Source organism: Delphinapterus leucas, chromosome 1 (assembly GCF_059928025.1).
Source record: "Delphinapterus leucas isolate spDelLeu-1000000601 "Yukka" chromosome 1, BTC_Dleu_Yukka2, whole genome shotgun sequence".
Classification (NCBI taxonomy): domain Eukaryota; kingdom Metazoa; phylum Chordata; class Mammalia; order Artiodactyla; family Monodontidae; genus Delphinapterus; species Delphinapterus leucas.
In genome coordinates, this window is record NC_143129.1 from 144177151 (window position 1) to 144249239 (window position 72089).

The following is a 72089-nucleotide window of genomic DNA, read 5'->3' on the forward strand; positions in this document are numbered from 1 at the left end:
TAAAATGGACAACCAGGAAAAAATGGACAAATTCTTAAAAATGCACAACCTTCAGAGACTGAGCCAGGAAGAAATAGAAAATATGAACAGACCAATCACAAGCAGTGAAATTGAAACTGTGATTAAAAATTTTCCAACACACAAAAGCCCAGGACCAGATGGCTTCACAGGTGAATTCTATCAAACATTTAGAGAAGAGCTAACACCTATCCTTCTCAAACTCTTCCAAAATATAGCAGAGGGAGGAACACTCCCAAACTCATTCTACAAGGCCACCATCACCCTGATACCAAAACCAGAAAAAGATGTCACGAAAAAGGAAAATTACAGACCCATATCACTGATGAACATAGATGCAAAAATCCTCAACAAAATACTAACAAACAGAATCCAACAGCATATTAAAAGGATCATACTCCATAATCAAGTGGGGTTTATCCCAGGAATGCAATGATTCTTCAATATATGCATATCAATCAATGTGATACACCATATTAACAAATTGAAGGAGAAAACCAATATGATCATCTCAATAGATGCAGAGAAAGCTTTTGACAAAATTCAACACCTATTTATGATAAAAACCCTGCAGAAAGTAGGCATAGAGGGAACTTACCTCAACATAATTAAGGCCATATATGACAAACCCACAGCCAACATCGTCCTCAATGGTGAAAAACTGAAACCGTTTCCACTAAGATCAGGAAGAAGACAAGGTTGCCCACTCTCACCACTATTATTCAACATAGTTTTGGAAGTTTTAGCCACAGCAATTAGAGAAGAAAAGAAAATAAAAGGAATCAAAATTGGAAAAGAAGTAAAGCTGTCACTGTTTGCAGATGACATGATACTCTACACAGAGAATCCTAAAGATGCTACCAGAAAACTACTAGAGCTAATCAATGAATTTGGTAAAGTAGCAGGATACAAAATTAATGAACAGATATCTCTGGCATTCCTATACACTAAGGATGAAAAATCTGAAAGAGAAATTAAGGAAACACTCCCATTTACCACTGCAACAAAAAGAATAAAATACCTAGGAATAAACCTAGCTAAGGAGACAAAAGACCTGTATGCAGAAAATTATAAGACACTGATGAAAGAAATTAAAGATGACACAAATCGATGGAGAGATATACCATGTTCTTGGATTGGAAGAATCAACATTGTGAAAATGACTATACTACCCAAAGCAACCTACAGATTCAATGCAATTACTATCAAAATACCAGAGGCATTTTTCACAGAACTAGAATGAAAAATTTCACAATTTGTATAGGAACACAAAAGACCCCAAATAGCTAAAGCAATCTTGAGAAAGAAAAACGGAGCTGGAGGAATCAGGCTTCCAGACTTCAGACTATACTACAAAGCTACAGTAATCAAGACAGTACGGTGCCAGCACAAAAAAATAAATATAGATCAATGGAACAGAATAGAAAGCCCAGAGATAAACCCACGCACATATGGTCACCTTATCTTTGATAAAGAAGGCAAGAATATACAATGGAGAAAAGACAGCCTCTTCAATAAGTGGTGCTGGGAAAACTGGACAGGTACATGTAAAAGAATGAAATTAGAACACTCACTAACACTGTACACAGAAATAAACTCAAAATGAATTAAAGACCTAAATGTAAGGCCAGACACTATCAAACTTTTAGAGGAAAACATAGGCAGAACACTGTGTGAGATAAAGTATAGCAAGACCCTTTTTGACCCACCTCCTAAAGAAATGGAAATAAAAACAAAAATAAACAAATGGGACTTAATGAAACTTAAAAGCTTTTGCACAGCAAAGGAAACCATAAACAAGACCAAAAGACAACACTCAGAATGGGAGAAAATATTTGCAAATGAAGCAACTGACAAAGGATTAATCTCCAAAATTTACAAGCAGCTCATGCAGCTCAATATCAAAGAAACAGACATGCAATCCAAAAATGGGCAGAAGATCTAAATAGATATTTCTCCAAAGAAGGTATACAGATTGACAACAAACACATGAAAGAATGCTCAACATCATTAATCATTAGAGAAATGCAATCAAAACTACAATGTGATATCATCTCACAGCACTCCGAATGGCCATCATCAAAAAATCCACAAACAATAAATGCTGGAGAGGGTGTGGAGAAAAGGGATCTCTCATACACTGTTGGTGGGAATGTAAATTGATACAGCCACTATGGAGAACAGTATGGAGCTTCCTTAAAAAACTTAAAATAGAATTGCCATACAACCCAGCAATCCCACTACTGGGCATATACCCTGAGAAAACGATTATTCAAAAAGGGTCATGTACCACAATGTTCATTGCAGCTCTATTTACAATAGCCAGGACATGGAAGCAACATAAGTGTCCATCGACAGATGAATGGATAAAGAAGATGTGGCACATATATACAATGGAATATTACTAAGCCATAAAAAGAAACGAAACTGAGTTATTTGTAGTGAGGTGGATGGACCTAGAGTCTGTCATACAGAGTGAAGTAAGTCAGAAAGAGAAAAACAAATACCGTATGCTAACACATATATGGAATCTACAAAAAAAAAAAATGGTCATGACGAACCTAGGTGCAAGACGGGAATAAAGATGCACACCTACTAGAGAATGGACTTGAGGACACAGGGAGGGGGAAGGGTCAGCTGGGACAAAGTGAGGGAGTGGTAGTGTATAAATGGACATATATACACTACCAAATGTAAAATAGCTAGTCGGAAGCAGTCGCATAGCACAGGGAGATCAGCTCAGTGCTTTGTAACCAGATAGAAGGGTGGGATAGGGAGGGTGGGAGGGAGGGAGATGCAAGAGGGAAGAGATATGGGGATATATGTATATGTATAACTGATTCACTTTGTTATAAAGCAGAAACTAACCCGCCATTATAAAGCTATTATACTCCAATAAAAACTTTATAAGTAATAATAATAAGGCAAATGCTAACAGCTATAAAACAGGGAATCGACAATAACACAAAAATAGCAGGGGACTTTAATACCTCACTTACACCAATGGACAGATCATCCACACAGAAAATTAATAAGGAAACACAAGCTTTAAATAACACAATAGAACAGATAGATTTAATGGATATTTATAGGACATTCCACCCGAAACAGCAGATTACACTTTCTTTTTAGGTGCACGTGGAACATTCTTCAGGATAGATCACATCTTGGGTCACAAAGCAAGCCTTGGTAAATTTAAGAAAATTGAAATCATATCAAGCATCTTTTCCAACCACAATGCTATGAGATTAGAAATCAATTACAGGCAAAAAAAAAGTAAAAATACAAACACATGGAAGGCTAAACAATACGTTACTAAATAACCAAGAGATCACTGAAGAAATCAAAGAGTAAATCAAAAAATACCTAGGAACAAATGACAATGAAAAGTCAAAGATCAAAAACCTACGGGATGCAGCAAAAGTAGTTCTAAGAGGGAAGTTTATAGCAATACAATCCTACCTCAAGAAACAAGAAAAATCTCAAATAAACAATCTAACCTTACACCTAAAGGAACTAGAGAAAGAAGAACAAACAAAACCCAAAGTTAGTTGAAGGAAAGAAATCATAAAGAGCAGAGCAGAAATAAATGAAATAGAAACAAAGAAAACAATAGTAAAGATCAATAAAACTAAAAGCTGGTTCTTTGAGAAGATAAACAAAATTGATAAATCTTTAGCCAGAATCATCAAGAAAAGGAGGGGGAGGACTCAAATCAATACAATTAGAAATGAAAAAGGAGAAGTTACAATGGACACGGCAGAAATACAAAGCATCCTAAGAGACTACTACAAGCAACTCTATGCCAATAAAATGGACAACCTGGAAGAAATGGACAAATTCTTAGAAAGGTATAACCTTCCGAGACTGAGCCAGGAAGAAACAGAAAATATGAATAGACCAATTACAAGTAATGAAATTGGAACTGTAATTTTAAATCTTCCAACACACTAAAGTGCAGGACCAGATGGCTTCACAGGGGAATTCTATCAAACATTTAGAGAAGAGCTAACACCCATCCTTCTCAAACTCTTCCAAAAAATTGCAGAGGAAGGAACACTCCCAAACTCATTCTATGAAGCCACCATCACCCTGATACCAAAACCACACAAAGATACTACAAAAAAAGAAAATTACAGACCAATATCTCTGATGAATATAGATGCAAAAATCCTCAGCAAAATACTAGCAAACAGAATCCAACAACACATTAAAAGGATCATACACCATGATCAAGTGGGATTTATCCCAGGGATGCAAGGATTCTTCAACATATGCAAAAAAATCAGTGTGATACACCATATTAACAAACTGAAGAATTAAAACCATATGATCATCTCAGTAGATGCAGAGAAAGCTTTTGACAAAATTCAACACCATTTATGATAAAAACTCCCCAGAAAGTGGACATAAAGGGAACTTACCTCAACATAATACAGGCCATATACGACAAACCCACAGCAAACATCATTCTCAATGGTGAAACACTGAAGACATTTCCTCTAAGATCAGGAACAAGACAAGGATGTCCACTCTTGCCACTCTTATTCAACATAGTTTTGGAAGACCTAGCCACAGCAATCACAGAAGAAGAAGAAATAAAAGGAATACAAATTGGAAAAGAAGGAGTAAAATAGTCACTGTTTGCAGATGATACAAAATTACAGAATCTTAAAGATGCCACCAGATTGCTACTAGAGCTAATCAATGAATTTGGTAAAGCTGCAGGATACACAATTAATGCACAGAAATCTGTTGCATTCCTATACACTAACAACAAAGGATCAGAAGAGTAATTAAGGAAACATCCCATTCACCACTGCAACAAAAAATAAAATACCTCAGAATATACCTACCTAAGGAGATAAAAGACCTATACGCAGAAAACTATAAGACACTGATGAAAGAAATCAAAGATGACACAAACAGATGAAGAGATATACCACGTTCTTAGACTGGAAGAATCAATATTGTGAAAATGACTATACTACCTAAAGCAGTCTACAGATTCAATGCAATCCCTATCAAATTACCAATGGCATTTTTTACAGAACCAGAACAAAAAAATCTTAAAATTTGTATGGAGACACAAAAGACTCCAAATAGCCAAAGCAATCTGGAGGGAAAAAATGGAGCTGGAGGAATCAGACTCCCTGACTTCAGACTATACTACAAAGCTACAGTAATCAAGACAATATGGTACTGGCACAAAAACAGAAATATAGATCAATGGAACAGGATAGAAAGCCCAGAGATAGAAGATGCCGGAAGAGTAAGACGAGGAGATCACCTTCTTCCCCACAGATACACCAGAAATACATCTCCACATGGAACAACTCCTACAGAACACCTACTGAATGCTGGCAAAAGACCTCAGACCTCCCAAAAGGCAAGAAAATCCCCACTTACCTGAGTACGGCAAAAGAAAAAAGAATAAACAGAGACAAAAGGATAGGGACGGGACCTGCACCAGTGGGAGGGAGCTGTGAAGGAGGAAAGGTTTCCACACACTAGGAAGCCCCTTCGCGGGCAGAGACTGCGGGTGGCGAAGGGGGGAAGCTTGGGAGCTGCGGAGGAAAGCACAGCCACAGGGGTGTGGAGGGCAAAGCGGAGAGATTCCCACACAGAGGATCGGTGCCGACGGGCACTCACCAGCCGGAGAGGCTTGTCTGCTCACCCGCCAGGGCGGGCGGGGCTGGGAGCTGAGGCTCGGGCTTCGGTCGGAGCACAGGGAGAGGACTGGCAGCGTGAACACGGCCTGAAGGGGTTACTGCACCATGGCTAGCCGGGAGGGAGTCCGGGGAAAAGTCTGGACCTGTCGAAGAGGCAAGGGACTTTTCCTTCCCTCCTTGTTTCCTGGTGCATGAGGAGAGGGGATTAAGAGCGCTGCTTAAAGGAGCTCCAGAGAAGGGCGCAAGCTGCGGCTAACAGCGCGGACCCCAGAGACGGGCATGAGACGCTAAGGCTGCTGCTGCTGCCAACAAGAAGCCTGTGTGCAAGCACAGGTCACTATCCACACCCCCCTCCTGGGAGACTGTGCAGTGCAGCCCGCCACTGCCAGAGTCCCGGGATCCAGGGACAACTTCCCCGGGAGAACGCATGGCACGCCTCAGGCTGGTACAACATCACGCCGGCCTCTGCCGCCACAGGCCCACCCCACACTCCGTACCCCTCCCTCCCCACGTCCTGAGTGAGCCAGAGGCCCCAAGTCAGTGCTCCTTTACCGCCGTCCTGTCTGAGCAAAGAACAGACGCCCTCCAGCGACCTACACGCAGAGACGGGGCCAAATCCAAAGCTGAGCCCTGGGAGCTATGAGAACAAAGAAGAGAAAGGGAAATCTCTCCCAGCAGCCTCAGAAGCAGCGGATTAAAGCTCCACAATCAACTTGATGTACGCTGCATCTGTGGAATACATGAATAGACAACCAATCATCCCAAATTGAGGAGGTGGACTTTGAGAGCAAGATTTATTATTTTTTCCCCTTTTCCTCTTTTTGTGAGTGTGTATGTGCATGCTTCTGTGTGAGATTTTGTCTGTATAGCTTTGCTACCACCATTTGTCCTAGGGTTCTATCCATCCCTTTTTGTTTGTTTCTTGTTAAAAAAATTTTTTTCTTAATAATTATTTTTTATTTTAATAACTTTATTTTAATTTAATTTATTTTATCTTCTTTCCTTCTTCCCTCCCTCCCTCCCTCCCTCCTTTCTTTCTTTCTTTCTTTCTTTCTTTCTTTCTTTCTTTCTTTCTTTTCTTTCTTTCTTTCTTTCTTTTCTTTCTTTCTTTCTTTCTTTCTTTCTTTCTTTCTTTCTTTCTTATTTTTCTCCCTTTTACTCTGAGCCGTGTGGATGAAAGGCTCTTGGTGCTGCAGCCATGAGTCAGTGCTGTGCATCTGAGGTGAGAGACCCAACTTCAGGACACTGGTCCACAAGAGACCTCCCAGCTACACATAATATCAAACGGCAAAAATCTCCCAGAGATCTCCATCTCAACACCAGCACCCAGCTTCACTCAACGACCAGCAAGCTACAGTGCTGGACACCCTATGCCAAACAACCAGCAAGACAGGAACACAACCCCACCCATTAGCAGAGAGGCTGCCTAAAATCATAATAAGTCCACAGACACCCCAAAACACACCACCAGACTTGGACCTGCCCACCAGAAAGACAAGATCCAGGCTCATACACCAGAACACAGGCACTAGTCCCCTCCACCAGGAAACCTACACAACCCACTGAACCAACTTTAGCCACTGGGGACAGACACCAAAAACAACGGGAACTACGAACCTGCAGCCTGCGAAAAGGAGACTCCAAACACAGTAAGATAAGCAAAATGAGAAGACAGAAAAACACACAGCAGATGAAGGAGCAAGATAAAAACCCACCACCTAACAAATAAAGAGGAAATAGGCAGTCTACCTGAAAAAATTCAGAATAATGATAGTAAAGATGATCCAAAATCTTGGAAATAGAATAGACAAAATGCAAGAAACATTTAACAAGGACCTAGAAGAACTAAAGATGAAACGAGCAACAATGAACAACACAAAAAATGAAATTAAAAATACTCTAGATGGGATCAATAGCAAAATAACTGAGGCAGAAGAACGGATAAGTGACCTGGAAGATAAAATAATGGAAATAACTACTGCAGAGCAGAATAAAGAAAAAAGAATGAAAAGAACTGAGGACAGCCTCAGAGACCTCTGGGACAACATTAAACACACCAACATTCGAATTATAGGGGTTCCAGAAGAAGAGAAAAGGAAAGGGACTGAGAAAATATTTCAAGAGATTATAGTTGAAAACTTCCCTAATATGGGAAAGGAAATAGTTAGTCAGCTCCAGGACACACAGAGAGTCCCATGCAGCATAAATCCAAGGAGAAATATGCCAAGACACATATTAATCAAACTGTCAAAAATTAAATACAAAGAAAACATAATAAAAGCAGCAAGGGAAAAACAACAAATAACACACAAGGGAATCCCCATAAGGTTAACAGCTGATCGTTCAGCAGAAACTCTGCATGCCAGAAGGAACTGGCAGGACATATTTAAAGTGATGAAAGGGAAAAAGCTACAACCAAGATTACTCTACCCAGCAAGGATCTCATTCAGATCTGATGGAGAAATTAAAACCTTTACAGACAAGCAAAAGTTGAGAGAGTTCAGCACCACCAAACCAGCTTTACAACAAATGCTAAAGGAACTTCTCTAGGCAAGAAACACAAGAGAAGGAAAAGACCTACAATAACGAACCCAAAACAGTTAAGAAAATGGGAATAGGAACATACATATCGATAATTACCTTAAATGTAAATGGACTAAATGCTCCCACCAAAAGACACAGATTGGCTGAATGGATACAAAAACAAGACCCATATATATATGCTGTCTACAAGAGACCCACTTCAGACCTAGATACATACAGACTGAAAGTAAGGGGATGGAGAAAGATATTCCATGCAAATGGAAATCAAAAGAAAGCAGGAGTAGCAATTCTCATATCAGACAAAATAGACTTTAAAATAAAGACTATTAGAAGAGACAAAGGACACTACATAATGATCAAGGGATAGATCCAAGAAGAAGATATAACAATTGTAAATATTTATGCACCCAACATAGGAGCACCTCAATACATAAGGCAAATACTAACAGCCATAAAAGGGGAAATAGTAACACATTCATAGTAGGGGACTTTAACACCCCACTTTCACCAATGGACAGATCATCCAAAATGAAAATAAATAAGGAAACACAAGCTTTAAATGATACATTAAACAAGATGGACTTAATTGATATTTATAGGACATTCCATCCAAAAAAAACAGAATACACATTTTTCTCAAGTGCTCATGGAACATTCTCTAGGATAGATCATTTTTTGGGTCACAGATGAAGCCTTGGTAAATTTAAGGAAATTGAAATTGTATCAAGTATCTTTTCCAACCACAACGTTATGAGACTAGATATCAATTACAGGAAAAGACCTGTAAACAATACAAACACATGGAGGCTAAACAATACACTACTTAATAACGAAGTGATCATTGAAGAAATCAAAGAGGAAATAAAAAAATACCTAGAAACAAATTAGAATGGAGACACGACGACCCAAAACCTATGGGATGCAGCAAAAGCAGTTCTAAGAGGGACGTTTATAGCAATAAAATCCTACCTTAAGAAACAGGAAACATCTCGAATAAACAACCTAACCTTGCACCTCAAGCAATTAGAGAAAGAAGAACAAAAAAAACCCATACTTAGCAGAAGGAAAAAATCATAAAAATCAGATCAGAAATAAATGAAAAAGAAATGAAGGAAACGATAGCAAGGATCAAAAAAACTAAAAGCTGGTTCTTTGAGAAGATAAACAAAATTGATAAACCATTAGCCAGACTCATCAAGAAAAAAAGGGAGAAGACTCAAATCAATACAATTAGAAATGAAAAAGGAGAAGTAACAACAGACACTGCAGAAATACAAAAGATCATGAGAGATTACTACAAGCAACTCTATGCCAATAAAATGGACAACCTGGAAGAAATGGACAAATTCTTAGAAGTGCACAAACTGCCAAGACTGAATCAGGAAGAAACAGAAAATATGAACAGACCAATCACAAGCACTGAAATTGAAACTGTGATTAAAAATCTTCCAACAAACAAAAGCCTAGGACCAGATGGCTTCACAGGCGAATTCTATCAAACATTTAGAGAATAGCCAACCCCTATCTTTCTTAAACTCTTCCAAAATATAGCAGAGGGAGGAACACTCCCAAAATCATTCTACGAGGCCACCATCACCCTGATACCAAAAGCAGACAAGGATGTCACAAAGAAAGGAAACTACAGGCCAATATCACTGATGAACATAGATGCAAAATTCCTCAACAAAATACTAGCAAACAGAATCCAACAGCATATTAAAAGGATCATACACCATGATCAGGTGGGGTTTATTCCAGGAATGCAAGGATTATTCAATTACGCAAATCAATCAGTGTGATACACCATATTAACAAATTGAAGGAGAAAAACCATATGATCATCTCAATAGATGCAGAGAAAGCTTTCGACAAAATTCAACACGCATTTATGATAAAAACCCTGCAGAAAGTAGGCATAGAGGGAACTTTCCTCAACATAATAAAGGCCATATATGACAAACACACAGCCAACATCGTCCTCAATGGTGAAAAACTGAAAGCATTTCCAGTAAGAACATGAACAAGACAAGGTTGCCCACTCTCACCACTCTTATTCAACATAGTTTCGAAAGTTTTAGCCACAGCAATCAGAGAAGAAAAGGAAATAAAAGGAAACCAAATCGGAAAAGAAGAAGTAAAGCTGTCACTGTTTGCAGATGACATGATACTATAAATAGAGAATCCTAGAAATGCTACCAGAAAACTACTAGAGCTAATCAATGAATTTCGTAAAATAGCAGGATACAAAATTAATGCACAGAAATCTCTGGCATTCCTATACACTAATGATGAAAACTCTGAAAGTGAAATCAAAAAACACTCCCATTTACCACTGCAACAAAAAGAATAAAATATCTAGGAATAAACCTACCTAAGGAGACAAACGACCTGTATATAGAAAATTATAAGACACTGATGAAAGAAATTAAAGATGATACAAAGAGATGGAGAGATATACCATGTTCTTGGATTGGAAGAATCAACATTGTGAAAATGACTCTACTACCCAAAGCAATCTACACATTCAATGCAATCGCTATCAAACTACCACTGGCATTTTTCACAGAACTAGAACAAAAAATTTCACAATTTGTATGGAAACACAAAAGACTCCGAATAGCCAAAGCAATCTTGAGAACGAAAAACGGAGCTGGAGGAATCAGGCTCCCTGACTTCAGACTATACTACAAAGCTACAGCAATCAAGACAATATGGTACTGGCACAAAAACAGAAAGATAGATCAATGGAACATCATAGTAAGCCCAGAGATAAACCCACACACATAAGGTCACCTTTTCTCTGATAAAGGAGGCAGGAATGTACACTGGAGAAAGGACAGACAGCCTCTTCAATAAGTGGTGCTGGGAAAACTGGACAGGTACATGTAAAAGTATGAGATTAGATCACTCCCTAACACCATACACAAAAATAAGCTCAAAATGGATTAAAGACCTAAATGTAAGGCCAGAAACTATCAAACTCTTAGAGGAAAACATAGGCAGAACACTCTATGACATAAATCACAGCAAGATCCTATTTGACCCACCTCCTAGAGAAATGGAAATAAAAACAAAAATAAACAAATGGGACCAAATGAAACTTCAAAGCTTTTGCACAGCAAAGGAAACCACAAACAAGACCAAAAGGCAACACTCAGAATGGGAGAAAATATTTGCAAATGAAGCAACTGACAAAGGATTAATCTCCAAAATTTACAAGCAGCTCATGCAGCTCAATAACAAAAAAACAAACAATCCAATCCAAAAATGGGCAGAAGATCTAAATAGACATTTCTCCAAAGAAGATATATAGACTGCCAACAAACACATGAAAGAATGCTCAACATCATTAATCATTAGAGAAATGCAAATCAAAACTACAATGAGATATCATCTCACACCAGTCAGAATGGCCATCATCAAAACATCTAGAAACAATAAATGATGGAGAGGGTGTGGAGAAAAGGGAACACTCTTGCACTGCTGGTGGGAATGTGAATTGGTACAGCCACTATGGAGAGCAGTATGGAGGTTCCTTAAATAATTACAAATAGAACTACCATATGACCCAGCAATCCCACTACTGGGCATATACCCTGAGAAAACCATAATTCAAAAAGAGTCATGTACCAAAATGTTCATTTCAGCTCTATGTACAATAGCCTGGAGATGGAAACAACCTAAGTGTCCATCACCGGATGAATGGATAAAGAAGATGTGGCACATATATATAATGGAATATTACTCAGCCATAAAAAGAAACGAAATTGAGCTATTTATAATGAGGTGGATGGACCTAGAGTCTGTCATACAGAGTGAAGTAAGTCAGAAAGAGAAAGACAAATACTGTATTCTAACACATATATATGGAACTTAAGATTAAAAAAATGTCATGAAGAACCTAGGGGTAAACAGAAATAAAGACACAGACCTACTAGAGAATGGACTTGTGGATATGGGGAGGGGGAAGGGTAAGCTGTGACAAAGCTAGAGAGTGGCATGGACATATATACACTACCAAATGTAAAATAGATAGCTAATGGGAAGCAGCTGCATAGCACAGGGAGATCAGCTCGGTGCTTTGTGACCACCTAGAGGGGTGGGATAGGGAGGGTAGGAGGGAGGGAGACGCAAGAAGGAAGAGAAATGGGAAGATATGTATATGTATAACTGATTCACTTTGTTATAAAGCAGAAACTAACACACCATTGTAAAGCAATTATACTCGAATAAAGATGTAAAAAAAGAAAGCCCAGAGATAAACCCATGCACCGATGGTCAACTAATCTATGACAAAGGAGGCAAGGATATACAATGGAGAAAAGACAGCTTCTTCAATAAGTGGTCCTGGGAAAACTGGACAGCTACATGTAAAAGAATGAAATTAGAACATTCACTAACACCATACAAAAAATTAAACTCAAAATGGATTAAAGACCTAAATGTAAGAGCAGACACTATAACTCTCTTAGAGGAAAATATAGGAAGAACACTCTTTGACATAAATCACAGCAAGATCTTTTTTGACTCATCTCCTAGAGTAATGGAAATAAAAACAAAAATAAACAAATGGAACCTAATGAAACTTAAAGGCTTTTGCACAGCAAAGGAAACTATAAACAAGATGAAAAACAACCCTCAGAATGGGAGAAAATATTTGCAAATGAATCAATGGACAAAGGATTAATCTCCAAAATTTACAAGCAGCTCATGCAGCTCAATATCAAAAAAACAAACAACCCAATCCAAAAATGGGCAGAAGACCTAGATAGTCATATCTCCAAAGAAGACATAGAGATGGCCAAGAGGCACATGAAAAGCTGCTCAACATCACTAATTAGTAGAGAAATGCAAATCAAAACTACAATGAGGAGGACTTCCCTGGTGGCGCAGTGGTTAAGAATCCGCCTGCCAATGCAGGAGACACGGGTTTGATCCCTGGTCCAGGAAGATCCCACATGCCGCAGAGCAACTAAGCCCATGTGCCACAACTACTGAAGCCTGCGCGCCTAGAGCCTGTGTTCCACAACAAGAGAAGCCACTGCAATAAGAAGCCGGTGCACCATAACGAAGAGTAGCCCCCACTCGCCGCAACTAGAGAAAACCGGCGCACAGCAACGAAAACCCAACACAGCCAAAAATAAGTAAATAAATAAATAAATTTATAAAAAGAAAACTACAATGAGGTATCACCTCACACTAGTTAGAATGGGCATCATCAGAAAATCTACAAACAATAAATGCTGGAGAGGGTGTGGAGAAAAGGGAACCCTCTTGCACTGTTGGTGGGAATGTAAATTGATACAGCCACTATGGAGAACAGTATGGAGCTTCCTTAAAAAACTAAAAATAGAATTACCATATGACCCAGCAATCCCATTACTGGGCATATACCCTGAGAAAACCATAATCCAAAAGACACATGCACCCCAATGTTCACTGCAGCACTATTTACAATAGCAACCTAAATGCCCACTGACAGACGTATAAAGAAGATGTGGTACATATATACAATGGAATATTACTCAGCCATAAAAAGGAACGAAATTGGGTCATTTGTAGAGATGTGGATGGACCTAGAGACTGTCATACAGAGTGAAGTAAGTCAGAAAGAGAAAAACAAATATCGTATATTAACACATATATGTAGAACCTAGAAAAATGGTACAGATGAACCAGTTTGCAAGGCAGAAAGAGACACACAGCTGTAGAGAACAAACATATGGACATCAAGCGGGGAAAGCGGGGCCGGGGGAGGGGATGGGATGTATTGGGTGATTGGAACACTCCCTAATACCATACACAAAAATAAACTCAAAATGGATTAAGGACCTAAACGTAAGACTGGACACTATAAAACTCTTAGAAGAAAACATAGGAAGAACACTCTATATACCCTAATATGTGTAAAATAGATAAGTAATAAGAACCTGTTGTATAAAAAAAATTAAATTAAATTAAAAAACAAACAAACAGGGCTTCCCTGGTGGCACAGTGGTTAAGAGTCCGCCTGCCAATGCAGGGGACGCGGCTTCGTGCCGCGGTCCGGGGAGATCCCGCGTGCGGCGGAGCGGCTGGGCCCGTGAGCCGTGGCTGCTGAGCCTGCGCGTCTGGAGCCTGTGCTCCGCAACGGGAGAGGCCACAGCAGTGAGAGGCCCGCGTACCGCAAAAACAAAAACAAACAAACAAAAAAACAAACAAAGGAAAGGTGACCCTTCCAGGCAGGGCCTGCGGTTGGCCAAACAGTACAATTGAGTCAGGATGTTGGGTGCCTGAGGCCATCCTGCAGTGAGTGTCCGATTCTGAGACCCCAAAAGCTGAGCCTGAATGGCTGTAGCTGGAGAGGAGCCCTGAGGGCCACAGGAGGCATCACAGCTGGTTTGCTGGCCAACGCCACCATTTTCCTATTTGGTGATGCAGGCCATGTGTTTAACCTCTCTGCACCTGCGCCTCCTCCTCAGCAAATCTGGAATAAAAGCATTCACCTCAAGGTCTACCATGAGAATTAAACAAAACAATGTATGTGAACTACGTAATGTATAAGATTATGACCATAATAACAATAACGATAGCTGACATTTATTGAATGTTTCCTTATTGGACCAGGTAAAAATCTACAAGTGGAGAAACTGAGGCTTAGACACTCCGAGCCTGGGCTTTTAACCAAGAAGCTAACTAGGAGCTATTGTTATTCTCTTAGCGGAGCAGTTGACTGGGCATTCAGAGGCAGGTTGGGGAGCAGACTCTGCACCCCACTAGCCACAGAACCCTGTGCGATTCACACCCCTTCTTTGAGCCACAGCCGTGGCATTCCCTCATTCCTTGGATAAATTCACTACCTCTACCAAGTCCTATACTAAAGTGATGGTGCTAGAGAAATGAGCAGGTTTAGGGGTTTCAGTTCCTGAACTTTTAAGATGGAGGTAAAATGTTGACTCATTTAATTCCTCATTAGTGTCCCAAGGCTGCCATAACAAAGTACCACAGATTGGGTGGTTTAAAACAACTGAAATGGGCTTCCCTGGTGGCACAGTGGTTGAGAGTCCACCTGCCGATGCAGGGGATACGGGTTCATGCCCCGGTCCGGGAAGATTCCCCATGCCGCGGAGCGGCTGGGCCCGTGAGCCATGGCCGCTGAGCCTGCGTGTCCAGAGCCTGTGCTCTGCAACGGGAGAGGCCACAACAGCGAGAGGCCCGCGTACCCGCCCCAGAAAAAACTGAAATGTATTGTCTCATAGTTCTAGAGGTTAGGCATCTAAAATCAAGGCGTCTACAGCAGCATTCTACCTCTGAAACCTGCAAGGGAGAACCTTCCTCGCCTCTTCCAAACTGCTGGCAGTAGCCAACCATCCTTGGCTCCTTGGCCTGCAGCTGCAACACTCCAATGTCTGTCTCTGTTGTCACATGGCGTTCTCATCACATGGTCTTCTTATAAGGACACCAGTCACATTATATTAAGGGCTCAGTCTACTCCAGTATGACCTCATCTTAGCTAATTCCATCTGCAACGACCCTATTTCCAAATAAGAGGAAATATGAGGTATATGAGACTTAACATATCCTTTGGGGAAGGCATATTCAACCCATAACGATACCCCAGACCGGTACCCTGAGTAGGACAGACCTTCTGGGCCCGAGGCTGACCTGGCATGACATTCCATGGCCACACTGGAGCTTTGGTCTTCTGGCTCCAGAGAAAACAGAAGCCCAAATCCCTTTGGAATTTGGGATAGAAATTTGGAGAGGGCAGTTACACTTCCCAGTACAGAGTTTTCTTTGATGCAGGCTCATGAATTAAGTCCAGCTCACAATGGGATGGCTTTGATAAAATGGAGGGGAAAGAGACCCATCATTTCATCCTGAAAGATTAGGGAAGCAAAGTCTCAGAAGTGTTATACTAGATTAGTGCTGTCTTTTCAGAGAACACAGCCTGATTCTACAAACTATGAGAGGCAATAATTTGTCTCTAAAAAAAATTCTCTAGGATGCAGGAAGGGAAGAGAGCCAGCATTTTTATTCGAGTGCCTCCTCTGTGCCAGGCCATATGTGGAATGGTTTACAAACACCATCTCTTTCAATCCTCAGGACAATTCTTTGATTATTAACCCCATTTGACAGATAAGGAAGCAGGTTAAGAGAAGTTAACTGAATTTTTCCCAAGTCTCACAGCTAAAAAGTTGGTGGTACTAGGATTTAAATCCAGGTTCGTTGGATAATCAAGTTTATGATCTTTCTTCTATGTTGTCTCTTTATAATTTTATATCAGATAATGTATGTGAAAACTTGAAGCATTATATCTGGCAGACAGAGAGGAGGCAATATGCGTTTATATCCATCCTTCCTCCAGAGACTATTTCTGGAATGGATGAATGAATGACACTGGACAAACATACAGCACCCTCTGATCCTCCTGTTCTCATGTGAACTCTCCTTCCTGTGAACTCCCAGGACTTTGTTCCTCCTTCTTAAGTAGAACTTATTCCCCTCCCTCCATTGCTCCCATCCCTTGGTTAGTGCCTCAGAGAAGGGATGAGTCTAACTCATCTTTGTACTGCCCCCCACCCCGGGCCTCCTGCACTGGCCTAATATGCAACAGATGATCAATGTCAGTCTGCAGAGTGAATGAATAAGTAAAAACTCCTATAAAGCTCACAGCTCAGTATTGGTTAAAGTGGTAGATTTAACCTGACAGCATCCCTAGGAAGTTCAGAGAAAAACCTGAGCTGGGACTCAGAAGGGGGCTCCAGGCCTGGCATGGTCACTAACTTGTCCTGCAGACTTGGGCTCCTCTCGGCCCTCTTACCCACCCATCAAACAAGGGACTTGGACTAATGACATTAGAGCTCTTCTAATCCCTTCATCTAGGTCCTGGCGTTTCCAAGGTCAGAAGGGGTTATAGACTACAAGGCATTCAGATGCCATTGGGGCCTAGGCTATCCAGTGATAGACAATCCTTTCTCAGGTCCCAGTTTTCCTGAAGCAGCAAAATCAGCATTTAGGCACCTCACCACCTTCCTCTTGCTAGTTCCAAGCAGAGCACTTCCCAAAGGCAGCTGGAATGAAGGACCGTGCTCTCTAGGCAGGAAGTTCCTCTTAGGGCCAAAGAGCATGTCAGAATCTGGACCACGTTTCCTCAAGAAATATGGAATATCCACTCCCCGTCCCTACCAAGAAGGAGCTATAACAATGTTAGGTAACACTCATCGTGAACAAACAATTTCTCCTGCACTACTTAAGCCCTTTGTGGCCATTCCTGCGTGTGATTCTTGCGTGAGGCAGATCTGCACCACGATTTTTATTCCTCATTTCACAAATCAGGAAACTGGAGCTCCAAAAGTGTTCGGGGTCATCAACCAGGGTCACCTAGCCATCTCCACACCCCAAGGTCTAGTTTCTATTTTTACTTTAAAAAAAAAAATAGGAAATATTTATACCCATATGGTAACAAATTCAAAATACAAAGATGTGTACAGAATGAATAAGTGTTTCTCCCATTCCTGGTCTCCCAGCATCTCATGCTCTGGGAAGGGATCACAGTTATCAGCTGTTTGCGTAAACTGTAAGAGGTCTATTCACTGTTAGAGGCAAATGCGTTATGCTCGCCCATCTGTAGCACGCTGTAGGCAGTGTCCTGCCCTTTCTTTTTCCAATTACCAATATTGCCAGGCGATCCTTCCATATCAGTATATAAACGCCTGCCTTGTGCTTTGTGATGGCTGGATAACAGTCCATCATCTGAAAGTGCCATAATTTTGAAAGACGTATACAGACCCCAAGGTCTCAAGCGTCAGTGATAGCAGGGAAGAACTGAGAAGCTGGACTGCCACACCCACACGCCCAGGGTCACTGAGCATTTCAGATCAACTGACCCTTTATGAGATCCCTACACAAAGACTTGCAGTCTCCTTAAAGACTAACTGAAACAATTCATGAAAAGCACTCTGTGCTTGACACACAGTAAATGCCCAGTTGTACTAATGGCAACAAGGTGTCTGACTCTATGGGCCAAGAGGATAGGACAGTAGAGAGGAGCAGAAGTCAGGGAAGGAATTTGCCCTCTTCCCCAAGATCTGTGGAGTGATGGGAAGAGCAGACAGACCTGCGTTCAAAACCCAGCTTCACCATTCACTGTGTGTAGCAGAGACGGCTAGACATGGATTAGCAGAACACCTCCACTCTCTGAGTCTGGAATGGGCAAATTGGTCACCCAGCTTGTGACTACATTTCCCAGGCTCCTTTGCTGCCTGGTGTAGCTATATTCTCACCAACACATTGTAAATGGAAATTGCTCGCCCTGCACTCCCTCTCTTTCCCCTTTCCCGTGGACTGGAATACATATGTGCTGGTGGAAAACCAGCTTCAACCAAGTGGACAGGCAACACTCTAATGACAAAATGAGAAGGAACTCAGGTAGCTGAGTCGCCTCAGGGGGCAGAGCTGTGTGTGGCCTGCTCCACACACGTACCTCTGGAGTAAACTGTTACGTGAGAAAGCAGCCCACCTGGATCTGGCTTTAGTGATGGTATTTTGAGGTCTCTGTTAGAGCATCTTAACTCTAACCCTAACTAATACACTGTGTGACCTTGAACAAATCACTTGACATAGCTAAGCCTCAGTTTCTGCATCTTCAAAGCCCTGATAAAGACTAAAGAGAAAGCAAACAGAACACCCAGCACAGTTTTTGGCACTTGATAAAAACTCCATAAATGGTTCTCTGGGCCTCGGTTTCCCCATCTGTAAGATGGGTATATTAAGCATTCCTCTGTGAAACCCATGGGTGTAAATCTGATACACAAACTATGAAGACCCACACAAAAGTTAGCATTGCTTTAGGATGCTCTGGAAGCCTTGCTTGTGTTGTATAAATGCTTCACTAACATCCATGCGGACAGTGAGCCAAGTACATGTGCTCCCCTGGGAACAAAGGGAGGTCAACCAGTGTCTCCTGATGATGTTCCCAGCATGTGAAATTCCAGAAGTTCATATGCCTGAGCACTGGACCATCTGAACCTCCTCCAAGCCAATGCCAAATGGCAGACGTCAACAGCTTCATGGCCCTCTGCAAACTGCTGCTGGCAACAACAGCCCTACGTGGGACGGCATTTCAGAGTTTACAGAGTAGTTTCACAGCCACAAATTCTTTGGACCACCTTGGAACACAGCAAGGAAGGCAGGACAATTTGCATTTGAGGTAACTGGGGTGCTGAAGTTCTGAGATGGGCCACAACTTGCCCAAGGGTTTATAATTCCTGGGCAGGGTCCATACTATACAACCTGCATCTCAGGCCTATATCTGAGTCTAAAGTTCTTTCCATTTCCCTGTTATATGCCTCCTGCAACAGAGGAAAATATGCTTGTTTGGGGCCCAAGTTACAAAGCATAGCACTGAAACCTATTCATTCATTCAATGAATACTGAGGATCTGTCCCTGCCTGGCCCTGCACTGGGCCCAGCAGAGACCAATGGGCCAGATGTAGATCCTGCTCTCCAGGGACTCAGGACCACATAGCAAGGGTCCACTATGCCAGGCGCTGCACCTAAGCAGTCTCTAATTCTTACAACAAAGCTGCAAAGTGCATGTTTTTTCCAAAATTTTATGATGGCCAATGGAGGCTCAGAGACGCTGAGTGATTTGTTTGAAGTCACTCAGCCGGTATGTGGCAAAGGTGGAATTAGGTTCTAAGAATGTCGCATGCCAAAGCTTAGGCTCTTTCCCCAAAAATACAAAGGACTCCTCAAAATGTCTTCAATATAGAATGTCCAGGATAGAATTATAAGTGCCACAGTACCCACTGAGCGCTGACACATGACATCAAGTGACCAATTCAACTAATTGATTTCTCTTTTTGATTTCTAGGTTGATAACTTCATACAATCAGAGAATATCAGAGAAAAAAGAGAATTTAGTCCGACCTCCTCATTGTACAGATGGGGGAGCTGAGGACCCCAAAACATATCTTGTCCAAGATCACACAGCAACTTAATATCAGAGCTGGAATTCAAGCATACGTATGTGTGAATTTAAAGTCCCAGTCATTTCCACTTCAACGTGTTCTGGATGCCCAGCCTGGGACTTGGCACTTACTTTCACATCCTTTTTTTCTAGAGAGTATCACCTGCTTGAGGCAGGAACTGGTTGTAGTTCATCTTCGCATCTCTAGTGCTTGGCATGCAGAACAACACCCCCAATGAGCATGTAGTGGCTGAAGGGGATGAAACAACAATAATTATCCCCATTATAAGGATGAAGAAACTGAGGTTTGAGGAGATTAGAGTATCTGTCCAAGGTTACAGAGCTCACAGGCAGCTGCTGGCAGGAGGACCTAGGTAAGGCAACGGCCCCACTGCAGCCTGGAAAACAGGGACAGCATTTAGTCCCAAATAAGGACCCTTACCCACTTCCTCTTAGTGTTGAAAAGAGCCCTGGGGGTGGTGTCCTGTAGGAGGACCAGGTACGTGACTCAGCTGGAAGCCATGGCAAGTGTGCAGGGTGGAAGAAGACCCATCCCAGCAAGTGCCCCACTTGCAGAGGGGCCTCGGGCTTAGCTGGCCAAACTAGTCACACATGTTTGGAAGCCAGTGAAGAGGCTCACTGGGGGCCAGGAGAAAAATCCGTTCTGGGGGTTCTGCCAGGCCTTGGGAGGAGGTTGCCAAAGCAAGGTCAGGACAGGGGGAGGACAGATGTGTCCAAGGCCCTGCCAGAGGCCATGCTGGCCCCAGCGCATCAGCCCCTTAACCAGAGCCATAACTCTATTGCAATCTCAGAGCATTCCAGTTCCCAGATTAGACCATGGAAAAGTGGTTCCACGTGGGCTTCTCAGCTTGGTTGCTTACTGAACCCCCCACCCCTACCCCCAACCTCCAGCCCAGAATCACAGGGCAGCCATTTCATGCCAACACAAGGAGGTTGCTCTTTACTTTCTTCTCTCTTGAGCGCACAAAAAATAACTCTGCCAGACCCTAACATCCATGTGAACTCTCAAGAAGCCGGGCTTAAACATGTTTGCACGTCAGGACCAAAGCAATCCCACATGTGGCTGCTGAAACGAGGTGTCCTCTACGTGGCAAGTGGCTACCTTCTTCAGCCTCAGGGATGCTAATAGAAGGAATAAGTGAACACACAGGCACCCCTTCCTACACTCTCTACATGGGTCTTCTCGTTTAATTGGTCATCTTAATTTTGCAGGAGAAAACCACAGGCTCAGAGAAATGTGAATAGTTCAAAGTCATTCATTCACTCAACACACACTGATCATTTCCACCAGTATGCTCAATATGGATTTTTGTAGTGAAAAACCTTTTTCTCTGCTATGTAAAAGGATTCACTCATGGATTCCCTCATGCGTTCCATGCAAAGTTTCCCAAAGTGCAAAAAAGTAAAAGACTAATTCTAGGAGAGCTTAAGAGGCATTTTGGAAAAATGAATTCTATGCACAAATTAGCTTGGAAGTCACTGACTAAACAGGGGTTACTTAGGAAATCACTGATTAAAGAAACCCATCAATGCAGGATTTTCTTAAATACAGGATTTTTCAAGGCTTTTAACTGGCTAAAGTGTATTTGACTCCCCCAGCAGAGTATGCAGTATTTTCCCAAAATTATGAGCTAGATTTTTAAGAAAATCTCTTTTGGAAGCACTTCCCCAATATATTTGGTTGAATCATATGAAATTGCCAACATTCAACTGTTTTTTATCTACAAAACAGCACCTCCATATATTTCAACCTAATATATACTATGGGGGGGGTCACATGTTTTGTGCCTCCTTTATCATATTTCATAGTGTGATGTGGCTAATAGGCCCTGAACCCCTTAAAGGGTACTTGACATGCAGCCTCTGATGTGCTTGCTCTTAGGGCTGGAAATAGACCTGGAGTGGAGTAGCCTAGATTGCTACTCTCTACCCAAAACTCGTGCTTGCCCTTCCATAGCATGGACTTGTCATGGGAAGCAGCTACCTAACTAGAGACTGTGTTGCCCAGTCCCCCTACATCCAGGTAGGTGTGGGAGGCTAGTGTCCACTATGAAATGTGAGTACACGTGATACATGCCACTGGCAAGGAAAGGCAGGTAAGAGTCAGATGTGTCTGTTCCGCCCTCTCCTTTGTCCATCTTCTGGCTGAATACAGAGGACTCCATGGTCTCAGAGGTTAACAGATCCACAAGATAGAAGGCGACTCAGCCCTGATTCACCACCTGGTGGAAAGCCACCCACCACCTAGGCACACCCACCTTGAACTATTAGATGAAGGAGAAAGAAATTAATTGGGGGGGTGGGGCGAGGGCGGTGCTGTGATCATCACAGGAGAAAGTGTTATACTAACTAATACAGTAAAGTTAGGAGCAGGCAGTGAGAATGGCCATCCAGTATCCTGAAGGTGGTGACAGGGCAGAACAAAAGAAGACCAACCTCAACAAGCCCACACAATAAAGGGATCACTGGTCAGGATGGCCAGACTGGGCTAACGTGCTTGGAAGCTCTCTGAGTCGATTCAGCCTGCTCTAATAAAATGCCATAGACTGAATCACTTATAAACAATAGAAATTTATTTCTCACAGTTCCAGAGGCCGGGCCATCCAAGATCAAGGTGCTGGCAGATTTGATATCTGGTGAGAACCCACTTCTTGGTTCACAGATGACTTTTCGCTGAGTCCTCACATGGTGGAAGGGATGAGGGATCTCTCTGGGGTCTCTTTTTTAAGGGCACTAATCCCATTCATGAAGGCCCTGCCATTACAACCTAATTACTTCCCCCAAAGCTCTACCTCCAAATACCATTACACTGGGGATTAGGTTTCAATATATGAATTTGGGGGCACATAGGCATTCATTCCAAAGCGAAAGCCAATGCAATTTGTAGTGTGCTGATTATAAGAATGCCATGCAAAATGCTAACATTGGGTCTAGATGTTGCAGTGCTTTCCTCCCACTCAAACCCACCACATCCAATCAGTCCTCACCAAGTCCTACGGATTCTACATCCTCTGTCCCACCACCTATCTCCTCCGTATCACCTCTGCCCTAGATACACTGTCTCCTTCAGATTTCCCCAGCGGCAGTCTCATACCAACCCCTCCAAAGCCACACACAGAAAGATTTCAAAGGGATTTCCTTAGCACTGAAAATGTAACCTCTCTCCCTGTATAAACACTTAAGTGGCTCCAAGTGTGCTCAAGATAAGGTCCAAACTCCTCAGAGAGAAAACGACAAGTGAGTCGCCATTCTGAGCTGAGCTTATTGGGTGACTTGAGACGAGGGTAAATTTTGGAGCAGACTAATCTGGGTTCCCTCCTTGACTTCACCACCTCCTACCTGCATGGCTGTGCACATGGACCTCACACTTTTGACCTTCCATTTCTTTACCAATAAAATGGAACAGTACCACAATGTCTTGCATGTAGAATGTGCTCCTTGTTAATTGCCTTTCTTCTTTTCGCATGAATAGAGCAAAGGGCACTGGACGTGGAGGTGGGAAGCCTGACTCTCCTCCCAGGCTGACCCCTAGCGTGGTACTTGGCATACAGCAGGCGTTCCCTGCATGTGTGCCTGCCAGATGGGTCATGCTAGAGCCCTGGCTCCCAGTCGGGTGTCTTTCCACTCTCATGGCCATACCTGGGTTCAATGCCAGGCACGAGAAGGTGGCTGTTCCTAAAAAGTCTGCTACATATTGCTGTCTTCACCATGCAGAGTGAGCACCGAGCTCTAGAGGGGAAGAAAGGACTCTGCTCCCCACCCCAGCAGATCTCCCCAAAAGAAACAACTTTGCCCATCAGAGAAGCAGACAGGTGGTAGCAAATGGGCATATTAGTCCTAGGGCCCAGCAGCAAACTGTCCTCTAAATCAACCAGGCAAGATATTATAGTCCTTTCTGCTGATCTTTGAAAATAAGACAGAAGGGTAAACATTTACCTCCTCAAAGCAAACATCTGCTTTGCAGTTTCTGAGGATGAGTCTGTGGAGAGAGCTCTCCCTCTGTGAGGGCTCCCAGGAGAGGTCCACAATGTGTGGGGCATTTTCCTAGAAAAGAAGGGCCAAGTTCCCAGAGATGTCCCCCAGCCAGCCCTCCCTCAAGGATAGTGTTAAGGCCCTCTTTACACACCTGTTCTTCCTTCTTTGGTCCTGAAACAAATCCTGTCTCTAAGGGAGTTCATCTCCTTGCTGATCTCATTTTATGAAATGAATATCATTTTATTCATTTTAATGAATATGGCCCCTTTGTTCTACCTACACTCTTCAGCTAAAATAAACTATTGGACAAGGGCAAGGGCAAGAAGTGGTACTCAAACTCATACAAAACCTCACAGGAGAGGTGGTTGTTCTATACAGCAGAAGGCATCCTGATACACCACGCATTGTTCAATCACAGAATTATGACATCTCAAAGTAACCGTATTTAGCTCTTGAACTTCCACCGCGTGACTCAGCAACTTCCCAATGTTGTTCTGAGAATTAAATAAATGGAATGGCTCAGTAGCCCCTGGAGACCACATTAAAAGATAAGTATCCACTACCAGTTTATCATGTGTGATGGAAACTGTTGTTCGAATACCCAATAGACATTTCCTTCCCATCTTTTTCATGCTGACATCTACACACACACAGAGGCTCGCATTTCCCTAGCCTTCCTCGCAACTAGCAGAGGCCACGTGACTCAGTTCAACTCAGTGATCTATATGGAGAAACTTACTGGAGGGCTTCTAGGGGAAGATGTCCTCACTTGATAGAGAGACGCTACGGTGGCATCCCTTGGCTTCCTACCTTTGAAAATAGTCATTTGAGGACTGAGGCTGAAGCAGCTCTATTTAAATCATAAGGCAACAAGCCTGAAGACAAAAGTCAGTGTTCTGAGGAAAGAGGAACTGAAGGGCGGAAAGAGGCTGGTTTTGTTTTGGGGTTTTGGTTTGTTTGTTTTGATTTTGGTTTTTTCGTCCCTGAACCAGCCTAGAACTGCCTACTTCTTTTTTTATTGAAGTATAGTTGATTTACAATGTTTTAGGTGTACAGCAAAGTGATTCAAATATATATATAAAACTGGATATACATATATACTCTTTTTCAGATTCTTTTCCATTATAAGTTATTACAAGATACTGACTACAGTTCCATGTGCTAGTCAGTAGGTCCTTGTTGCTTATCTATTATATGTATAGTGATGTGTGTCTGTTAATCCCAGATCCCTAATTTATCCCTCCCCCTCCCCTTTGGTAGCCATAAGTTTGTTTTCTATGTCTGTGAGTCTATTTCTGTTTTGCAAGTAAGTTCATTTGTATCAGTTTTTTTAGATTCCACATATAAGTGATATCATATGTTATTTGCCTTTCTCTGACTTACTTCACGTAGTATGACAATCTCTAGGTACATCCATGTTGCTGAAAGTGGGAAATTGCCTACTTCTTAAGCCACTATTAGACAGGTGTTCAATCACTTGAACTCACAGTATCTTAACTGAGGCCTTGTGCATTATCGATCCATAGTATACAAATATCTTGGGACATGAAGGAACCGCACGGGGGGTAGATGATTCAAGGGTTAAAAGTAGAAAATAAACCTTTACAAAGACTAGACAATATATAAGTGTTTAATATCATCAGTATGTCCCCTTGTGAATATCTCTGTAAAATTGGAATGATAATGATATCTACGACAGGGGATTGTTCTAAGGATTAGATGAGTTAATACATGCAAGGTAAAGTTCAAAGCACTGGGTAATTATAGCCATCATCTTAATCAGTAAAAAATATAACATTCTTTAATAAAGCAAATGAGCCAGGGCACTGGGCTCAGAATCAGAAAACCTGGCTTCTGGACAGATACTTCTTCTCTTTGATCACATATAAATGTTTGTGGCTGTTTCAGGACAATGAAATCTCAGTACGATATAGTCCCTATGTCAAAGGGTGTTGAAAGTTTGATGAATCAGATGAATTTTAGTTACTGCACATTGCCAATTCAGTAATGAAGTAACTGTATCACTGGACGTCTTAAATGTCTTAAAAAATAACATTTGTAAATAAAATGAAGCTTTTTGTTGTGCAACTAAGGAAGAGTCTGAAAGTTTTTAAATCACTTCATATGAAATGTGTTTTCCTTTCCTAAAACAATAGCTCAATAACCAGTCTGAGCAGGAAAGTAGATGAACAGGGAATGAGAGTCCTTAGGGTCTGGGTTGGGTCCACTGACCTGCTGATGTGCCTCTGGGTAAGTCCTTTCCCACTTGGGGGCCTCAGTTTCCTCATCTGTAAACTGGGGGAAAGAGCTTGGAGTTAAGAGTTGGACACCACAGTCCTTATCCCAGCTCTACTCCTCAGCTGGGAGACCTGAAACAAGTCACTTTCTCTGAGCCCCACCACTAAAATAAGGACAAAAATATCGAGCAAACTCAAAGGAAAGCTGTGAAATGTCAGAACACGTGAAATGTCAAATGTCAAAACACGTGAAAATTTTCAGGGTAGACCCCTAATAAATTTTGGTTGGAGCATAGTATGTCACCCATCCCTGTTCCAACATTCTATTATTGTGTATAAAGTGTGGCCTGGAAGATAGAAAGGAACAAAAGAGATGACGTGTTCTTTGTCCCACAAAACCACACACCAGACAGGATGGCTTGGGCCCCACTAGAAGGCCAGGGCTCCCTTGCAAACGACCAAAGGCTCTTGGTCAACCTTTAGCACAAGGGCCATTTATTAGATTCAGGAGACAAAGAGGGTCCCTAAGGGCCCCCTGGGTGCTGGTATAAGAAATGATGGGCAGTAAATATGGGAAAGGTACAAGCTCCGAGAAACAGACTTCTATAGGATGTCTTCAATGCCTGAGTAGTGATTATCAGAATTCCCACAGTTATGAGGTCAAGTAAGGAAGCAAAGACTGAACATGAAACTTTCACTAACGTACTCCCCACCTATAAAGGTAACCCTCATTCAAAGAGCAGCACACACAGGCACACACACACTGTTTGACACTAAAGAGTATGACCCACAAAGAAGAGGATGTGATGGGAAGATGGCCTTTCTTCCATGGTCAAATCTGCCACCTCTAATAATATAAGAAATATATGATGCAAATGGCCTACAAAGTAATACTGTAATTTACAAAAGACTCCGGATGTTATAAAGTCAGTGAAAGTGATACAAAAGAACTGTATGAATCGCAAGCGGTGTCAGTGATAAATTATCATTTATCTGGCAGGCAGACCAACTAACTCTCACTGAGCCTCTACGACGTTCCAGATCTGTACGTACCTCATCTTATTTAATACACACAGCATCCCTGTGAGACAAGCACTGTTGTTGCCAGTTTAGAGATGGGAAAACTGAAGGTCAGAAAAGGTCAGTGTTATTGCTGAAAGAATTGGGGCTTTGGCAGCAGATAAACCTGGATTTTAATAGGTTATAATACTTACCGGGCCAGTTATCAATGTACTGCCTTTCAGTTCCGTACTCACCTTCATTGCCCGGCTTTGTGATGCTGTGGACCCTGTGAACATTTCTCCTTTGTCAGTGGACATATAATGTTAAGCTTTGTCAGTAGAGGGCACTAGAGGGTGCTACAGGAGGAAGGGTCTTTTCTTCCTGGTTCCGTGTGCTTGCTTTCTTCTTGCTCCTGTGGTGAATAGCAACCAGCATGTAAAGGACACCCAATCTCAATGGTGCTCACACCTCAGCAAGTTTCACCAGCACCCCAGAAGGCAACTCCACTGCAGACGTCAGCGGCACTCTCCCAGTCAGCCCCTCAGAGGATCTTAATCACACCCCAGAAGGCAGGTCCCTAGAGAGTTCTGTTGGCATCCCAGGATCTGGTTTCCCACTTGCGGCACCTCAGCAAACCTCTCCACCATCCAGTGGATTAAGTCACACCCCCTCCACTGAGGTCTGAATCTCAGCCTAGGGAGAAGGGATCCTCTTCCAAATTTGTTCCTTCCTTGCATACTAAAAGAAAATTCCCACGTTGTCCTCGACTCACAGCACTTCTGACACCAAATGTGGGAGTGGGAGTAGGCGGGGGCACGCCAGCTGATTCTCCAATGTGCTGACAACACCTGGGTGTGCTACGGTTCCGCTATGACATGAACTATTGGAAGTTAGTGCAGACGCAAAGGTTCAGGGCACAATCCCACAAGACTGTCTCGTGGCTTCAGGGGCCAGTCACAAGCCCCAGGTACTCACCTATACTTCTGACCAACTGGCTAGAAATTGGGGGTTACCATAAGCCCCTGCTCAGGCTTGATCACGTCCTATAATGGCCCACAGAACTCAGGGAAACACTTACTTACATTTGCAGTTTATTATAAAGGATGCAATTAAGGATATAGATGAACAGCCAGATAAGGAGGTACATAGGGTAAGATCTAGAAGTGTTTTGCGTGCAGGCACTTCTGTCCCCATAGAGTTGGGGTGTGTCGTGCACCACCGTTTTGGAATGTGGATATGTTCACCAATCCGGATGTTCTCCCAACACCATAGTTCAGGGATTTTTTTTTTATGGAGGCTTCATCACACAGGCATGACTGATTATTCATTAACTCAATCTCCAACCCCTCACCCCTCACCCCTTCCCAGAGGGTGGAGGGTAGTGCTGAAAGTTTCAAGCTTCTTAATCATGCTTGGTCTTTCAGGTGACCAGACCCCATACAGGAGCCTCCCAAGAGTAGCATCATTAGAACAAAAGACACTCTTATCACCCAGAAAATTCCAAGGGATTTAGGAGCTTTAGGTGAGGCACTCCTATCTCCTCCATCATTCAGGAAATTACAGGACTTTAGGAACTCTGTATTAGGATTCAGGGCAGAGAACAATATATATATACAACTATATATATATATATATATATATGTATATATATACACACATATATATATATACACAACTATATATATATATGTATATATATATATTTCTTATTATTTCAGAGGTACCCTGCCTCCACCCTAGAGGAAGAGGTGCTCCTTACATCCCCTACTCCTGCATTCTTTACTGTTATCTCTACCCCTCAGTAGTTAATATGCCCTGCAACTAGTTTACAATTCTTTATATTAACCTTTCTCCACTCAAATTACTGTATGGTTTCTATCTTCTGACTGGACCTTGACTGATATGCTTAGAGAAAGTTACTTAACCTCTCTGAGCTTCAGTTCCTTCTTCTGTAGAATGGAAATAATTAAAGTTCAAATAATTATTTTTAACTAATACAGTGTAAACATAACTTTCATATGCACCAGGGAAGCAAAACATTTGTGTGACTGGCTTTATTGTGACATTCACTGTACTGCGGTGGTCTGGAACCCAACACACAATCTCTCCAAGATTGTATGTGGCTGTACATACAGCACTTAGAAGGGCACTAGTTACGGTGCTCAATAGTTGAAGTTTTTTTTTTTTTTTCCCCACAAATTTATCCAAGGTTACACAACTAGTAACTGGTGGATCTGTGATTGAATCTGGACCTAAATGATTCTAAAGATTACTTTTTTTGCATAGCTAAATGTTAAAACATCCATCTCTTAAGAAACACACACCCTTAGAAGAGTCAGTGTAGTGGTTAAGAGCCTGGGTTTGGGAGCCAAAAAGTCTGAATCTGGTGCCAACATTTATTAATTGTATGTCCTCAGGCAAGTTACTTCACTTCTTTCCACCTCAGCTTCCTTCTCTGTACCGAGGGGATAATAGCATCCACCTCACAGGGCTGCTTAAAGATGGGAAGGGTCATGATGCAAAGTGCTCAGCTTGGTGCCTTGCCTGGAGTAAGAGCTCAACGGTGATTATTCTAGTCTTGTTTTCCTTGTAGTCATCATGGTTCCTAGAACGTAAAAGCACTCAGTAGATGTTGTGAGCGTTGGTGGTGGTGTTGTTTGTGTTCAATATGTTTGTTGAATGAATAAATAAACGCAGGAGGGAGAGCCAAGTGATAGAGAAATTTGCTTTAAAAGTACTGGGGGCCAGAAAATATGCCAAAGAACTATTAAAAATGCCCTCTCCGTGCATACAGCCCTTGGGCTAGCGGGCAGCAGCTCAACCAGCTGGAACTTCCCTCCCAGAAGGCAAGAGGCCTCAAAGCCAGCATCGCCAGGCAGCCACGCCAGAGACACACCAACAGAGCAAGCTGGCCTTCTGACAGAGAGGTCATATTCTGTGTAAGGACGTGTAACGTGGCACCTCTGGTAAGGACGGGCACCGAAGGACTCGGGAAGCTTTTGAGGAGCAGCTACCCACACCCGGGGCAGACCTGGACTGAAATAATAGCTGTTTGCCGAGCCTGCCTGTACCACCACTCTGCCAGGCCCTTGACACACCTAGCTCATCTTCCACACTCCTGAGAGGGGGTGTTCAGTCCGACGGGTCCTGCTCCAGAGAGCGCTGAGCTGTGACTGAGGCCTGCTCTGTGACCTTGGACAAGACGCTTCACCTCTCTGAGCTGTTCTGTCAACAGAGATACTAACAGTGCCTACTTCACAGAGATGGAGGAGCAGAGACGACATTAAATATGAAGCCACAGCCTCTCTCCACAGAGCCTCCCGAATCCCAGCAAACGCTGGCACAGGAAGTGGAAGCTCAGCCAGGACAGAGTGAGCCCTGAGTAGCAGCTCTCAGTTCAGATTTCCTGAGGAAAACCGTTTAGGCCTAAACTCATTCGAGAATTATCCCTGAATAGAATTGGCTCTTGACCAAATTGCGGGGGGAAAGAAAATAGCAGCTAATTTTTATTAAGCCTTTGTGCCTGGCTCAGCCTGTCATGTGAAATAACTTACTTACTCATCATAATAACCCCAGCCTACCCCTATTAATAATGTTCATATAATACCACGTATCTGTATCGTTCTTTTTTTGAGAGAGAGAGTTTATTTAGAGAGAGACATATTCCATAGGCAGAATGCTGTCCGTACACACATAACCATATGGTTCTTTTCCACTAAAAGCAAACTTTCACATCCACAATTTTCTTTTATCCTCACAACATGTCTAGGAGGTGTAGATTACTATTACCCCCAATCTACAAATGCAGAAATGAGCCCACGGAGGGAAGATGGCTTGCTTTTGGTTGCAGAGAGAGTGACAGAACCTGAGAACACAGGTCTCCATTCTTGGAGACCAATGCTTTACAACTGTAAGACTCTTCTTTCTTCTTGATTTCCCCACCCCCTTCTCTTCCTGTGCCAGGTGAATTGGATTAAATAACTCTAAATGCCAATGAGCATTTGGAAGTGGCAATATGAAGGTAATGTGCCCCTGGAAGTGATTCGGAGCCACGTCCCTCAGCCTCTTTTAAGCCACTTAGAGACCATGGAAATGCACCACCAGATCTCTAGAAGCCCGCTCTTACTGTTGCCCCCCTGGATCCACCAGCACGTGTACGGAGGCCAGGCTTCCCAGGGCAGCTCCCAGCCAATGACTGAGTGCAGCAGAGGCGCTAGTGCCCACCCACCCTACCAGATACAGCCAATGACCAAGTGAAGGGAGAGGGCAGTGGGGAGCAAGCCTCTGCCCACCCCTACGAGATACAGCCAGCGGCTGGGTGCAGCAGGGGAGCAAGTGCCCGCCCACCCCTAACAGACGCAGGGTACTCCAATGGGTGACTTGGTTCAGGAACCGCTATACAAGCCCGGACAAAACTTTCTCAGAAGTGAGCTTAGGTTTGAGACTTTCCTGTCCAGCCCCCTTAACTTTCACCTCTGCTTTCCCCCGGGGGGCAGTCCCGCATCACTTCTGCAGGTTTGCCCTGCCTGCTGCCGCTCTCTCCCCTTTATCCTTCAGAAGCATTTCCCCAACAAATCTCTTGAATGTCTAACCTTGTCTTGGCATCTGCCTCTCAGAGGATCCAACCTACCGTTTCCTCTTCGCTGGAGATGTATTCACAGATGACCAACAGATTAGACCCTCGTCCTTCACTTCCCCCTGCAAAAGAGCAATCTGGGAGGACCAGCATTTGCGCGCTGGATCCTGGCTACCCTGCTCTGCTCTCTCAGACCTCACCTGGCTCTCTCAACCTCCGTCATGCTGACCTTGGCCTGCTTGCCTCCCTTTAATCTGACCCGCCAGCCTCCAACCCAACTGCACTTCCTGGCACTGAACTCATCTTCCTCCCTCAGTGTTCCTGCACCAGGCTGGGCATGGCTCCTCAGACCGTCCTGGGGTCTCTCCCACAAGTAAACTGCTTGAAGCACAGTTCCCCCAGCCCTGCATCCATCTTTGGTGGTGGGATGCCTGATGGGCAGGACCAGGCATCTATAACTCAGCCTCCATTGAGCCTCCTTCCCTCAAGGCAGAGCCAGGGTGGCCCCAATGAGTCACCATCTGAAGGGCCTTCGCAGAAATCCCTACCCAAATGATGACAGGGGATGGGGGAAGAAGGCCACAGGTCTGAACAAACGCCAGATCCAGGTGGGCAGAGGTGTAGGGAATGAGCAACTCAGAAACAGAGGAGGGGATCCAGGATGAGCAGACTGGGCTCAAAGGAGAGAGAGTGTTTCGGGTACAGCTAGGATTGTGTAGGGTCTGGTGAGCCAGCCTGACCTAGAGGGCAGCCGCAGTGGGTAATCAGTCACTGAGCCCCACCACCCAAGCCTCAGCCCTCGGGTTGTTCCAGAGGGCATTTTTTTGCCCAGTGTCCCTCTGGTAAAACTCAACATGGCCCTTCCTCTGCCAGCTTCACCCCATCTGCTCTCCAGGGCTGCCACTTCACTTTGCGGTTTGCCCCCAGTGTCTTTCCACAAGCATCTCTCTGACCCTTTCCTCTGTGGGAGCTGGACACTGAGCCCACAGTTCCAGCCACCAGGGGGTACATGCTTCTCCTCCGGCCCACTTAACACCCCCAGCCCCATCCCACCACGTGAGTGACAGTGGACACCACACGGCGTCTGTGCACTGAACCACTGCCTCGCTGGCCACCTCAATACTTCCCACTCACGCAGCCATTCAATTCTTACCAGCTGTGTGGCTTTCTCCCTCCCTTTTTCTAGCCCAAGTCCCTGAGACCCCTGCTGGGTGACGGTCAAGTCTATGTGACCAGAGGCAGGTGACTTTCCCCCTCTGGACCTCAGGTCTCATCTTACGCTGGGGACGAAGGTCCTCTAGAGATCATCCCTCAGGGTCTTCCCAACTTGGGAATTCCGTGGCCACTTTGGTTCCATAATCCCATAACCACTCGGCCCCTAGTATCTCTCGTGCAAACACTGCATCTGTTTTCCCTTCCTTGTCCTCACGATGGGCGAGGGGCTGCACGGTCAGGCCGCATCACCCATCTCCTGGCATCTTTTGCTACCCAATCTCCCCATAAAGGACTTCCTGTCCAGATATAAAGAGGACTCCCCCTCCCCCAGTCCACCCCATTCTCCAGCCCAGCAGCTGGGACCATGACCTCCCCAGCCAGACCCATAGAGGGGAGATAAAAGAAATCCTGCACAGCCACCCCTACTGACAGTGACACGTCTACCACACAGCTGCTCGACACTCCCTGCAACACACAGACACACACTGACCCCCTCACACATTCTCACACTCATGGCCCAGCACATCCAATCACTTCTTGTCTTCTAACACGTACCAACTCTGACACAAGCCTTCTCGGTCTTCCCACTCACATTCCTTCTCCCTCTCTCTCTCTCACACACACATCAAGGACCACTCCTGGCCAAAGGAAGAAACACTGAACTCAGGCGATGACCGTGATTCTCCTCTCCCTCTCTGGCCCCAGTGAGCAGATGCTCTGCCCACAGCCCCTCTCTGTGCTCCCCCAGGGCCCCTCTCTGTGCTCCCCCAGGGCCCCTCTCTGTGCTCACCCCGGGCCCCTCTCTGTGCTCCCCCCGGGCCCCGCTCTGTGCTCCCCCCCGGGCCCCTCTCTGTGCTCCCCCCGAGCCCCTCTCTGTGCTCCCCCCAGGGCCCCTCTCTGTGCTCCCCCTAGGGCCCCTCTCTGTGCTCCCCCTGGGCCCCTCTCTGTGCTCTCCCAGGGCCCTTCTCTGTGCTCCCACACACATACCCAACCCACCCTCCAAGGGCTCTCTCTCTCTCATGTCAAAGCCCAAAGTGAGCCAAGGCCAAGTTAATGAAGACAACAGTGTTTTCTATGCACCAAGTTATGTTCTCAGGTGAAAAGAGGGCATGAAGAATGTTCGTCTGTTCTTGGGTTCAATCACAACTGCTGAGAGAGACTCCGAGGGTGAAGGAGGCCAAGCAGGCAGCATCAGCACCCTCCTCTTCAGCCACAGGGAAGGGGCTGGGGGGAGTTACAAGGGATTCATTTTTGTACCTCGTCACAAAGCATATTTATCCCCCCATACTAAGGGAGCATTTACTAAGCCACTTTCCTCATCCTGAAATAGTAACTAGTATTGATGAGTCCTTATTCTAGGTCGGGGACTCTGATAAGCACTGGGCATACATAAATTAGTTAAAACTCACAACAACCTCACAAATATATATATATATATATATATATATATTTTTTTTTTTTTTTTTTTTTTTTTTTTGCGGTACGCGGGCCTCTCACTGTCGTGGCCTCTCCCATTGTGGAGCACAGGCTCCGGACACGCAGGCTCAGCGGCCATGCCTCATGGGCCCAGCCGCTCCGCGGCACGTGGGATCCTCCAGGACCGGGGCATGAACCCGTGTCCCCTGCATCGGCAGGCGGACTCCCAACCACTGCGCCACCAGGGAAGCCCAACCTTACAAATATTTTTATGATCGTTGTTTTTGCAGATGACAAAACCAAAGATTAAAAGAATTTAAAGTAACATGCCCAATACCTCCCAACAGGTAAGGAAGGAGCTGGTTTACAACTTGTGTGACCCCCAGGCCCAGGATTAACAACCAGGCTCCAGCACCTCCCCCGTCCTTCACTTTGGGATCTGGACAGAACCAAGTTCAAATCCTGGCCCCACTGCTGACTGACTGTGTGACCCCAGGCAATTTCCTTAATCTCTCTGGGTTTCCATTTCCACACCCCCGCTGTGAGGACACCGGTGCCAACGACCTCTGTTGTGTAGAGTTGTCAGGATTACAGAGGTTTCTCTAAAGCACTTAGCACAACGCCCGGCCCATAGTACGTCTTCAATAAGTGTCTCATCTCTGCCTTCCTGTAAAATTTGGTAAGGTCTTCAGAGACCAAAATGGGCCCACAGGTAAGAACCCAGGTCTAGGATATCAGATTTGGAAACGGAGTGAAGCTCTTTCAAATGTAGTTTTTAGGGTAAATAAAAAATAATGTTCTCCTTCCTACCATGGGGTTCAGCCATCTGGAATGCATTTCTCTGAGGGCGCTGCAGACAGAGGCCATGAGCGGGTCCAAGAGCAGTTGAGATGGCTGCATGGATGACAGAGACAGATGGGGGCACTCGAACAAGCACTAAAACCTCCCGTTTGCCCTGTACTTTAGTTTACAAAAACCTACCCACCCATTAGCTCATTTGATCCTCACAGCCACCCTCAGAGGCAGCTGACATGGTCAAACGTGTCTAGGATGATGTCACCCCCACTGGACAGATGGCAGAACAAGGCCCAGAAAAGGAGCATGCCCTGCCCATGGGGACACCTGGGGCTCAAAGAGACCCAGGCCAGCCAACGGTGGCCCCAGGACCCTTTCCAGAGGACAGAGGCGAAGGAAGGAGCAGGGGACTTCCCATTAATAATAGCAACAGCCAATACTCATTTGCCAGCAGGGCTGGGGCCAGGGTGAAAAGAGAAAGACACCTAGGGCACAGAATTTAACGAGGCAAGCAAGCACAGGGTGAGTGCATCCATAAATTTGGGACCCTAGGAACTTCACCCCACTCCCAGCCCTGTTTCCCAGGCTGTTCTAAACAGTTTATGCATATTAACTTATTTAATCTTTACAACAAGCCATAAGGTAGGTACCATGTCATCACCTTTCACACACATGGAAAACAGAGGCACGTCTTTATACACATGGATGAAAGTGAGGTGATGGGGACGCTCCAGGTCTCATAGGAAGAGCCCACACTCAGACCCTTGCCTCTGCTGCCTGCTCTTCCTTGCTGCCGCTGACCGTGGCTGTGGCCTCTAGGGCTCACTAGTATGTCCCCTCCAAAAACAGTCAATAAGTGAGGCTAGGAGAAAAGGGAAGTGACATTCAATGGCCCCTGAAACAGCTATAATTGATTCTTGTTATTTGCAGTAATTGTGTTCTATAACGTCACCATGAACACTGGATTCATAAACGTTGAACCATTGCTCCTAGGGGAATAGGTTCCTGCAAGGCTCTGGTCATGACATTTTATCAACTGATCAATATATAACCTTATTTTATGTATATTTCTCTTTAAAGACATCTTACTTAATATATACTGTTGAACTCATGGCCGACAGCACCACAACTCATGCCTGAATGAAAGTTATCTAACATGTATTTTCTCTGTAAGGCACATAGGAACAATAGACAGCACTTCAGCACTGCAGCTGGGGCCCTATGTATGCCCTGTATGTATTGTACATGTGTCCTGTAGCCATGCAGCACTACAATGGTTTCATTTTAAACAGTGAAATCACAAACAAAAAGCACAAAATGTGGGAAATGTGGCACTAAATAGATCATTAAAAGGCCACTTGTTTATAGTCTGAGCTGAAACAAGAAGGCAGAGCATCACTTTGTTTGGCCTCATACGGGAATGTGTGCATTGGGTGACTCAAATTTTTCATCAGTTTTGCAAACGTCCACAAATGACGACATAAGAGATTGACATGGGGGTTACAAATAAATTTTAGCAAGTGGGCAAATGCAAACACGGAATCTGTGAACAATGAGGATCAACTACACGTGCACGCACGATTATTACCCCAGCTTTATATAGAAGGACACAGAGGCCCAGGGAGGTCCAGTGACCAGCCCACAGTCATGCAGTGTTTAAGGTGGCAAGACTTGTACCCTGGTTCATTTCTTCCCAGGTTACCCTCCTTCAAAGGGGAGCATGCTTGGATCTTTCCCAGCAATCTGAGCTCTCCTTACATGAACCCCCAAAAACTCAGTGTAGTGTCACCCGGGGTTTGGAAGAATCAGAAGACCCAGGTTTGAGAGCCACTACTAACCCTCAGTTTTCCCAGCTCTAAAGTGGAGATGACAGCTCCTGCCTCACAGGAGGGTTGTCAAGATGGGCTAAGAAGCCTGCAAATGCTGGAAAGGTGAGTCACTGTCTTCTTTTCCCTCTGAAAACTGGCCTTCCCCATTTAGACCAAGGCTCCCATTCCGGGCCCCTCCCGCTGAGCAGACAGGGAAGGACCGGGCCTCCCCCAGCTGCAGCTGAGAGCCCGGGGCCTAGAGAAGAGCAGTGAGCACCTCCCCTCTAGGAAAGGGTGTGCACTCTTCTGAGTGGGTGATCATCCCTCACAGACCCTTGACTCCCTCTAGAGCCAAAATACGGCCTATGGCTTATTTTTAGAGGATCAAATAATTTTCTCTCCCTTTTCTTTCCAGGGTCCGACAGTGCAAAGATGGCTCTTCAGGGACCCCCCCTTGGCATGCTGAGCATGCGGCACTTGGGAAAGATCCCATGAAGTCAGCACTGCATCTGAATGCTACTGCTGCTAACGAGTGTGTGACCCTCACTCGCCAGCTCTGACCCTCGTTTCTCTTATCACAAAATGCAAGGAGTAATAGTGCCTGTCTCTATTGATGTAAGGATTGATGTAAGAATCAAATGACCTGAAGTCTTCCACTTCACTCCACCCATGCCCCAGAACCTGCAGCACAGACATTACCTTTTAGAAATGCAGCGACTCAGGCCCACCCAGACCTGCTGAATCAGGATCTGCCTTTTCCCAAGCTCCCCAGGTGTGCATTAGTGTGTGGGCAGCACTGCCCTCGCGCCCTGCCCAGGACCTCACAGATGCTCAATAAATGATAGTTATTATTTTTATCAGCATACAGGTCCAACCGTCAAAGAGCTCACAAATAACTAATATGAGCACACAGATCACTAATGCAAGGCTGGACATATGAGAGGAAGAAGCCAAACATTCTGGGAGGAGAGAGGACAGAGTGGCCGCCACAGTTTGGAGCCCTCAGACGAAGCATTAAACCTAGCTTCCTTCCTTCGTTTCTTTGCTTTAATAACATTCTTTCTTTCTTGAATGAGTGTTAGCTTATTTCTGTGCTGACTGTGTTCCAGGCTCTGTCCTGGGCCCTGGGGAGAGAAAGCCACATAAAGACGTCACCCTTGACTCAAGTTGTTTGCACTCTGATCAGAGAAACATAAACCAATAATCACAAAATGAGTTATAGTACCATTCAAAATCCCATGGAATAATCAAACCTCCAAACTTGATTCAGAGGGGTCACTTGCTCCCCCCTCCCCACGGCTAGGGGCCCGCTGCCAGCAAGAAGCTCTCCTGAGTGGGGTGGGGAGAGGAAGGGGAAAGCCGTGGTCCTTCATCCTCTGCTGTGCCAGGCATTTCCTCATCCTCTGGCTAACTGTGCTTCCTGCCACCGCCCACCTCTCCCCCACCAACCCCCCCACTCCCCCCACCCCACCCCACCCCACCCAGGCCAGGGTTGAGGAGAGAAGAAAGGAAGGCAAGATAAGAAAGGCAGGGACATTCTTAATGGACTGATACTGCCCCGAGATAGCTTTATCACACTCTCTCAGCTCAGCAACACTTAAAGCTCATTCTTTAAACACAGTTTCATGGCTTCTCAGAGACCCTACACCTACAGCTCCCTTGACAACAACAATAATGCATTCTCCTCCAGCTTGTCACTTACTGCTTCTGCAGCTCCTAGGAACCCAGAAATTCACCTCTTGCCTTTTTCTATTGAATCTGTTTTCACCCTAGTCAGGCACACATGCTACCTCCCTCTCACAGGTGGCCCACATTTAGTCCATGGGAAACACTCATATCCTTTGCTCCAACAAACTCCAAGAATGCAGGTATCTTTTACCTGAGTCATAAAGTCACTAGATATCGGCTACCAAAGTAAACTGTAAGACAGGACTCCCCAGAGGTCCTCATATTCGTAATTTTAATAACTAAGTATGCCTTCTAGTATTTACTCTCCTTTCATTCCGTAGCTATAGTACCCAACTTTTTAACTGGGCACATTGTTGTGATTAAATTTTCCCATTGAGATATAAACAAAGCGTCATGTGAGGAAGTCTAAGATGTCTCCTTAAAGTGGGAGTGTGCATACCTTTTTGTTCCTTCTTCCTTCCTGTTGCCGGAAGTATGGGTGTGATGGCTGGCGCTCTAGCACTCATCTTGAACCATGAAAACAGAGACCTCGCTCTAAGGAGAATGGAGCAGAAACCTGGAAAGCAACTGTGACTGTTGATCCATCAAACCAATTTTGGATTGCCTTCCCCCAGACTTCATTTATTGAGAGAAATCAGTTTCAATCTGTTTTAAATCACTATTTAAGTGTTCCTTATCTGAATCTTGTCCTAACACACTGTGTAACAGTCTATCGTATTACACACTATGTATGCTAAACCATAGTGTATTTGATCACGGTTCTCAAATTGTTCCTTCAGATTGTTTCCAATTTTCACTATTAGGAATAACACTGTAATGAATGTTTGTCCATACTCCTGGTTATTTCCTAAGGTAGAAAATAAAGCTTCTGCTACAGATATAGGTCCATATAACTTTCCTAAATTTAGACTCTTATCTTCTCAGAAGCAGCAGTGAGGAAGTCGCATCATTCCCATACTTAACACACGTGTGGACTTTAGAACACACCGCACTGGGTTTGTCAGCCCTTGTGACTATGATGCTGCATAACAAACACTTCAAAACTCAATAGCTTTCGACAGCAAGCATTTATTCTCACAATTACAAATCTGCAGATCAGCTCTGCTTTGACTGATTCAAGCTAAACTGGGCTGGGAAGCTATGCTTCAGCCTGCTGACAGCTGGGTTTGGCCAGAATGTGGTTGGGTCAGGTCCGCTCCATGTGTTTTTATTCTTTTTTTTTTTACATCTTTATTGGAGTATAATTGCTTTACAATGGTGTGTTAGTTTCTGCTTTATAACAAAGTGAATCAGTTATACATGTACATATGTTCCCATATCTCTTCCCTCTTGCGTCTCCCTCCCTCCCACCCTCCCTTGAACCCAGGCTGAAAGGGCAGCAGCTACCCAAGAGCGCTAGTAAGGGGTGATAAATAATCCAGGGCATGAGAGTGATACTATTCAGGGGAGCCTCAGCAGGAAAGACAGGAAGCAAGTGGCCAAGCTCTTCTCTGGGCATTTTCAAAGAATAGTGAATGCAAATGAGCTGATTGAGCAAGATTTGGAATCAACAAGCAACACTGATTGAGCACCTACCCTGGCTAAGCCTATGCTAGGTGTTTTCAGAAATATCCGATCAATCCTCGAAACAAACAAACCTATCCGTACATATTAAGGTTACAGGGGCTCAGTGCTAAAAGAGACCAGAGACAAGAAGGAATGCTTTGAAATTCTCGACCCACCCCAATCAGTGCTGAGGATCTGATAACTGTCACACAGGCAAAAGGGTTTGAGTGCCCAAATCTGGGCAAGCAAATCTGAGGTTAAGGGAAATGGCCCTCACATCTGACTTCCCAAATTCAAAGCCTGGGTCTACTATTTTCTAACTGTGCAAATTTAGCAAGGTATTTAACCTGTCTGCGTCTCCATCTGTAAAGTGGGTGGTAAGAGTGTATATCTCATTAGGTTACTGTAACAGTTTGGTGAAATAACACACCTAAATTTCTTACAGCAGCACCAGGCCCAGAAAAAGTGCTTGATTCACGTTCCTGTTATACCAGGGTGGAACACTTAACTCCTATCAAAACTCAGACCAAGACCATGTGGCTCCTTTGTTTTGTGTATAACTGTTTTCCTCCCAACTAGCAGATTTTTTGTACGTTTTCCAATGTTTACTAATTTCAAAGAAGAAAGTATGGGATGGTTGTTTTAGTTTACATTTGGGCAGATATAATTGAAGTTAACTTTTTTCATATATTTATCAGTTCGAATGTTTTTAGAAGCCTTTCAAAAATGGCTAATCTTTGTCCTCTGAGAGTAGATCTGATGTTTGGAAATAGCCAAAAGCCATTCAGAAGGATGACCTGATTACTTCCATGTCTAATCAGGTTTGAACCTCAGTATAACACAATAACATAAGTGATCCCTTCAAAGAATGTTTACTCTCTAAGGGGAAATGAAGGCTTAAGCTCTCAGACATACCACTCTTCTGTCTCCTTTCCTGGCTCCTCTCCAAGATGACATCTGGGTGTATGGGGGGAAGAGATAGGGTTTAAATGAAGTCCTGGAAGGTGAAGAGTCATACTTTTCTGGCTTCTCTGGCTCTTCTGGCCCAGGTTGGGTAGGAGTCCCTGATCCAACTGCTGGGATTCACAGCCGAAGTTTGGGTCTGCACTAGAGTAACTTGTAGTCCAGGCTTTCCACAGCTGGTCAGAGCCCAGGGGGCTGCCTGGCTGGCTCTGCCTTGTCCCAGCTCTCCCTGGCAATTTCGACTCATCTATTGGTCCTAGACTCCCTCCCATTTGCTATGACTCCAATTTGGCCTAGCCCAGGTCGTCCACCGTGCAGCCCTTCCTCCAGAGCACCTTGATGCTGCCCAACCATGGCGACCCCCATTGGCAATGCTTCCTAGCCAAATTCCTACCACTTTCTGTGTGGTCATCGCTGCCCAGCCATGCCACACTGCCATGTGGATGTGGTCACAGCCCAGAACGACAATATATTCAGCAAAGTCTCAACTGGTAAGAAGTTCAAGAGCCCCTCTGCCCTTGGTTATACTTATTCAACATGCCTCCCAACTTTCCGGGCCAAAGCTGGGAGAACATCCAATGTCAATTGATCTCTTACCTCCTCATTCCTCCTTTTTCTTTCTATGTCTTTTTCACTATCTCACAGCATCCCAAAAGGTCAGATAGCCCCTCTACCATCACATCATGCCCTCCATCTTTCACTACAGCTTCCTGGCAATGCCTTAACAGAGCACAGGGGTATTTTTGGTACACACAACGGGAACTCTGTAAGCTGGGTAAATCAGAATGCATTGTTGAAAAGCTAAAGGGGAAAACTAAAGGAATTTAGAATTCTTCTTTCAAGATAACACCTGGCTTGCAAGGTTATTCTCCTGCTGAATAATTCTATTTTACTTGTCAGAGGAGGGATATTAACTTGCCCTTTCTTTTTCCATTCCTTCTGCTATAAATCATGATCTAGCCCCAGGATGATGGACACCTCAGGTCAGCCAGAGCAAAGGTCAAGAAAGGAAGGAAGTGAAATAGAAAAACACATTAATAGTTTTCAAAGCATCCTCTTCATAAAGCCACTCTGACTAGCTGTAATTATAATTATCCTTTCCTTTCTTCCTCTAATTTGGCTTAGAGTTCTCAACTCCATACTATGCATAGGAATTCGTGTGAACATGTGGGCCTTGTTGAAAGTCTGATTCAAACAAACCAACTATTAAAAGATGTTTTTTAAAAACTGAAGGAAACCTGGTATTAGATGATATCAATAAATTATTGTTAATTTTGTTGGATGTGATAATGTCATTACAGTTAGGTTAAGAAAAGAACTTTACTTTTTTTCTTTTTTCTTTTGCTATACACGGGCCTCTCACTGCCGCAGCCTCTCCCATTGCGAAGCACAGGCTCCGGACGCGCAGGCTCAGCGGCCATGGCCCACAGGTCCAGCCGCTCCGCGGCACGTGGAATCCTCCCGGACCGGGGCACGAACCCGCGTCCCCTGCATCAGCAGGCGGACTCCCAACCACTGCGCCACCAGGGAAGCCCAGAACTTTACTTTTTTTAATGTAGACAAATGACATGATGTCTATGATTTGCTTTAAAATACTGCAGTAAAATAAAAGGTGGGAAGGCTAGTTGGTAGATGAACCAAATATGGCAAAATGCTGAGTTGAAGCTGAGTGATGGCTACAGAGAGATTTTTCTGTACACAATTTATTTCTGTGTGTGACAGACATTTTTAAAATAAAAAGATTTTTAAATTAATTAGTATGGGGAATTATAAAATACAAATAAAGTGTGCCACACTTAATGGTCAGGTCAAGAGTAATATTGATTATATGCAATTTTCACTTTACAGGATCAGGTATAACTCAACCTGATGGCAATCCCAATGTCGACTAATTTCAAAAAAGAAATTATGGTCAAGTTTTTTAAATTTACATTTGGGAGGTTTTAGTGAGGTGAAATTCTTTTCATATATTTAGTGCCTAGTGAACGTTTAGAAGCTCTCTCAAAATGGCTAATCTTCGTCCTCCAAGAGTAGGTTTGACTTTTAGAAATCACCAAAAGCCATTTATAGCTACCAGGTAAATAGCAGGCCATCAAGGAAGAATAATCAGACCTCATTTTTAACCTCCAAATCTTAAGAAGGACTAGGCCTCATTTTTTCCCCCAGGCCCTACCAACAGCCTCGGAAAGCTCTGCTCATCCAGAAGATGCAAGTATCTCCCGCTGACGTCACCTCACTAAAGTAAGGAAATCATGTCTCAAATTTGACAGATATAACACTCCTTTGAACGACACTAACAATATTGAAGATGACAGCTATAATGTATTTTACACCAACTAAGTGCCAGGCGTTGTATAGACACAGTACCTCTCAAGGGTTTCCAGAAAAGTGCCTCAGTGCACAGAGTGACCAAGGGAGCCCAGCTGGCTGTAAAAATTTAGCCCTAGGCCAACTGGAACAAGTGCAAAAATTCACTGAAGTCCCCTGTTTTATCTTTTAAAAGAATATGACGTTTACATTCTGTTCCTCATAAGAGTACTAGCTAAGATTTATTGAGCACTTAAAAGAGATGTTGTTTTAAGCTTTTTCCATGTATTAATTCTTCTATTTTTTTGGTGTTTCTATGAGGCTGGCCCTATTATTACCTCTATTCTGCAGATGCGAAAATTTAGGTACAGAGAGGTTACCTAGCTTACCTGAGGTTGCACAGCCACCAAATGTCAGAGCCAGAATTTGGACCCAGACAGTCTGGCTCCAAAGACCATGCCTTTTACCACTATGACGTATTTCCTCCATAGTGTGTTCACGCTCTCTTTAAATTAAAAAAATATCAATGCCATCTTCTAATTTACTGTTCATCTGTAGTTTAGAGCAGCAATCCCCAACATTTTTGGCACCAGGGACCGGTTCTGGGGAACATAATTTTTCCACAGACGGGGCGGGGGGATGGTTTCAAGATGGTTCAAGCGCATTACCTTTATTGTGCACTTTATTTCTATCGTTATTACGTTGTAATATATAATGAAATAACTATACAACTCACCATAATGCAGAAACAGTGGGAGCCCTGAGCTTGTTTTCCTGGGGGTGATGGGACCACCTCAGCTCCCCCTCAGATCATCAGGCATTAGATTCTCCTAAGGAGCGCGCAACCTAGATCCCTCGCATGCGCAGTTCACAGTAGGGTTCGCCCTCCTATGAGAATCCAGTGCTGCTGCTGATCTGACAAGAGGCGGAGCTCAGGCGGTAATGAGAGCGAAGGAGAGCGGCTGTAAATACAGATGAAGCTTTGCTTGCTAGCCCACCACTCACCTCCTGCTGTGCAGCCCGGTTCCCAACAGGCCACGGACCAGTACCGGTCCATGGCCCAGAGGTTGGGGACCCCTGGTGTAGAGCATCATAGCCATCCTGTGCCTTCTCGAGGCCCTGATATGTATGACTGTGGAATCAGAGTTATGACTACCCGGCTGGAAAAGCACAAACATGTACTATTATCTCCAGTCCTCACAACGACAGAGCAAAGTAAATATTATTATTCTGTTTAAAACTTTCCCCAAATCAGGGTGACTCCCTTCTCTGGGTCAGGCCTTACTTTTATTCTTTGTAAAAAATAATGAAACCAGAAAGGGGTGAGGGGTCAAAGGTTTATTCCACTGTCCCCTTTGGTCTTTACCAATGGCAAACCTGCACTGTCACTGCTTCTCAGATCTCTCTGAGTCAAATGTCACACACACACACATGCACGCACACATATAGGGACACATACATACGTACACATGCACACATACAATCTAAGCTTAGGTCAGTTGGCCCTAAGAGCAAGCCCCAGCCACGTTTCATGGGGACCAGGACAACTTCTTCAGGTGACAATTAATAAATGGACAGTGGGCACACAAAGGAGGCCCCACTGAATAAACTCTGCCCCAGCAGAATAAACTCTAGCATTGAGTGCCTGTTTTTGACCTTCTGAAGTCAAATTAAGAAATTCACAGAAAGCATTTTCCGGACAGGCAGTGAAGAGGCAGCATGAAGTACTAGGACCCGCATCCCCTTTGCGTCAGTCCCACCTGATTGACCCCCGGCTCATCCAGTCTTCAGTTCTGTGGCTGTGGGCAAATGTGCTCACCAAGACCCCTTTTCCTCATCCACAGAATGGTCAAAGTAACAATACCATATCTGCGTTACGACCACACAAGGTCATTACAGGACTAAATGAGATAACACATAGGAAGGTACTAGCATTGTCTTGGGGAACCATAAGAACTCAGTAAATATTAGCAAAATAGAATTTATTTGGAGTGCATAATAGTACGTTATGTATACTGTACACACACACACACACACACACTGTATTTGCACAACCATTTTAGGAAACCATCCTCCTAAGGAGAAGGACTAGAGAAGGCTCTGGGGTCACGTGGAAACGTGGTTTCACTCTACCTTTTTACACTGTTGGAATGTCTAGAATATGCATATGCATATTCCTTTCTCAGCTAGAAATTTTTTTTTTTTTTTTTTTTTTTTTTTGCGGTACGTGGGCCTCTCACTGTTGTGGCCTCTCCCGTTGTGGAGCACAGGCTCCGGACACGCAGGCTCAGCGGCCATGGCTCACGGGCCCAGCCGCTCCACAGCATGTGGGATCCTCCCAGACCGGGGCACGAACCCGCGTCCCCTGCATCGGCAGGCGGACTCTCAACCACTGCGCCACCAGGGAAGCCCAGTTAGGAATATTTTTAATGTTTATTGTGGTTTTGTTTACTAGGAGACTTTTGGAAGACCAGACTTTGTTATCTGGAGCCTGTTTCTGAAGGCTCTTTTGCTTCCATCCTCTCACAGGCAGAGCTACTGAAGGCCCAGCTGGAGGATCAGACTATACCTTGAATGTATAACCATCACCACATAAGGTAACCGATAGGCAATAAAACCAACACTTACGCTCTGCCTGGCAGCATGGCTCTAAGCGCCCCATCAGGCTAAGCAGTTTGCCTAGGGTTACGGAGCTGGGATATGGTAGAGCTGCGATTGGAACCCTAGTAGGCTCCATTCCTGCACTTAACCATTAGGCTGTAGTGCTACCAGCCATGCTGTAATGCTTCTCACCAAATATTAGTGACCATTCCACAGTCTGACAGGCCCCTGTAACACTGCCCAGTCTTTGCCTCTAGACCAGCACCTTCCCTGAATCTGAGCCCACCAGCAGGAGCCCAGAGCTCTCGCTCAGCCTCCCAGAAGGCCTGGAGGTGCTCTCCATGGCCTAGCCCCGCTGCTCCCTCCCCAGCCTGCCTGCGGGCAGGGTCCAGCCGGAGCTCCTCCCAGCAGCTCAGCCCGCTGAAGAATTTCTGGAATCAAGATTGATGCTATTACATCCCCTGGGACCCTCAGCAGGCTGTGGGGGAAAAAGGAGGTCCCATTAACAATTCAGATGCTACTGGCTCAGGGCCCTCACCTGCTGATGAAGGAACCTGGCCTACCTCAAAGTCGCCCCTGGGGTTTTCTGAGCCGTCTCAGAAACTCTGGGCTCTGGGCTACCCTCAAGGGTACCTGCGGTTTGGAAGCTTCTAGGGGAGGGTTCCTCCCTGCCACCATTCCTACCCGTGAGAACAGCTCTTCCTTCCCAGGGCTCCCAGAACTGCACCCTTCAGTCCTCAGGACAGACCGTGAATCAACCCACGTTCCATGCATCACTGGGAAGGGGGTGCAGTCTCCCCAAACCTGTATCTCACTTTGCCAGCTGGGCCCCAAAGCAGCCCTACTGGGAACCAAACCTCACACAGGCCTTTGTGAAAACCACACCTTAAGCCTCTGCCCTGGACCCTATCCAGAAGACTGGGACCTAACCCTTGGTCTGGACTAGGAAAAAGAAGTAGCAGTGTGGTTTCATCAACTTCTCCCTCCCACACCCTTACGCCCCCTCCTTACCTCTGACTCCAGAGATCTGTGAATAACGTCCTCCTCAGCAGCTCCCATTCCCCACGAGGACACCCTGGGAGGCCGTGGCCGGGAGCTCAGCTGGCCGGGGCACGCTCTAAGGTACCTCTGGGCTCAACCAGATCCATCTGTGACTACAGGTGTCTGATGATAGCAGTCGTGGTTAAGTGCGCACAACGGACTGGATAATTTACAGACAACGTGTCATTAAACCCCCATCTGCAAATTAGGAAACACTATCCCCAGTAACAAACAAAGAGATGGGCACAGAGAGATTTGGTGATGACCCCAAGGCTATGTGCTCAGAAAGTGAAGGATTAAGATTCAAGCCCAGTTGCCCCCTCACTGTGCTCTTCCCAGCTTACCTTTCCTATTCAGCCTTAGGTCTCTAACTGAGGGTATCTCCTCAGCCCACATTCTGTGCCTTGGAGCCAGGATGGAGTTGGAGAGAGGGGGCAGGGAGCAAGAAAACTCAGGCCAGGCTGGGAGCATGGGTTTCTAGCTATCTGATGTTTTAGTCCTAATGGTCAAGGGAATTATCAAGGCTGGGGGAAGAGTGGAGGGGGAGGGGACTCACTTCTTGAATTGGTATCAAGAGGAGGCCTGTGTCTTATTATGGGATGCTGAGTGACTTTGATGTGTGAGGTTTATTTCAGGCAAGGAGAGGAAAAGGAAGAGGGAAGCGTGAGAGTGTCATGTGAAAACTAATAGGGTTGGCTTTTTTGTGGGGGAAGACTATTTTGGTCTCTTGCTACCCTGTCCTGTGCCAGGCAGGTACGCCATACAGCAGCTCTTGCCAGGGTAAGAACACGGAAGTAGAAATCGCTGCTCTCCAACCTAGGATGACAGGTGAGAGGGAGACACCCAGGAAATCAGCAGAGCCAGGCTCGCAGGAAGGCTCAGTTTGAATTCATCCATGCATCAAACATTAATCACACACGTGCTGGGCATTTTGATAGCACCATGAATCATGTGGCCATAATCATATAATTATACAGGGCATGGTTGTCTCTCTTTTAACAGTGAGAAAACTAAGCTTTAGAAAAATGAAGTGCCAAGGTCACATAGCTAGGAAATGTCAACACTGTGGTTCAAACCAGTTTTCTGTGACTCCAGACCCAGTGTCTACCCACACCTAGGACCCTGCTAGCATTCTAGTGAGGACGCAGCCCTGTACCTGGAAGAGTGTCACACCCTGTGATGAGGGGGCCAGGAAAGCAGAGCAGTTCAGAGAACAGACTGTGAGCTTGGACAAACCTAAAAGTACCACCCAGCTCTGCAGTCTCCTGGCCACGTGGTTCGTTATTTAAACTCTCTACATCGGAGTGCTCTCATCTGTTACATGGAGATATCAAACTGTACTTCATAGGGATGGTGAGGATTAAACAAGAAATGAAAATCACTAAGCCCACTGTCTGGCATGTAGCAGCAGCTCGCTAAACAGGAGCTGCTCTATCACCATTGAAACAGGGCAAGTGGAAGGGAGTGTGTAAGAGAGAGATGCTGGACCCAAAGCCAGACCCGTGGGGTCATTCCTGTGCAGAGTTCTAGTGGGATGGAGACCCCCTGACTGGGGGGTTGGCAGGGGCATAGAAACACCTGAGACAAAAGATAATTATTGCTCTTTCTATCTCCCACCATCTGGCTGGGAAAAGGGGACTCCAGGAACCTAAGCCAAAGCAGGGGAGCTGAGCTGTTGGGAGCATGGCACAAGCTTTCCCGTCCAGGGAACATCTCAATGCAGTCTCACATCCAGGCACACGGGGCTGTGTCGTCCTTCGCTCATTCCTAGCTGCATGGCCTTGGGAAGGAACTTAGCCACCCTGAGACTCAGTATCCTCATCTTTCAACTGTGCAGCGCAATGCCTGTCTCATTATTAAGAAAAAGAATGCATACAAGCCACCCAGCACGGTGCCTGGTGCACAAAAGCGCTACAAAGACAGCAAGTATATTAGCTGCACCCTTCACGCCCCCTTGGCAAGCCCTGACCTGCACACCCCAAAGCCCTCCCAGCCCCAGGAGAGAGGAAGCCCCTCCGTAGCCTCCACACCTCTGTGTGCCCACACACGTACACACACACAGAAGGAAGGATCGGGTCAGAAACAGTCTCATCAGATTTCTAAGTTCTGCAAGGCAGTGGGAGATTGTGGCTCTAGAAAGAATGTTTGCTTTAGAGCCGACCAGCTCGACCTTCTGCCTCAGAGCCAGTGCTGCGAGAAGCATTGCTGCACAGAACCTTCACATTGTCCCCTCTTCCCCCACCCAATCCCCACCCAGGCACCCAAAAGCAAACTCTTCCTCATGGCCCTGGACGCCATCCAGTTTGGCCAACCCTGAGAAATGTTTCCACTTTGGCCGGTTCAAGCACTTCCTGAGCACGGTTCCTCTCTAATCTGGGTTCCACGGCAGTCACGCACTGGTGGGAGCCACAGTAGGGAAGGGGGTCAGGAAGAGGGTTCAAGGCGTCAGATAAAAGCGGGCGACAGGAGGCCTTTTAATCGGCAGCCTGAGGAAAAGCCTTCCCACGCTCACCCAACAGCAGCAGATTGGGTGACTTCCTTTCCCTTCCCTGTGGCCACAGGCAGTTGAGAGTGGGCCTTGCAGGTTCGCATCTCTTGTCTAGCCTTTGAGCCAGGCGTCGTGCTCCCTGTCTTATAGACGGAGGCACTAAGTTCAGAGAAGGGAAATCACTCACCCCCGACCACATGAAGAGTGAGAAACACAGTCATACCCTCAACTCTCCTGATTCCTAATCCAGGGCTCTCTGATCCAGGATGTGTCCCTTATAATGCTACAGTAGAATAATAATGAGAATAAGAAAACAATATCACAGGGCGGGCACAAATGAAGGGCTCAATATAATTTACCTAAGGGCTGTTAACTAACGTGTTTACTCCTACAAAAACCCAGAGAGGAAAGGATTATTACCTCCACTTGTGGATGAGGAAACTGAGGTTCGGAGGGTCAGGGGTCAGCAATCTGGCCCATTTTTGTAAATAAAGTTTTATTGGAACGCCGCCACACCCATTCGTCTATGTGTTGTCCTCGGCTGTTTTTACACTATGCCAGCAGAGGTGGTGCTTGGTTACAGCAGCCCTAGCAAACTAATACCCTTACCCACCCAAGACCAGACACTGTTCTTGATGTCATGGCAAGAGGACAGGGCCCGGCACATTGTACTCACTAAACGTTAATTATTTATATCATTATCTAAGCACTTTGCTGGTTTTGACACATTTAATCTTCACAGAATGCCTGTTATCTGAGTACTCTTTTATCCCCATGTTATAGATGAGGTATCTGAAGTCCATAGAGCTTAAAGTACTCACCCAAGATCACAGAGCTAAGAGGAAAGCCATAAGTCACAGCCCAGTTTCCAGTAGGGTTGGGTATACTGGACAGTAAATGAATGCCCAGCACGGAACAGTCAGAGGCCACTAGTGATGGTCACTGCCCCCTTGACCGGTTCAGTGAAGGCTCTCTATGCAGCAGACCAACGAGCGGACAGAACCCAGGAGATGTGCCCTTGCTTGAGCCCGTGCCGTCAACGACCAGCCACACGCCCCATACACACACCGGTTTTGGTGACATGAGGCCTACTGGACTTCGAATGACTAGCTTCCCTGGGAAGGTTCTGGGTACCTCTAAGTATCATCTCTCCCATTGTCCATTCATGACACCGCTTCCTGGCTTCTAAGAAAAACTAAAGTTAAATCTAAACCTGTTTCCTGACTCTGTCTCCTTCTGGGGCCCCACCAGGCACTCGGGTGCTAGAAGATCCAGTGAGGTCATCTGAGACAGTCACCCCGTCCCGTGCCTGGCACAGAGGGGACTGTGAATGGCATCACTTCCTATGCCCTTGGTCCTCACTTCCCGAAAGGCTCAGATGTACTCAGAGGACAGGAGTCAGGGGCACACAACAGTTTGTCCTTCCACAATTATTTACTGAGCCCCTTCCGTGCTGGAGACAGAGCAGTGAACAAGAGGGAAGGGGCTCCTGCCTTCACGGGTCTTGCAATCCAGTGGAGAAAAGGCCATTAAATAGTGATTGATTATAGATGTAATGAGTGTTACCAAACGGGAAGCCTGAAGCGCAGGTGAGATCATGCGAGGCCTCACCCATGTGTGTGTATGGCGGAGGGTGGGTGCAGGGGGAGGAGGGAGCGAAGAGGAAATGCTCTTCTAAGGCCATTTCCATGGTGAAAGCCTTCTAAGGAAATGCTCTTCTCATTTAATGGGAAGGAGGAGTAGGAATTAGCCAAAGAAGCTGAAGCTCTGAGCTGTGCGTTGTGCTCCTGTCGCTACCAACAAATAGCAATGTGACCTCAGACACTTGCTTCTCCTCTCTGGACCTTTACTTTCCCACTCATGCAATATAGGTGTAGCTTGAGTCCTACGAAGCTTCCTTCAAGTTCTAAAAGCCTATCTTTGGCATCACATTCAGGCAAGAGAGAAACTGCTCCCATGTCTCTTTCCTATCCTAGAATAGTACACACTACTCTTCTACCCAAAACTTGAACTGCGGATGTCTCTGTCCTTAGTGAGCCTCTGAGCGCCCTAAGGTCAGGGCTGGAGTCTATCCAGTGTGTGTGCCTCCCACGCCCAGGACAGAGCCTAGCACAGTGGGGATCAAAAGCCCTTTTGGTCTATGTATTTTAGAGACTTTGAGGTCACCTTGTAAAGTCAGAGGCATTAGAAAGGATCACATGGGAATCCTAAGGAAATGAAATGATTATTGTTAAGCCCTCATTCGCATGTTATCACAGGCAGCCATGAGCCCAGCCCTATGGGACTTGCATTATCACCTCCTTCCCACCCCCATTCACAGATAAGGAAGAGGAATTAACATTTATGAAGCAGCAATTATGCACTCCAGTGATGCACTCAGTTGTTTATAGTTATCTCATTTTATGTTTTCTCTTCACCCTGAACTGCCAAGTGGAGATTATTAACCCCATGTTAGAGACAAAGAAACTGAGGTTTAAAGAAAGAAATTGATTTGCCCACAGGTCCTGAGTAATGACTAATCCTGCCTAAAGCTAAACCAAAGCTGGGATGAATTCCTAAGCCCATGCCCTTCATTCATTCATTTAAAATATCATGCCCTGCACTTAATGGGTGCTGCTGCCCTTTCCCACGCTATGGCATCCATAACCCTGAAAGATCCAGAAGCAGAAAAGTGAGGAGTGTAGGATGGGAGAAAAAGCAGACACATCTCCTTCCTGATCCAGGTCCTTCAGGCCAAAGCCTGGCCTGCACCAGGATGAAAATAAATTCTAAATTGGAAGTGAGATTAGAGTTTTAAAGGACTAAATGTCCAGAAAACGCTCAGATCTGCTATAAAGGGACATTCCATCAAACACATCTGAAGGCAATGATTACAGGGAAATAAAACTGTCTCACGCTTGTATCTCACCAAGCTGTACCTGACCAATGTACTGATTGTAAGAGGCACAGAGTTCTAGGGAGGGACAGAGCAGAGGATCAAGCCCAGCCGTGTGGGGTCAGAGACGTCCCTGAGGAGACTCGCAGGATGAATAGTCAGGAGGGAGCCTTCAGACAGAGACCTGGTGTGGAAACAGAGAAACGTCCAATACGGCTGCAGCGACAAGAGTGGACGTGAAGAGTCTGGAGAAGTGGGAGTAGGAACGGAGCAGCTCACAAGGGCCCTCAGAGGTCAAGGTGAGGATTCTGGACTTCATTCCCAGGATAAAAGAGAGACTTTACTGGGTTTTATGCAGGGGAATAACAATCTGATTTGTGTTTATAAAATATAGTCTAGCTGTAGTATGGGCTAGAGATTGGAAAAGTGAAGATGCCAATTCAAGAAGCTTATGACGAAACCCAAGAGATGACGGCAGATTGGACCCATGACAATGGAGATGGGAGGGGGAAGGTGTGGAAACGATTTCAAGGAGCTCAGCAGTATTCCATGGTGAAAGCTTCGTCATCTACAATTCCTCCAGAGGAGATTCAGGACATCAGGATGAATCTGTGTCACTTTTGATACAAAGGTGTGCTTGACTAAGGGGACCCTGGGCAGGCAGCCCGACCTTGCCCCTGACCAAGGATGCTGCAGGCGTCAGAACATGGAGCTGGGAGGCAAGGGATGGGGCCCAATAACTGAACAAAAGAAGGCATCTGGCATAGGCAAGATCGAGTGATAGATGTATACAAATGTAAAAATCGCTTAGCTAAATCCCTCATTTTACAGCTGAGAATACTAGGACCATTGCGTAGAGGCTAAAGCACAGTATCCATTATCCAGAAGACCTGGGTTTCATCCTGACTTTGACACTGACCAGCTAGAGAAGCCACCTGACCACCGTGAGCCTAGATTTTTCCATCTGTTAAGTGGGTATAATAAGACCTCTTTCTTGCAAGTCTTGCAGGGAGCTTGGGAAAGTTAAGTAAATTACTGATCAATCACCAGCCCAGTCCACTTATTTAGGCATTGGAGACGAAGAGATGTGAGCAGACCTGGAAGATACTCAGAAGTTAGGAAGAAGGGGAATTGGTGACTGAGTGATTGATTGGATGTGGGGGGTAAGAGAAAGGACGGAGGCCGGGATGATGCTCAGACTGAGGATGCCATATCCCTCCTGCCGACCCTGTGTGTAGGAAGCTGAGTAACCCTCCAATCCTCCCTCCCTCATCACCAAGAAATTCCCTGAAAGACTGGACTCCCATAAAAATGAAAATAAGAAAAACAAACACTCAAGTATTTGCTACCTGCCAGCTGAGGACCTGACATGCGTTTATGTCATTCAAGCCTCACAACAATGACTGTGAGTTAGCAAGCAATCCTGCCATTTCACAAGTGAGGAAACTGAGGCTCAGAGAGGGGAAGCAGCACCCCCGAGCCTCTCATGAATATGTAGCAGCTCCTGGTCTCAAACCCGGGCCTGACTCCAGCCCACCTGGGCAGCCCACACACACACACAGAGAGCCGTCCCCCCCAGTTCCGGCAGGTCACTGATTTAGAGGGAGGCTTGTCAGAAACAGCCGGGCGCCTGAGTGCATTTGCGATCCCACAACTAGGTGTTCCTGCCACCTGCTGACAGCACCTGCATTACATGTGGCAAGAAGAGGAACAGGCCCCAGGCTTTCGACACCAAATCTCGGCACCAACCCGCTGTGGCTCTCAGGGGCCTCCTGCTCTCAAACGTCAGTGGTCCCCAGTGGCCTTGCTCCTCCAAGGTTGGTCTTAGGCCAGCAACCTCACTCCACCTGGGAGCTCATTAGAAATGCAGGACCTCAGACCCACTGGACCTGCTGAGTCAGAATCTGCAGGTGATTGGTGTACAGATCGATGCGCAGAATGACCGCTGGCCACAGAAACCTAGGTAAGGGTCCTGACCAGCCACCAAGAGGCTCTGGGACCTTGGGCAAGCCCCTTCTGAGTCTTGGTTCCTCACCTGTGAGATGAGGGTGCTTAGACCAGATAATCTCTAAAGGGCTGCCAGTGGAGGGAGCCGGTGGAGGGAGCAGAGGCCTGGGAAATCAGACTCAAAGCTCCGTAAGTATTTTAGCTAAGTAACTAATTAATTCCACAGGTTTTTACTGAGCACCTACTATGTGCCAGGCATGTTAGGCCCTGGTGACAACAGTGATGACCAAGTCCCTGCTCTAATGAAGCTTATATTAATTAATTCTCTAGTTAATGAAATGGAGTTAAAACCCCACCTCTACTCCCTAAAAGCTGTGTGACTTTGGTAACATGACTTAACCTCACCAATATCTAGTTTTCTCACCTGTAAAATAACAATAATAATAAGAGCAGCTGACAATTATTGAGCACGAATTGTCAGGCACTATTTGAAACACAAGGATTCCCTGGGAGGCAGTATAGCATGAGTTCCAATCCCCCTGAAAATTCTGGGGCTTGTGTGCCTGGTGGATGCAGTGCCCCCAGGTGCCTTTCAAGGAATGAAGAACTTAATGCCCCCAGTGTCTGGGAGTGCTGCCTCGGACAGCCCACAGCTGGCAGCCTCCTTTGGGGATGGCTTTGGCTGAAGAAAACTACATCGCCCAAGATAACGCTCACGTCCAATGTGCGATCAACAAAGTGGTTCAAATCCCAGTCCCCTCCCCACAACTTGGACCGACTGAAGGACCATCCAAGCTAGAGCATCCCATGGGGTCAGTTGAGGTCTTGGCTGAGACCGGTCACAATTCAACTTCTCCCCTGGGCCATCCCGCTTCCTCCCCTCCTTCCACGGGTGCTGGTCCCAAGAGCACTCCCTTGTAAGCAGCCGGCACGCCCTTGCCCATCTCGGAGTCGGCTTCCTGAGCAGCCCAGTCTGATAGCTTCCCACCTGTAAAATGGGGATAAGAGCACCACCTGCCTCACAGGGCTTCTGTGCACATTAAATGAGTTAACACAGACGTCAAATGTTTAGAATACTTGGGATGTGGTGAGTGGTCTCAATGTGTCTGCTATTATTATCATTGTTGTTATTATGTCATGCAATACCACTGAGGAAGGACTTGTCACCGGCCCCATTCTAAAGGGAGCAGCACGTGCTAGGGCATTGAAACAGGTAAAGATGTGGTGTGATCGAAGAAGGGAGGCCCAGTAGCAGGGGAGACGGTAAAATAAGGAGAGCCTGAAGGGGAGGGGGCGGGGGGCAGGAAGCCAGACCATGCTGGCTCTCCTAGGTCACGGCATGATGTGTGGTCTTTATCCTAAAAGTCGTGGGAGGCCACTGAAGGGTCTCCGGCAAGAACGAATTGCTCACCCCTCAAGGCGGCCCAGCCCAGGCAATGTCAGCTCCCGCCCTTCCTCCTGCCTGTCGTCAGCCCAGGCATCTGTCTTCCTCTCCTCTCAGGGGCAGCACGGAACCCCCAGCCCCTCTGCTCAGGGAAGCCTCAGCCTGAACACAGACCTTTGACTCTCCAAAACCCTTCTTGAAGACAATCACTTCCACTTCCCCCCATCACGCCTTTACGAGACCTGTTTTTAAGTTCCCTCCCCATTCTGGCTCCATCCCCTGGGTGTCCAGCCTGATTTTATTCTCTTGACATGGAGCAGGCAGGACTGGCCTCCCCGACTCCTGGTGACGCTGGGCCAGTTCAGAGCAGGGCAACCACCCGGCGCACAGCCAGCCCGTCCACGTCTGCAGGGCACTCTGAGGTCTATTTCCTTTCTGTGAACCACGAATGAATGAATGAACACACGAACGAACAAGCTGTGAGTGGTTCCATGTGACAGGTCTGAAGAATACACAAGGGGTCTGTGAAGAACACTACTGAAGATGTGAACTTAACTATGTGGCAGCTCCCTGCGGAGGTTTCCAAAGAGCCCTGCAATGGAAAAAGAGAGGCTGCACAAAGGAAAGAGTCCTGGACTTGGACTCGAGCAGCCCAAGGTCCTGGCTCCAGCTGTGCTGTAGAGCCCTGGAGAAATGACTCTACCTCTCTGGGCTTCAAGTCCTCATCTGCTAAATCATCTCCAGGCTCTTAACTAGGCTCATTCATTCAGGAAAGAGCCACTCCACCAGAATAGCCATCCCATGTCTACAGTAAACGTTTGCAGAGCAAAGAAAGGTAGTCAGATTGGCCCAGAATGATATTTGGAACAGGTACGGGTGTGGATAAAAGAAGGGAATTTCAAGTCTTTTTCCTTTGGCCCTGATTCAGTACTTAAGATTCAAGTGGGCGACCTTTCAGAGTGCTATAAATGTATATATTCTCTGTCCCAGCAATTCTGCTCCTAAAAATTTCTCCTATGGTTAAACCAGACTAATCATGGAGTTATTCATTTCAACAGTGTTTGTAATAATGAATATTAGAAACATCTAAAGGGCCACCAATGAGGAACGGAGTAAATAAATTGATACACCCTACGATGAAATATTGTGATACTACAAAAAGAAAAGAATAATTAAGTTTGCTACGTGCTGTTAAGGAAAAATCTCAAGATATACTTCTGAGTGAAAGTGCAGAACAGTGATAAATTGATTAAGTTAAAAAAAAAAGTGGGGGAATAATACTCTATTTTGTGTACTCTGTGCTTGTACGTATATAAAACACCTCTAAGGCAGAAAAACAAGTGACAATAGTGGTTGGTCTGGGGAGTGCTGTGGACAGTGTGAGTTAGCAGGTGGGAGGAAGAAGTGGATAGGAAATTCTCACCTTATGTTATTCTACAGTTTTTTTCATTCCTTTGAAAGTTCAATTCAGGCAAATAAAAAATAATGTATATGACCAGGGCAATATAGTAAAGACATTACGACATGGGCAGAACTTAACTTTCCTGTTTGCTTCTGGATTTTGCAGCTTGGTGAGAAAGCAGCTGAGTGAAACCCAGCCTCCTGCTTTGTGGAAGATCATTCTATACTTTTTGATGTTTAAACCTACCACTTGGTCAAAAAACAAAGGAGGAAGAGCAAGCCATCTCCAGTGTTTTTATCCCATCCAGCCCCCTAGCGGGGGCCGATGCCAACCCCTTCTTCCATTCGTGTAGCTCTGCCCTCTTTCCAAGTAAATTCACTTCTCTTACAAGATCACCAATGAAAAGATGGGCAGGAAGACTGGCATCTCTTTCTACAGATAAAGAAACTCAAGTTGAGCAAGAATAAGTCACCTGCCCAAGAACACACGGGCAGTAAACCAGTTTAAATGCTTTCAGCTAAAAGTAACAGAAGACTTGATTTTAAATAGCTTAAACAATAAAGGTTTACTAATCCACGTAGCCAGAAGTCCAGGAACGAGGGGAAATTCTACATTTGGTTAATTTGGGGGCAGGAAGATGTCGTCAAAGGCTCAGTGCTGGCCAGCTTTGTGATTTGTGACCTCAGCATGTTACTGGTTTCTTGCCTCATGGTCACAAGATGGCTGCAGCAGGGATCACTCAAGGACACTCTAAAAGAGGGGACATTTTTTCTTGTGCATCTCTCTTATCAGCAATAAAGTTCTTTCCCAGAAGCCCCACAGTGAGTTTCCTCTCAAGTCCTAAGGACCATATGATTCGTTCATGGGTCCATATCCAAACCAATTACTGACAGAGTTTGAGACCACCATGGATGACTTAAACCAACCATGATTCATCCTCCTGGGAATGAGGATAGAGCCATCTCCCCTAAACACACGATACCCCGAAACTGGAGAGTCATTGGCAAGGGTGGAGTAACTGTTATGTCTGTTCAGGTAGTAAGTGATATGTTATCTCAGTACAAAGCTGGACGTGACCCGGTTAACTATCATTAACAAAACTCAGTATTCAGTAAACTTCTGCTGAGTACCTACTGTGTGCAAGGCAATATATACAAGGTACCAGGGATTCCAAATGGAGGCATGGTCCTTTAAGGCCCTTCCCACTGTAGCGAGGAATACAAGTAAAGAGACAAGTCCAACCCAGCAGGGCCAGAACCATGAGGAAGGGAGGCCCAAGGGACTGTGGGAGAGGGAAGAGGCAACTGGTCAGTCCCGAAGGTTAAGTGCAAATTTCCAAGAGAAGGGACCCTTGAGCTGTGAACTAAAAAAAACTGGAGGTAACAGTCAGGGAAGATAGTCCAGGCAGAGTGAGCAGTCTGTGAAGAAGCCTGAAGATGGGAAAGAGCATTTGGGTGTGGGCGGGCATGCGTGGAGTGAAAGAAGGTGCTTGTGGGGACAGGGTTGGGAAGAGGGCAAGGAGCCGTCCTGGTGAGTCCTGTAAATCAAACCTTTATCCAAGAAGGTGGGAAAGTCAGACAATCTTAACAGATGCTGATGTCATCAGGTTTGCATTTTAGACAGAGAAGATGGGAAGAAAAAAAGACAAGAAGGAGGAAGAAGAAGAGAAGCAGCAACAAATGGAGAAGGATCAATTAATTACAAATAGTGACCAAGCACCAGATTCTGTCCCAGGCACAGGGAGGCCAGAGTGAATTGGGCAGAAACAGCCCTGCCCTCCCTGTCCTGTCGGGAAAATAGATATTGAGAACATCCTCCAAACCCATAACCACTGGTAACCAGGGGTGTCAACAGAGCCTCCAAGGAGTAAATGAGCTTTAAACTGAGATCCAAAGGATGAGTAGGAGTTAGCTGATGAGAAAAGGGATGGAGAGGTGCTCCAGGCATGGGAACTGCATGTGCCAAGCCCCTGAGGTGCGAACCGCTTGGCATAATCAAGGAACTAAGGCCCCTAGAGCAGCAGGAGCTCAGAGGGCAAGGGCCGCAGAGGCAGCAAGGAGAGTTGGGAGGCAGCGGAGCCAATGCCCGAGGCCAGACTAAGGGGCTCACCTTTATCAAGAGAAAGGAATAGAAGAAACACAACAAGGAAGCAGGAAAAGAGAACTGGAAGGCAAATTTCCTCAGTTCAAGCCATTTGAGAGCAAATTGGCAGTTGAAAACCCCAGATGAGATTTCAGAACATTAACTGGCCTTGGGCCATCCTACTCACCCACAGATGGTGTAACAGCCTCCTAGCGGTCCCACAGCACGCCCAGCCAGCTCAGGGCCCTCCTGAAGGTGAACTTCAGGCCTCAGGGGAGACCTTCACAAGTGAGTGATTTGCCCCAAGGACCAGCAGCAAAGGAATGGCCCCTCCCCCTGGCAGCATGCAGGAGATCTCCTGCAGGTGGAGGCCATCAAAAATAGATTAGCATGCGGCCCTGAGACACCTGCGGGGAGGAGCCATATAGGTCCCCCTTACTGGGAACTCCTCAAGCTGATGCTGGGGGGAGAAACCTGAGCTCTCTTTCGCAGGAGTCCGAGGGGCCCTGGAAACACATTTCCCCTTTGGGCACCTTTGCAAAATCTGTGATGGACTTGGGACTTGCGGAATTTAGAATTTTCTAGCCAAAATATGTCTTCAGAAACTTTGAATCCCACCCCTTAACTTTAGGTAAGAGAAAAACAAAGCCAAAGAAGGAAAGTGACTCGCCCAAGGGCACAAAGCAAGTCGTAGTAGAGCGTGACTGGTATATAAGTCTGAAGACTCTCTGTTCAGTGCTCTTGCCAATAATAACAACAATAATAGCAGCTAACAAGTACTGAGCCCCTACTATGTACTAGACTCTGTTCTAAGTGCTTGGAACAATTTTATTTAATCTGCGCCGCTACCCCATCAGACTGGTAATAGTATAATTCCCATTTTACGGATGAAGAAACTGAGGCACAATTTAAGTATTGGATTGGCCCAAAAGTTCGTTCAGCTTTTCTGTAACACCTTATGGAAAGATCTGAACTTTTTGGCCAACCCAATACCTCTCCCAAACTTTCAGTTAGAACTTGAACTCAGGCAGCCTACACTTTTAAAGACCACTCAGAACTGCATATGGATGTCCAGCCCCTCAGTTCCAACCCCACCTCCTCAAAAGGCAGAATCTATTCACAAATGTGGACCGTTTTTTTTGGCCGCTCTGCACAGCACGCGGGATCTTAGTTCCCCAACCAGGGATAGAACCTGCGCCCCCTGCAGTAGAAGTGTGGAGTCTTAACCACTGGACCACCAGTGAAGTCTCTGGACCCTACTTTTTAAATTTTAGTTTGTTTTGGACCTGAGTGGGTTCACCTCTCTTCTCCCACCCACAGCCTTCCCTCAGTCCAGGACAGCCAGTTGTCTGCGCTGACAGTATACCAGGACAGGACGCTAGCCCTTTTTCCTCTATGCTAAATAAATGCTCCCATCTCCAGTAACCTCAAGGCAGAAACAACAAGGTCACATGCCAATATGTCAGCTGAGCCCAGGCCCCTTCCACCACTTAACCAGCTTTCTGTACTTGACTCTCTGTCCCTGCTGGCTGACATACGGATTATATCACTGGGTGTCCTTGTCCTCATGGGGACAATGGGAAATATGATCCAGAGATTAAAGGAAGAGAATAAAGAGGTTGGGGTATTTATTCCCCCAGCGCCCTCTCTTTTTGGTCACCACAGGCTGGCTGAATCCCTCCGCTGCAGATCCAAATGCTGCAGGGGGGACCCTTCCATACAGCCCTCTCTTCCTTGGTCCAGTTACCACCCCCTCACCCTTTCAGGACAAGGAATGATAAAAAAAAAAAACCTCTCTGCTGTTAACTCCAAGGTTCCGCAACATCCCTTGCGATCTCCTTACCCGCCATTCCGCCATGAAGAGCACCCTTATTAACTTCTCGACACGTCCTAACTTGACCGTCTATTTCCTGGCGGATGCACCAGGCTATTCTTCGATCTTCTGGATTGTGCACTCTGCCGTAACCCAGGTGAGCCGGGAGGGACACGAAGCAGCTGACTGCTCACTGGCGGCCCCTCTCCACCTTCAACTCTCCCCCGTCCAAGTGGTTCAAAGAGGGCTTCCACTGGCTCCATCCTGACTCAGGAATGGAATTCCGCCAGTGGAGTCCCTAGGAGGGAATGGTCCTATTGATTGGTTCAGGATGGGCACATGACCAGAGTTAGCACAAGTGGGAGTCAGTACAGGGGCTTCTCTCAAAACTAGGGCAGGAATCTGCTCCTAAAACTAGGAAGTGAAGCACCAGCCAGGAGCTGCTGGTGGCCAGCTTTCCTCACCTGGGAGGCACCTGCCTGAGAATGCAGCAAATACAAAGGAGCACAGAGTAGAAAGAGAAAAAGAAGGAAAATCCTGACTTGATCATTAGAGCGCCTAGTTTCAGCTGTGCTTTAATTCAGCACAACCCCTACACTTTCCAGCGAAGGAAGCCAACCCAGTTCCTTTTGTGCTTAAACCAATCTGAGTTTCTGACACATGCAACTAAGTCCTGACTAATATAGAAGGTCTTAACCTCATCAAAGATTTGAGATACAGATCAGGGAATCTGAGGAAAAAGCCCAGCTGTATGAGACCCAGCTGGGAGAGGGCTGCAATTCCCAGCATCCTTAATAGTTCAATACATGGCCCCTGAAATCATCCTGCTTGGGTCTGAATCCTGGTGCAGCTATTTCTTGTCTATGGGAGGTGCCTCTGTGCCTCAGTTTCCTCATCTGTATGTTACAGATATTCAAAACAATACCTTCCTACTAGGGCTGTCGGGAGGATTAAATAGGCAGTCCCACGTGAAGCACTTTCAACAATTCTGGGCAGGTGGTAAACTCTCAGTTAACGTTAGGTCTTGCCATCATCCCCAGGCACACAGGCGGACCTCAAGCTCACTCCAGGCTGCAAGACTCCTTCCATACCCACCGAGTTGAGAGAGCTGGACCTGCACCCAAGTCAGGATGGCTCAGGGGCTCTGGGGCAGAGCCTGTAGGAGAAGCCTCAACACTGACCAGCTCCCATGCGATTAGGACAATTGGGGGCCCCAGGGTGGCAAGCTTAGGGCATCCCTGGACCGTCCAGTGCATACCTCAGATCTGGCTGCCCTTGCAGAGCCTGCTGGGAGGCCCCTCCCTTCCCCCACCATGACCACCACCCAGGTGTTGTGATGATCCCTTCATAACCACCAGCAGCCCCAAAAAGGCAGGCACCAGGCCAGGGCCCAGCCCCAGGGCCCAGTATCGCGCCTGGGAGAGCACACCACCAGGCTGCCGATCAGTTTGTATTTGTGTTTGTGACACCCAAGGGTAAAACAGGATGCCCTTGGTCAGAAAGGAAATTGTGAATTTTGTTTTTATTGAATTATGAGTGCCCCTGACCAAGAAAATGAAAAAATGTACAGTGAGAAAAATACCCGGAGCAGGAGTCAGGAGGCCGAGGGTCCAGCCCAGGCCTGTCACTGGCCCACTGTGGGCCCTCGCTGGTCCCTTCTCCTCTCTGCAGCCCAGTTCCCTCAAGGGTAGCCCCCTGGGTAGGAAGCAGAGAGCGGGGAGTAAAGGCAAAGGGTTTTAAGCGGTCTTGGTGGCCTCCTTCCCATTTCACGGTTCAGAAATTCCCTTTCACCACAGAGACCAGTAACTCTGCAGTTTGAAAAAATGAACTTTTTCTTCAGTCCTGGAGTCCCGCCCCACGTTTTCTCACCGTTGGCTTTCACCTCCTCGTGTGTTTCTCACTAACCCACAGCTTGGGCCCTTTCCTCCTTTCCTTTCATGTTTGAGAGTAGATTCTAAGAACTCATTGATAATATTAATGAATGACCAATGTTTGCATAACTTAAAGCTAACTTTGCGTTGATAGATTTGTTTGTCCTGAGCTAAATGAAAGCTTACAATGGTGTAGTCCTACCATAAGAATTACCCCTCTCGATTGTAATTGCTTGTTTCAGTGTCTTCCTTATGAAGTGGAATCTCTAGAACTGTGGGCACTGCTTCCACTTGGCTTGCCACTCTACTCCCAATGCTGAAACATAATCCCTGTCCTATGGTCCACTGTTAATAGACATGTATTGAACAAATCAGCCAGGCCTGTAGCTGGTTGAATGTGGAGCCTGAGAAAGAAGGAGGTGTCCAGGGTGGCTAGAGGATCCATCTCCTAGTGAACCCACTGGGTCACTGCAGGAAAAGCAGTCTTAGAGATAAAAAGAGTAGCATGGTGGTTAAAAGACCCAATTAGGAATCATAGTGGTTTCTGGCATGAAGCGCAACACCCAAGTAATGCTTTCATAAGTGCTGGGAGAAATTCTTTGGGTGATTTTTATGGAATCTGATCATTCTGCAACCAATAACACCAAATTAGATAGGTCTACAGTATTTTTTTTTTTTTTTTTTGCCAGATAAGCATCTGTGACAACTTAGGCAAGTTAGGGGAATATTTGGCTCAGATCAATCTGAAAAATAAATGTTCTGTGGAAGTTTCAAGAAGGAAAAAAAATGAACCCCATGGAAAGCAAATGTTCCTGACCCAGGTCAGACTCTTCAAACAAAACCACATGAATGTTCAGACACCTTGGTCAATTAGCTTAAAGGAGCATTCACCACACCTTCTAAATGCTTTCTTCTTTGGTGGGGGACTTTAATTAAAAGGCCAGAGGAAGTCTGGCACAGAGGATGACAAATGGGAAGGGATCACCTTAGAGAAGCCACTGGCACAGAAACAGAGAAATCTGGGCTGGCTGGGATGCACAACATTTATTAAAATTCCCAAAGTGTGAACTCACGCCTGAGTCAGACTGTCAGTGGGCTGCCTGAGGAGGACAGCGGGGCCCATAATGAATTATGCAGCCAGAGGCCGTGCCACCAACTCCAATTCCAAGACTGAGGCTGAGGCAGCAGGGGTGGAAAACCAAAGCTTGGATATAAAGACTTAGGAGAGCAGGGTCCTAATGCAGAACAGAACTTGCCTTGGTGGGGTTATCCCAGCTTAGGTGGGCTCAGAAAGGGAGCATGTTTGGGCCTTAGCCAACAGCTAATCTAAGGGAAATGAAGCTGAAGCTGAAGAAACCATCCGGGCGTTGCATGGTTGTACCCTAAACAGGAAGAGAGGCTTGTTGTTGGGAGCTGGGGGAAACCCAAAGGAGCTACAAGGGCCCTCCTTTGTCTGTCCATCCTATAAGTGTCGGTGCTCCCAAGGATTCGGTCTTGGCCTGCTTCTCCTCTCACTTACTCCCTTCCAGCTCCAACCACACTCACGAGATCCAGACTCAAATCGCTATCTGCCTACTGGACTTCTCTTGCGGGGTGTCCCAGAGGCCCTTCAAACTTCTGTTCACTGACTCAGTGACCTGAGGAAAGTTACTTATGCTTACTGAGGTTTTGTTTTCTTACTTGCAAAATGGGCATCCAAATACCTACTTTATACAATCCTTTTGAGATTAAATGACTTAGACTTAATGAATGAAACATACCCAATCCGGGGCTTACTCAATATCTCTCCCCTTCATCCAGGAATATGTAGTCCCCCATCATGTTCCAACTTGTATTTTGGCCAATCACTCTAGCTTCTGTATACCCTTCACAGGCAATAACCAAAGGGTCTGAATTTAATGACACTTCTAGAGTTGTGTTCTCTGGTGACTCATCTGGAAAATGGAGCCAGGAACTGAATGGCCCTTCAAACCCAAGATTCCCCAAACCAGATTCATTTTCATACCTATGCCACGATACCGCTCATCCCAAGTCCCCTCTGTGAGTGGATGGCAGAAACTTCCATTCAGACACCTGAACCAAAAAGCTGGATATTGGCCTCAACTCTTCTCTTCCCAGCAGTCACCAAGTCCTGCCGTCACCTCTCTTAAATGGATCTCAAACCCATCATCTGTCTCCACTCCCTACCTAGAATACGTCAGATGCATGTAGGGGCTTCCCTGCAGATCCTATGGTAGGTCCGGCCAACTGACAGTAATTTGGAGACTTTGGACAGCTCTGTTTGCTTCATCTCCTGTTCAGCTGCACACACCCTTCCCCAGACTTGAATCCTAAAACCAAGCCAACCAAGCCAGCTCTTACAAGACTCAAGATCTTAAAGCTTTGCCCTAGGGCTCCTTGCTTCTCCTTCAACTGGGACTCCTAACTTGGCCTTGGACGGAGGCCTCAACCTACCACCACTTACTCTGCCCCAGACTCCTTAGCGCCTGCTTGCCTCTTCCTCCTCGTCTTCACCATCCCCCACCTTGCCCTCTGAGTTGCTTGGCAGAGTCTCTCCTGAATGAGCCTCCAAGCCTGGGTTAAGAGCCTTCTCTGAGCTCCCAGAGCCTCTGCATGTCCCTGTTACCACTTCATCTCACTGTACTGGATTTTCCTGGTCACTTGTATAATTGACTCTTTGAAAAGGGCCACCTCAAATGAGGTCAGTTTCTGTTATATCTAAAAATGGGGGCAGCAAGTCACTTTAGAGGAAATCACTTGAGGGCCTAAATCAATAGTCGTACCCATTACAAGTTTATTTCTGTCTTATGCCATAGCCCAGTGCCAGGTGGTAGGGATGGGAGGCTTGCTCTATGTGTTATTCAGGAACCCAGGCCCCTTCCGTGTAGGTCCTCGGAGTTCTTTCCATACAGCAGGTGGGTGAAGAAAGAGAGCAAGTATCACACATGGGCCAGTTCTTGAAGTGGTGCAATTACTTCCACCCACATTCCACTGGCTAGAGCCCAGTCACATGGCCACACATAGCTTCAAGGGAGTCTGGGAGTCGAGCTGAGCTCCATGCCCGGGAGGAAGAAAAGAACATGAATACTGGTGAGTACCAGCCTTTTCTGCCACATCTGGCAATGTTTACCAGGCAAGAATTTGTCCATTTGATCAGTGCCGAAGTCCAACCTTGGAAAGGAGAATCATCCACCCTTGAAGAAACCTGGTCAGTAGCAACAAGAAGAACAGAGAAAAAGGCTCCTTCAGACTCCCTTCACTACAACTGCTACCTCAGCTCCCCTGTCCAAGGACCCAGCAGCCACCAAAGCATCCCAAAGCAAGCCATCTCCTGTGGAAGTTGGGCACCTCCTGCCTTAGACAATAGGGTTTGCCTCCTGGATTCTTGTGATGAGCTGGGAGACAGTAGGTCTGGGCCTCCCCACACACACAGTGGTGAGTATCCAGGAACCCTAACAGGGTTCCTGGAGGAGAATGAATAGGCTTCTTTTAGTAAGAGCAGGAGGGAGTTAGAGAGAAGACTGCACTCCAGGACACCTGGAGGACAATACCTGCAACCCGAACTGTAAAGTCAGACCCTTGTGTTTTGGTCCTTCCTGCTAAACTCTGAGCTACTCAGAGGCAGACCCTTGTCTTATTCTTCCTGCAGCCCCAGGCCCTGGGGAAGAATCTGGCGTGGAAGGGTGGCAAACCCTGCTCCTCCCTGGGCCACACGACTGCAGAATCTGCTCTCGGGATGCCGGCTCCACTTAAGTAGGACAACCAGGCCTCGAGGATAGGCCAAGAGAACACTCATTCAGTTCCTGGCTCCACTTTCCAGATGAGTCACCAGAGAACACAACTCTAGAAGTACCATTAAATTCAGTCCCTTTGGTTATCGCCTGTGAAGGGTGTACAGAAGCCAGAGTGATTGGCCAAAATACAAGTTGGAACATGATGGGGATTACATATTCCTGGATGAAGGGGACAGACACTGAGTAAGCCCCGGATTGGGTATGTTTTATTCATTAAGTCATTTAATCTCAAAAGGGTTGTATAAAGTAGATATTTGGATGCCTGTTTTGCAAGAAAACAAAAGCTCAGCAAGCATAAGTAACTTTCCCGAGGTCACCGAGCCAGTGAACAGTAGCATCAAGATTTGAACTCAGATCCTTCTTCAAACTTGCTGTCTTCACACGTGCTATGATGCTGGCCTCTTCCCGCCAACAGAAGCAGCTACGAGTGAGGCAGAGCTAAAGGGACAGCACTAGTGAGAAAAGTAAGGGAGAGGGAGGGGAGCATTATTTAAAGGAAAACCAACCTGTGAGAGCAGGAGAGGAAGACAAAAAGAAAGAGCATTTGTTGAGGGTCAGCAGCCTGCCAGACACAGGCTTGGCAGTCCTCCACATGTCACCTCATCTAATCCTCATAACAGCCTATATAAGAGGTCTAAGTGTCTCCATTTTACAAAGGAGCAAACTGGACACAAAGAAGTGAAGTAACGTAGCCAAAGTTGAAACTATAATGCAGCTGAGATTGAAATGCTAGCTACCTAACTCAAGAAGGGTAGGCCGAGGCCCATGGCCACTGCCACTCTCGACCAGACCGTATAAAATCCAACACACTGGCTGCTGACACAGAAGGATCTAGGAAGGCTAAATGCCATGTGCCACTGGCTAAAATCCAGCCCTGCTCAGTGGCTCTGGAATCCAAGCTGGTGTATCCCTGTTTACACTCAGAGCAGTGGTATTTGAGGGCTGGAGGCTTTGGGGCAAAGGCAGGACAGATCCTGACCCCTCCATATGGAAGCACACTGTCTTCCACTTACCACCTTCCCACTTGTACTGCCCTGGTGCTGATCTGTGGGTATACTGTACTTTAAGAGGAAAAAGCTGCAAAGATAAACAAGGAATAAAATCCAACAATACATAAAACCCCAAGTGACAAGAATTGCTGTCATTAAGGAGACCGCCTGTCATCTAGAGATTGCTGGAGACTGCCAGCTTGCTAAGATCTATTTTCTTTTGAGAGCCCTGGTTCAGATGCCACCTCTTTTAGGAAGACACTCCCTGGAAGGAATCCCTCTCTCCCTGCCTGGACTCTTGTTGTACGGTTAGTTTGGACTTTATCATATTCATCCCCCAGATTAACTATACTTCTTCACTAACCTGTAATACTGAAAGCAAAGACCCTGTCCTCTTCACAGTCATAAAGGTGAATTAATGGCCACATTTGTTGGTGCTCACTAGGCCCATGTGCTTTACGTTCATTATCTCCTATAATCTCACGATGCTCCACATTTGTTTAACCAATGTGGAAAGTCATGGTCAGAAAGATCACCCACAGGGTCAGGATCCAAACCCAGATCCAAGACTGGACTCTTTCCAGTAGATGACAATGCATAAAGTATTTATTGAAAAAATATTCACTCAGTATCTGTGAATTCATGGGTTCCACGCCCATCACCCTGTGTGTCAAGTAAAGCTGGACAAGATAGTGTACCAGCTTTCTACTGCTGCATAACAACCCACCCAAATAATAATCACGCCACACCCTGTTGGCATCCAACAACAATCATTTTCTTTGCTCTCAGTTATGAGGATGGACAATCATTTTCTTTGCTCCCGGTTCTGAGGCTTTCTTTCTTTTTTTTTTTTCTTTAACTGCATTGGGTCTTCGTTGAGGTGCGCGGGCTTCTCATTGCAGTGGTGTCTCTCTTTTTTTTATATATAAATGTATTTATTTATTTATTTTTAGCTGCATTGGGTCTCCATTGCTGCGGGCGGGCTTTCTCTAATTGCATTGAGCCAGTGCTACTCTTCACTGCGGTACACGGGCTTCTCATTGCGGTGGCTTCTCTTGTTGGGGAGCACGGGCTCTAGGCGTGCAGGCTTCAGTAGTTGTGGCTTGTGTGCTCAGTAGTTGTGGCACGCGGGCTTTAGTAGTTGTGGCTCGCGGGCTCTAGAGCCCAGGCTCAGCAGTTGTGGCACACGGGCCCACTTGCTCCGTGGCATGTGGGATCTTCCTGGACCGGGGTTCGAACCCGTGTCCCCTTCATTGGCAGGCGAATCCCAACCACTGTGCCACCAGGGAAGTCCAGCAGAGCTCAGCAGGGACCCCCTCCTCTCTGCCCTGCAGAGTGTCTGTTTTCCTCCTCGTGGCCTCTCCACATGGATACTCTGGACTTCTTTACATAGTAAATATGTTTTCCTCTGAGTGAAAGCAAAAGCCTTCTGAAAAGGCTCCTTAAATCTCAGGATGTCATTTCTGCTGCATTCTCCTCACCAAAACAAGTCACAAGTCCAACCTAGATTCCAGAAGGTGCAGAAATGGACCCCAACCCCTCCCTGGGAGGAGCAAGCAAGGTCACACTGCAAAGGGACATGACATAGGAGAAATAATTCACTGGGGATGCTTTTTAGCAATCTGCCAGATACAAATGACAGATTCTGGTCAGAGCGCGGAGCTGCGGGATTAACTGTCTGCACCTTTAAAGAAATGCAGATAATTCCAACTCTGATCTGGACATCAGAGCAGAGCTGCATCAGACGCAGGATTTTTCATGGGTTTTCTCCTTTCTCTGCTTTGGCCAGGGTTTGCTATGATAATCATCACATCCACTTTACAAATGTATCCACAAACATTATCACTCATACATAATTGAACAGTCTCTAAGTTAAACCTTCTTGCCAACCAGGGGTTTTGTTGTGGCAGGAAGAGTCTGATGGGGGCACATCTCTGGACCACCAGCACCACCATGGCCCTCACTGGACACGAGGCACAGAACAGGCACCGCTGGCACCAGAATAAACTCTCACTTGCCCCTGAGTCACTCTCTCCAGATTCACAGCATTTAAAGTGGACATTTAATTATCTGGAAGTTTTACTAGGTGGAAAATTCCTGACTGGGCAGGAACCGGAGAAGAAAGAGGCCAACAGGGGAGAAAATTCAAATCCACCATTTAGTGCCTGGAGAGACACAGCCCGTCCTTACCCAACCCGCAGATCAATAGCAGACATTTATACTCATACCTTCTTTAACGTGTGTGGCAAACAACCTTTTCAAGTTCACTACCTGTGTAGTGATCTGTATGGGTTCTCAGCAGATGCAGGCAGTACACTAAATCTGTAATGGGGGTGGGGCGTGAATGGGGGTGGCTCTTCTTTAAGATGCGAGCAGAGTTCAAAAAAACCATCAAGGGGGAGTGCAGTTCCCTGGGGTTAGTGGCAGCGAGGCTGCCTAGAACTTAGCCAACTCATGGCCTCCTGGCTGGGAGAACCCCCTGCCAGGTCACTCTCCACACACACCCCAATCCCCTGTCAGTGCCAACCATTGGCTGAACCCAGCCAGAAGCCAGGGGGCAATGGAACCCACAGAAGGAGTCTGTTACGGTCAGCTTCCCAGGGTGCAGAGTAAAGGAGAGAATGGATCTGCAAGGACAGATGACAGTATGTTCTCACAGTAAGAAATCAGGGACAGCACACAGTCCCTCTGCTAAGGAGCACACTGTGGGCTGTTCCTAAGAATTGCCCCCCATCGTGCCTGCCTTGGTAGTGTTTAAAATCCAACTTCACCCAATTACACAGTTGTACGGGGAAGAAGGAGGATAGACGCTGAGATCTGTCCAAGAGACATCCTCTAAGGCTCAGTGCCCTGAGCTATAAATTTCGGATAACTGGTATAATATTTCCCGGGGTTGCTGTGAGAAAATTCAATGAGCTCATGTACGTATACAATCCTTACAAAGTATAAAGCAATAGACAGATATGCTCTACTGTCTGATGGGGGTGGGAGGGCCACAGACATGAAGCCACACCTCCTGTGAAGGACACACGGGGCATATCTGGACCAGGACACTCCGTTCCATCACAGCCCATCACATCACGTCACTCCCCAACTAAAGGTCCCGGCAAGCTCCCACATCCCTCACAGCCACCTCCACTCTGACGTGTGAGGCCAGCAAGGAGTCCAGGCCAGGCCCTGTGGCATCAGCAAAGACCGGAATGGGCCGCCGGGAATTCGGTCCCTCGTCAGCGAGACCGATGAGCTGGACATGTGTCAACGTCATCTGAGTTTTTGTTTCAGGAACACTCTTCTCTCTAGAAAGGCCCTGTGGGAGCATTTAAATCCACAGTGTTTATTTAGGGGCACATGAAGTAAGTCGAGGATGCCAAAGAGCGCACTCTCTGGGGAACAGCCGTGCAGAGGCTGCTGGCCAGAGAGAGAGGCAAGGGTCGGCCGGGCCAGACTGTCCCTCTGCAACCTCGCAGGACCTTCACCAAGCTCGCGGCAAGAATGGCTTCAGAATTTCAGAGGTTCTTAAATGATTCTTATTTTATTTTTAGAAGAAATTGGACGGGTGTAGTGGGAATGGGGGTAAAGCAGAGTGAGAGCCCATGAAAATGGCACCAGGCGTGCGCCCTCGACTTACAAGTAAGATTTCCATTTGACTCAGGAAGGAGAGGCAGACTTCTGCTCTCCATACCCATCTAGTGGCTCCCCACTGCCCACAAGACAATGCCCAAGGCTCCTTAATTTGGCATCTCAGAGACTCCCCAGCTGGTCCCAGCCTACTCTTACAATTTTATTTCCCAATACTACACCTCATGGGCTCACGCACTTCGGGCTTCACGTGGTCGTCAGATGCACAGGCTTCAGAGCTGATACACCAGATTTCTGTCCTGGGCCCCGTCCCTTCCCAAGCTGTGTGACTTTGGGCCAGATGTTCAGCCTTCCTGAATCAGGTTGCACATCCTAAAAGTAATAGCGTTTGCTACAACTTAAATGAGGTTATGAACGTTAAGCCTGCAACGTATTGCCTAATTCAGAGTAAGAATTCAATCAGTAACAGCTGATAACAAACCAATCT